Here is a 65,017-nt window from a genome sequence, read left to right as displayed (position 1 = left end):
CGCGGAATGGCTGCCAACTGGCGGCCAAATGGGTAAGTAGCAGTGGTCAGTTGTAGCAATTCGGGGGAGTGGTCTATTAGCACTTCTAACAACACGTCAAAATTGGTGCTTGGATGTAGATGGCTGGGACAAGGAAGATTGCCCACAATCCTCTCCAGGGGCCAACATTGCTGACCCTCCTAGGGGCCTGGGTTGGAGCCCAGTAGAGTGGGTGGGCCCAGGCTTCCCTACCACTACCCCCCGGCTGGGGAGGATGCTAGCCCCTGGGCCACCTAGCCCACGAAGGACCCTACTACAGGGGTTTGGTTATTTGACAAAAAATTGAAAGTTTCTATGGACAGCAGACACTTTTGCTAAATTTCATTTAGTCAAAAATCCAATTTTCCAACATAAAACAGATTTGACAGAAAATATTTGATCATCCCTAGGAGGATTAGCGATTCTTACTCTAAACTGAGCCTGTCCTGTAAGGGGATTGATTAGTTCCTGCTCTCAGTGGAAAGACCCTTATTGACTCTAACGAGCTTTGGATCACACCTTAAGTTCAATAAGTTTTCAATGTTCCTCTTCAACACAATATGTCATCTTGGGGCATTGGTATTCATTGGGGCATTCACCAACAGTTTTCTAGTCCTTATCTATCTTGGGTTTGGTATACGTAAACTTATCATCTGTTGGCTGTTCGGTGGCCTGCGGGAAATGACCTCTGTGAAAATGTTCATTGGCTGTTCTGAGGTTAAGTGAAATGGGGATCTCAATCCAGTTTATAGTGGACCAGGGCCTCCATCACAAAAATCACCCCCACATCTGACATTCCTATTGACCGTCTCAATGGACAGCATAAGGACTGGAAAAGTACAGAGACTCAACTACATCATCCTTAATGGATTTGAATGAAGAAAGAGAGTAGTGTCTTGGAGAACAAGGGCTGGGAAGGAGTTCCATGCTTCGGGGTGGCATGAGAGAAAGCAATAGGAGTCGTAGGAGAACACAGAAGTCTCTCAGAGGAGCACTCATTTAATAGATGATAATGGCCAAGGCTGTTGTTTTCTATCTGCATCTGGCCAGGATGGCCTTTCTCTTGGATGACACCTTTGCAATCATTATCTATGTGTTTGTCACTTAGAGATGAGTCTGTTGGTATGTACTCAACATGAGACAACATCTTATATTAATTCCAAACAAATGCTAGTGCAGAAAGTGGTGATTTGTGTGAGCACAGGACACAGTTCCCAGAATCTGCACTGGCTACGTGTTAGTTTCTTTGGATGGAACTTAAAGTGCTGTTTCTGATCAGAGATAGAGAGAGCATGAGTGTGTGAGACCCTATCATGATTGGGATATGCAGAGGTGTTTGAGGTGGAGTTCCCTTGGCTTAGATATAAGTTTTGTAGATTTTAAGGCAAGTAGGGACCATTATGATCATATAATTTGACTTCCGGAATAATACTTGCCGTAGGACTTCTAGGAATTAATTCCTACTTCAGGTCCAATAGCTGTGGCTGAATTAGAGCATATCTTTTACAAAAACATCCAATTGTGATTTAAAGATTTCCAGTGAGACCCTTGGCAAATTGATCCAATGGTCAATTATCCTCACTGTTAAACATTTGCACTTTATTTGAATTTGCCTAGCTTCAACTCCCAGCTATTGGATCTTGTTACACCCTTGTCTGCTAGTTTGAAGAGCCCTCTGTTATCAGATTTTTGTTCCCCATGTAGACAGACTCATAGACTTTAAGGTCAGAAGGGACCATTGTGATCATCTAATCTGACCTCCTGCACGTCACAGAACCTCACCCACTCCTGAAATAGACCCCTAACTTCTGGCTGAGTTACGGAACTTCCCAAATCATAGTTTAAAGACTTCAAATTACTGAGAATTCACCATTTATTACACTAGTTGAAATCTGCAAGTGACCCGTGCCCCATGCTGCAGAGGAAGGCAACGTGTCCCGTCCCTCCCCTCAGCAATTTTTACTTATAGCTGGTGATCACATCCCTTAACCTTTGATAAGCTAAATAGATTGAGTGTCTTGAATCTTTCACTATAAGTCATGTGTGCCACTCCTTTAAGAGAATACGAGAGGGGGCTGTTGCAAGACTTTCCCCATGATGGTCTCTTTGCAATTCACTTCCTAACTCAGTCTAAATGACCAAATTTGTTGACCTGTTGCAAAGCCAATCTGTTTGGGGAGGGATGAAATTTGGATGTGGGGGGGGGAGAGAGTTTTGCGGCGGCTGAGGTGAGGAAATTCCACTTTTGTGGACCAATTCCTCTTGTGTGGAGAAAAACTGTTGTTCTAGATTGGATTTTGAATGATCTGCCAAAGGTGCTGTCACAGTGGTCACTGGCCCCTTGAAGAGATAATGGATCCAGCTCCACCTGTGTCTCACTCAGATCTTCTCCACAGGTGGGGAAAGTTATTGCAGTCACATGACAGATCACGTAGCTAAATCAGTCCAAGCCTAGGGATAAACAAGAACCATCCAGAGAGCCAAAGGAAGAAAACAGGCAGACAACTCAGAGAAGAGAATGCCTACCTGGCCTTAGAAGGAGAGCTATGGACCCCTGAACCAAGATGGGGAAGAGGTGCTCTGTGAAGCAGGACTGGAAACTGGCTACTGGGGAAGATGGCTTGAATCACAACACAGGCCCTGAGCAGGAGAGCTGTGGGAGCACTGGGAGTCCTGAAGAAACAGGATGAAGGATTTGAGATTGAGAGGCCAAAGAGTCTGGATTTTGAAAACATTTAATAAAAAAGACCCCATAAGTATTCTGGTCTGGAGAAAATTATTGAAAGAACCCTGAGGGAACTGAGCGCTGGGTGATGGCAGGGCCACACTGTACCACACGGGATTTGCTCTAGCACAGGCCCCTCTTACAGTTGCCTAGTGCCTGTGTTCCTCTTATATGTTGAAATTAAAATAACTAAGGTGGAGCTAAATTGCGCATTTTGCCTTTGAAAATCTCCCCCTCAGTAAAGAGTGTTAGCACAATGGGCTTTTACTGGAGTGTTGTTTATTAAATATATAGCCATTTCCTAGCTGCCCCTCTAACTTTTTAATTAGTTAGCAACTTCCTGTGAGTATTATGGCCCAAAGAGGTCTCAAGGATGGAGTTGCATGAGGAGAGCTTGGCCACCTCAGGACTGGTATTCCAGGCACAGGGGCAGCACAAAAGAAATGAAGTAGAAAGGCTGGTATCGTTAATAGGGTTTGTAAGGCATCCTAGTAGAAAAGGGACCCTGGCGGCTCCAGTCAGCACTGCTGACCAGGCCATTAAAAGTCCGGTTGGCAGTGCAGCAGGGCTAAAGCAGGCTCCCTGTCTGCCCTACCTCTGTGTGGCTCCTGGAAGCGGCCAGTATGTCCCTGTGGCCCCTAGGCGCAGGTGCGGCCTGGGGGCTCCGCGCGCTGCCCCCTGCCCCGAGCACCGTCTCTGCAGCTTCCATTGGCTGGGAACTGCAGCCAATGGGAGCTATGGGGGGTGGCGCCTTTGGGCGAGGGCAGCGCTTGGAGCCTCCTGGCCACCCCTGCACCTAGGGGCTACAGGGACACAGCAGCTTCTTCCAGGAACCGCCTGAGGTAAGCACTGCCCAGCCGGAGCCCACACCCCAACCCCCTGCCTCAGCCCTGAGCCCCCTCCCCCTCCTGGGCCCCAACCCCCTGCCCCAGGTCGAAACCCCCTCTTGTACTCCAAACCCCTCATCCCTGACCCCTCATCCCTGACCGCACCCCCAGGCAGAGCCCTCACCCCCCCCGCACCCGAACACTCTGCCCCAGCCCAAAGCCCCATCCTGCACCCTGAACTCCTCATTTCTGGCCCCACCCCAGAACTCGCACCCCCTGCTCAAGCCTGGAGCTCTCTCCCACACTCCGAACCCCTCAGCACTCCCCCAGCCCAGAGCTGCTTCCTGCATCCCAAACCCCTCATTCCCAGAGCCCACACCCCCAGCTGGAGCCATCACCCCCCACCCCAACCCCCACCCCAGACCAGTCAAAATGAGCAAGAGACCAAGGGAGGGGGAAAGCGAGCAACAGTAGGAGGGGGGATGGAGTGAGGAGGGGTGGGGCCTCGGGGAAGGGGCAGAGCATGGGTGTTCGATTTTCTGCAATCAGGAAGTTGGAAACCCTAGTCATTAACACAGTGGATTATGGGTGCATAATTCTTTAGTAAAGGAGCGAGGGGTATGGTCTAGTTATCCGAGTTGCAGCAGCCTGGATGCTAGGATCTCCTGACGTCTAGTCCTAGTTCTGCTGCAATGTACTTTGGAGGGGCACAATTGCTCTGTTTCCCCAGCCTCAAGATGGGGCTAAATAAACTATGTACCCTAGCTAACCCTTACTTAGTGCTTCGCACCAGGTTTGTGAGGGTTAGTAGTTGCAACGGGCTTCCCCTCATTTTTCATGCCCTTGCTGAAACAAAACAGAGAACAGAGTTCTGTAACATTGATGCACTGAGGCCTCAGATGTCCTACAGATTCTGGATTTCAGCTAATGAGAATGGGACTGTGAATACCCCAAGTGAGAAGACTGATCTCCCCATGAAGATAAGCTCTTTGATATATTTGCATATTCTCCCCTCTAACACATGTTGTAGCTGTTCCATTTTGTATGAATATTTAACTAATCATTAGGTCAGAGAGAGAGAATGCGAGAATGACTCTGGGTATGTCTACACAGCAACTAGACACCCGTGGCTGGCCCATGGCAGCTGACTTGGGCTCAAGCTGTGGGGCTGTTTCATTGCTGTGTCACTCCTAGGGGAATTCTGTGCCAAAAAATTAAATATTCTCTGCACAATATTTTAAAATTCTGCATATTTTATTTCTCAAAATAACATTATATAATCATGCCAGTTTCAATTATTTTGGTAATTTATTTCAAAATACTTGCCAGCAATTATGTCTATAACAACAGACTCACAAAATAATTCCACCAGAAGTAGAGTTAAAGAAACTGCAATGACAACCCAGTTTCTGTTTCTCTGCCCCCCCCCCACCCAGCCCAGACATCTGCACCCCTCCTCCACGGAGTCCAGCCACGGGGCACCCCCCAGCCCAGACATCTGACTCTCTACCCCCCAGAGCCCAGCTGTGGACCCCTCCCCAGCCCAAACACCCCTCCCCGCCAGAGCCCAGCTGCAGGGTGTCCCGTCCCCCCGCCCAGACACCTGCATCCCCTACCCCTGAGAGCCCAGGGATCCAGAGGGAGAAACAGCCTGGTGCTGGGTCCAGTGCTTGCATGGAGATTCCTGCACACTGCCTCCTTCCTTCAAGGCATGCTGAGAACTGCAGCTGCCGGGGTACCTCCAGCTTCCTCCCCCCACCCCCCCGCAGCATATTCTGTTTGTGAGCCGGTCTCTGCTGGGTCCAACGGCCCCTAGTGGCGGCCAGCAGCTCTGCAGCCCATTTCCAGGCGGCGGGAGAAGGAAATTCTGCGCACACAACATTAATTTCTGCGCAAATTCTGCACGCACAGCAGGGCAGAATTCCCTCTGGCTGGGGTACGGTGTAGACTTGACCCGTGGGATCCTGGGCTCCAGTACGAGCCAGGAAGTCCGCGCAGCAATGAAACATCCCTGGAGCCCGAGTTGGCTGGCACAGGCCAGCGGTGGGCATCCAGGTGCTGTGTAGACACAGGCGCTGTAGCCTGGTGGCAGGGGTGCTGGAACAATGTGTGTAGTGGGGGTGCTGAGAGCCATTGAACCAAACTGTGTCTGTAATCCCGGTATATGATGGAAACCACTTCAAGCCAGCGAGTGCAGCAGCACCCCCAGCACCCCTAGTTCCAGCTCCTATGCCTGGTGGTTAAGAAACCCACCTGACAGATGAGAGACCCAGGGTCCCCTTCCTCTGTGCCAACGATTGGATCAATAATTAAAGGGGGACCGCTTCAAGAGGAGTCCGGTGGCACCTTAAAGACTAACAGATTTATTTGGGCATAAGCTTTGGTGGGTAAAAATCCCACTTCCTCAGATGCATGGTGTGAAAATGACAAACGCAGGCATCGTACAAGGACACATGAAGGAGCGTCAAGAGGGGACCCAGCGCCTGACCCGCAGCAGGAGATTGGGGGATGGGAAGGCGGTAAAAGGGGGCTCGCATGGGAGAAACCATTTCAAGGCAGGTTTCAGAGTAACAGCCGTGTTAGTCTGTATTCGCAAAAAGAAAAGGAGGACTTGTGGCACCTTAGAGACTAACCAATTTATTTGAGCATAAGCTTTCGTGAGCTACAGCTCACTTCATCGGATGCATACTGTGGAAAGCACAGAAGATCTTTTTATACACATAAACCATGAAAAAATGGGTGTTTACCACTACAACAGGTTTTCTCTCCCCCCACCCCACTCTCCTGTTGGTAATAGCTTATCTAAAGTGATCACTCTCCTTACAATGTGTATGATAATCAAGGTGGGCCATTTCCAGCACAAATCCAGGGTTTAACAAGAACGTCTGGGGGGGGGCGGGGTAGGAAAAAACAAGGGGAAATAGGTTACCTTGCATAATGACTTAGCCACTCCCAGTCTCTATTAAAGCCTAAGTTAAATGTATCCAATTTGCAAATGAATTCCAATTCAACAGTCTCTCGCTGGAGTCTGGATTTGAAGCTTTTCTGTTGTAATATCACAACTTTCATGTCTGTAATCGCGTGACCAGAGAGATTGAAGTGTTCTCCGACTGGTTTATGAATGTTATAATTCTTGACATCTGATTTGTGTCCATTTATTTTTTTACATAGAGACTGTCCAGTTTGACCAATGTACATGGCAGAGGGGCATTGCTGGCACATGATGGCATATATCAAATTGGTGGATGTGCAGGTGAATGAGCCTCTGATAGTGCGGCTGATGTGATTAGGCCCTATGATGGTGTCCCCTGAATAGATATGTGGACACAGTTGGCAACAGGCTTTGTTGCAAGGATAGGTTCCTGGGCTAGTGGTTCTGTTGTGTGGTATGTGGTTGCTGGTGAGTATTTGCTTCAGGTTGGGGGGCTGTCTGTAGGCAAGGACTGGCCTGTCTCCCAAGATTTGTGAGAGTGTTGGGTCATCCTTCAGGATAGGTTGTAGATCCTTAATAATGCGTTGGAGGGGTTTTAGTTGGGGGCTGAAGGTGACAGCTAGTGGCGTTCTGTTATTTTCTTTGTTAGGCCTGTCCTGTAGTAGGTGACTTCTGGGAACTCTTCTGGCTCTATCAATCTGTTTCTTCACTTCCGCAGGTGGGTACTGTAGTTGTAAGAATGCTTGATAGAGATCTTATAGGTGTTTGTCTCTGTCTGAGGGGTTGGAGTAAATGCGGTTGTATCGCAGAGCTTGGCTGTAGACGATGGATCATGTGGTGTGGTCAGGGTGAAAGCTGGAGGCATGTAGGTAGGAATAGCGGTCAGTAGGTTTCTGGTATAGGGTGGTGTTTATGTGACCATCATTTATTAGCACTGTCGTGTCAAGGAAGTGGATCTCTTGTGTGGACTGGACCAGCCTGAGGTTGATGGTGGGATGGAAACTGTTGAAATCATGTTGGAATTCCTCAAGTGCTTTTCTCCCATGGGTCCAGATGATGTAGATGTCATCAATATAGCACAAGTAGAGTAGGGGCATTAGGGGACGAGAGCTGAGGAAGCGTTGTTCTAAGTCAGCCATAAAAATGTTGGCATACTGTGGGGCCATTGGGAGACAGCCCCCCAACCTGAAGCAAATACTCACCAGCAACCACATACCACACAACAAAGTCATTATGCAAGGTAACCTATTTCCCCTTGTTTTTTCCTACCTCCCCCCCCCCCCCCCAGACGTTCTTGTTAAACCCTGGATTTGTGCTGGAAATGGCCCACCTTGATTATCATACACATTGTAAGGAGAGTGGTCACTTTAGATAAGCTATTACCAACAGGAGAGTTGGGTGGGGGGAGTATTTTTTCATGCTTTGTGTGTATAAAAAGATCTGTGCTTTCCACAGTATGCATCCGATGAAGTGAGCTGTAGCTCACCAAAGCTTATGCTCATTTCAAGGCGAATCCCAGACTGAAGCCTGCCCTTCAGCGGCCCCGGGGCAGGCCGCGGGGCAGCGATTTCTCTCTCCCCGGCCCCGGGGGAGGGCAGCGGGGTTGTGAGGGGCAGAGGAGGAGCGGGCTGGGGGAAGCTCACGCCGCTCTTTGGCAGCCCACAGCCGCCCTCCCCCGGGGCGTGAGCTCCAGGCGGGGCGCCTCAGGCTCCGCGCCAAGGCAGGCCCCGCTCCCCGCGGGCGGGGCCCGGGAAAGTCCCGCGGCGGCGGCGGCGGCCGGCGTCACGGGAGTCAGCTGAGCTGGGCAGGGCGGGGAGCGAGGCCCCATAACAAACCCGCCCCCGGCCGTGGGAGCCTGCGGCGGAGCGAGGAGGCGGCGGCGGCGGCGGCCGGGGCCGAGGGACTGAGCCGTTGGGCGCAGCCAGACGCGCGGGGTCTGGAGCTCAGGTGAGCTTCGCCCTCCAGCGCGCCGCGCCGGGGGCCAGGGAAAGTGAAACTCAGCGCGGCGGCGGGGAACGGGCTGCCGCAGGTGCCGCTTCCAAAGAGCGACCGCGCCCCGTCCCGCGGCACTGCGCCAGTGCGGGGAGCCGGCCCTGATCCCCAGGGGGACCCCCCCCCGCTCCCTGGGGGAGCCCGGCGCTGCTCTCCTGCCGCCTGGGCATCCCCGCGGAGGGGGAAGTGCTGGGAGCCCGGGGACGTTTGGAGACCCTGCGAGCTGGGAGCATGCTCAGCCTCCTCCTTGCTCATAGGATCCCCGGCCGTTGTGGCCATCTCGTCTGACCCCTGGTAGACCACAGGCCAGATAACTCACCCCCCCCCCCCGATAATTCCTATTTGAACTGGAGTATAGTGGGGTGTCTGTCTGTTTTTTACACCACAGCCACTGCGCAGTTGCCACCTTTCACACCCCGACTTTCACAATGAGCCAAAAATCAAGCTAATCCCATTTCAAAACAAGGCAATCCCTAGGAACCCCCACGCTGTATGTGACTAGAGCCCCTGGCATGCAATCTGGGACTGCGGTTGGCCCCCTGTTTCTCCCCTCCCCCACTCTCTCCCCTGCTTGCTCCCCCCCTTACCCCTGTTTGCTGGAAGCTGATTTAAAAAAAGAAGAAGAAGAAGCTACAAGCCAAAAACCACCCAACAAGCAATCACAAGCCAATTAAGCCAAAAACAAGCCCAATTTCTGTGGTGGTGTTTTTTTGGTGGGTTTGGCATGTCTGATTCACTGTTGTATGTCACCGGTCCCCATCGTGCTTCAAAATAGCCATTACTTTAAAAAATGACCATACTGCACAGTCACAGCTCAGAGCCCTGCAGGCTTAGAGATAAAAAAAGGCACTGAGTGTTGTGGCCTTTGGGTGGAGGCACCAGGAGAATCAGCGGCGTGTTTTGTGGGTTGCTCTGTACCTCTGTAAAGAGAACCTGGTAGCAGGTGGCTGGAGCTGGGAGAGGAGACACAAAAATTACATAGTTCAAAAGTGAGGCTGAAAGACTAAATCAAGAAACAAGATCTCTCCCTGCTGTCATAAAGCTGTGACACACAGGAATGCTGCTAAGAGACTGCGCTCTCCTAGCCTTGACCCATGTCAGGTAACTGGGGCTGTGGAATAAAAGTTAAAAGTCCCATGATAAGAGTCAGTGTCCAGAGATGATTTACATCCACCTCCATGTATTTAAAGAATAAATGATTTTTACCAAACCGAAGGGGCGTGAACTACTGCATTGCTAATGACTAAGGCCTACATTTTAGTCACAGGTATTTTTAGTAAAAGTCATGGACAGGTCACGGGCAGTAAACAAAAATTCACAGCCCGTGGTCTGTCCATGACTTGTATTATATACCCCTAACTAAAACTTGGGCCGGGGGCTGTGGGTGCTGGGGGGAGGGAGGGGGCAGCGGCATGCCGTCTGGTACTCCCACTGGTGTTGGGGCGTGGGCGTGAGCAGCAGTGCGTGGCCCAGGACCCCTACTGGGGGGGAGGGTTGGTGGGGCTGGCAGGCTCCCTACCCAGCTTCGCGCATCTCCTTGGAAGAAGCCGGCACATCCCTGCAGCTCCTAGGGGGATTGAAAGCCAGGGGGGCCCCCCGCATGCTGCCTCTGCCATGAGCTCTAGTGCCGCAGCTCCCCTTGGCCGGGAACTGCAGCCAGTGAGAGCTGTGGGGGCAGCACGCAGAGCCCCCTGGACCCTCTGCCTGGGAGCTGAAGAGATGTGCCAGATGCTTCCGGGGGGGTCCTCCCACCCCGAGGTAAGCGACACCCCTGCCCCAGCCCCCACCCAAACTGCTACTGGGGGGAGGGGCACGGTGGCCTGAGACTGCCCCAGCAGCGGCCGGTGTGGCTGGCCCAGGGGTTGCCTGATCTGTTCGGGCAGCCCTGGAGCCAGCTGCACTAGCCGCTGCAGAAGTAATAGAGGTCACAGAAAGTCACAAAATCTGTGACCTCTGTGACAGACACAAAGCCTTACTAATGACACATCTCTTTAGGATTGATCAAGCCCTCCCCTTTACATGACCTCAGGGTTTTGTTTCGTGGCCGCCCTTCCCTTGGATGAGAAGGAAGAATTGAGATTCTCACTGGAACCTATTGATAGAACTGTTCATGTTACCTGTTGAACCCAGCACTTACAGCTCCCTACAGACCAGGGACAAGAAACTGGAGGCCTGAATTTTCTTCCCCTTTTTGCTTTTGACACTTGTGTTGCTCCACTGGAGTGACACCAGTGTGGTGAAGCGGAGATTCAGGCCATGTGACTCAAACCTGCACCATGACTGTGGAGAGCAGAAACACATAGGTATCTTTTGCTGAGCAGCTTGCAGCTATTTCTGTTCTGGATGTTTCCATATGAACAATTTCTTATAAATGGGTTGCTATTTGCTTATCTCTATTTATTTATTTATTTATTTATTATTAATACATATTAAATATGTATAGTGCAAAAACTTTGTATGGGGCTTTACAGAGTTGAAGGCCAGGTCCCTGCACTGAGAACTTAAAATTTGTATTGGACAAAGCAAATAAAGGTAATCAAAAAAGAAAAGAATTTTAGGAAAGGGAAGGATAAAAGAGAAGGTACTATTTACTGTAAACAAATCCTAAACTCTCATTTTTTAAAATTGAGAATTTTTTGGGGCATCATCATAAGTTTCATTAATTTTGTTGTGATTATGGAGTTAGCTCTAAAATCCCTCCCTCCTTTACAATTAACTTATGTAGGTGAGAGTGAGTCATGCACCGAGCTAGGACTTAGACCCAGTTTGGCAGCCCTAGATTCAATTCCTTACTCTGATGCTGGTTTGCTGAGTGACCCTGAGCAAGTCCCTTTCCTTCCCTTCCCTGTGTCTCCCCACATCTAAAATGGGGATAACACTGGCCTCCTTTGTAAAGAGCTTTGAGATCTACAGGTGAAAAGTGCTATATAAGAAAAGGGCGGTATCTGTCCCTGACAATAGAATTACAGCCACAGGGCCACATTCCTGAGTATTTGGTTTTCTGGATTCAATAATTACATATTGCAAGCCAGCACCACTCTGACAGGGCTGTCTGTCTGTCTCTTGAGCTTGACCTCTGTGGCAACCATCAAATGCTTGGCGGTGCTCCTAATGGAATAGAAATAAATACACTATGAATTATACCATACCAGCCCTTTAACATCCAAATGCTCAGAAACTTATGAGAGGGCCTGATTGAAAAAGGGGTGGAAAGGGACAGGTAGATTAGATAATATAAGGCCAGCTGTGGTGGTTCTATAAATACCTTTTTGGTGTAGGGAGGGAAAGAAAACTTTAAAGTGCTTTTTTTTTTTTTTTTTTAATTTAAAATAAGGTGAAAGAGGACGATATGGAGTTCAGGTGAGTGGAGATATAGATGTGTTCCATGCTATAAGGCCAACCATAGCTGTGAATGAATGAACTTTTAATGTGACATGCCTACACTATTCTATTCTAAATAGTTTTTTGTACCACACTTATCACCATAGTGTCTGAGCACCTTCCAGCAGTGGATTGAGCAATGTAACTAACAGCCGTCATGTTTGGTTCTCTCATGCTGTCCTCAGGGGAAGAAGTGTGGACAGTGGAGTGTGGTGTTTTGGTTTTTTTAAATATATATGTGTGTGTGTGTGTTTGTTGGAGAAGTCAAGTCAAGGAAATTCTCCTTGTTTTTGGAGTGGAAGTTGGTGAGGTTTATGATGGTCGTTAGTTCCTGAGGTAGTTCATTCCAAAGTCTTGGTCTGGCCTCCAAGAAAGCTGTTTCCTGCACAGAGGAGCTTTATCCTTATTGTAGAAAGTTCCATTGCACCGGAGGAGAGAAGCTGTCGACCATGGTTTTCATCCTAGAGCTTTAGCCGCTCTTTTAGATACCCTGGGCCTAGGCCATGGAGCGCCTTCTGGGGAAGGACCAAGACCATGAACTTGATTCAGTATTATATGGGGATTTGGTGTAGGGAGCCAAGAACAGGTTTGATGTGTTCCAGGGTGGATTTGATTTAAATCACTAGTCAGGAAGTCTCGATTTAATCATGGATTTCTACATAAAAGTGTATTCTTATTGGTTGTTATAACCTTAATACGTATTCTTCACAACTCAGAGATAGATATAGGTTTCATTTTTAGAAGGTACACACTATACATTTTTAAAGTGATTTATTTTGAAAACTTTTCAGATTAGTTTTACAGCTATATCAGAAAATGAATGATTGTTTGGTTATTTCATTTACCAAAGGTAATTGAAGCAGATATTTATGAAGTCATTGGGAGGTGAACTATCTACAAATCAACAGTTTAAGCATTAATATTTGGAGAATTTTCCTGCCATGCTGTATTAGGAGGAGAACATCACGAGACAGACATTTAAATTGTTTTGTTTAACTAAAACAACAACATTATGTATTCTAGATTTTTTTTCTTCAACAGCAAACCTATAATAGTTTAACAAAACAAGCATATGAATTTTTGAATTTAGTTAAACATTCAAGTTTTTTAATATCAAGTTAGTTTTTGTTAAAATTGTTTTTAACTAAAATAGTTAAATATATATTTTTTAAAACAAAAATTAAATCGACTATGTCAGCCAGATCAACATGAGAAGCTTAAAATATTGGCTTCTGCAGTTAACTCAGTCGTCTTCACCTTCATTTTCCTCTTTGTTCATAATCTGGAAAAGAAAAACAAGCGTTCCTGGTTTTTCAGGTCCCAAACGATTTCTCAATTTGGAATGAATTAGTCCAAAGGAAGAAAATATTCTTTCTACACCAGAAGAAGAAGCTACTGTTGTTAAAAGTGAGATCATCACTTCAACAGTCTCTGAATCCAAGTGCTTAAGTGACTTCCACCAGTTCACTGGTGTGCCTTTCTTTAAAACATCATCAGCAAACATATATTTCTTGAATGGTTCTTATTCCCAAACTGGGTCTCTTTTATGGCCTGCTGCCATTATAGGCTTTCCCTTCTAGTGAGAGAATGGCATGAAGGCTACACTCAGAAAGACCTCAAAACTTCTTGAATATGCTGCTCAAACAGTTTCACTTTTGTTTCTACTGCCTGTCCCTCCCTGCTCACATTTATCTCCAGACATCTTCTCCTTGTCTAGATCTATCCCGCTTGCAACAATCTTCTATTCACTGAACTTTTTGAAACTTTGCACTTTTAGAGAGAGGTAAGGTATTGACTCTGTATACACAAATTTGCAAAGGGACAATAGGGTTGAGGTCTGTGATTTCTCACCTCTATATATTATTTGTTTGTTTAAAAACATTTTTGCTGTTAACAAGCATGTTATCTCTGGAGACACAAATCCACAGTTTGAGAACTGCAAAATTAAGCATCTCTGATCGTAACTTCTAGATTGAGCACTGAGTCCCATTGGGTAGATAGAAAGATTAACCTAAATAATCTATACAGAAGCCCTTAGAACCCCATAAAATTGGGTCCCTAATCCATGAACTATTGGAACTCATTTACAAAACTTTTCTTAAACATTACATGAATATATTGTCTCATACTACAGAATTAGAATTTATAATCCTATTCCATGATGAGATATCTTTGAGCTATAATGTATCTTAATTAAAACCATCTTTAGATTGCTTTTTTTCCTCAAAAAGCATTTTATCAAAAAAATCCTATTTAAATTTAAAAAATCAGATTTTTAAAAAACATTTTAAAAAAAAAATCATTGATTTTTATCCACCCTGATGTGTTCACAGTAGTTTGTATATTGCTGAGGAGATGTGCTGCAGAGTTCTGTATCAAGGCCCAGAATTGTAGATGAATCTCTTGAACAAAATGTGGATGAAACACCCAAGTGCTGCCTGGTTTCAAGTCAAAGCCATGTGCAACTTGTAGGGGTTTGCCCCAAAATGATGATACAAGCCCACGTTTCCTGAAGGTTAATGAGTCTGGGCTGAGTGTTATGTGAGTAAACTAAATAGCTCAAGGCTCACACAGATCTTTTGCAAAAAGAAAAGGAGTACTTGTGGCACTTTAGAGACTAACAAATTTATTTGAGCATAAGCTTTCGTGAGCTACAACTCACTTCATTGGATGCAACAGCTGTAGCTCACGAAAGCTTATGCTCAAATAAATTAGTCTCTAAGGTGCCACAAGTACTCCTTTTCTTTTTGCAAATACAGTCTAACATGGCTGCTACTCTGAAACAGATCTTTTGGGGATTTATGGGGAATACTCTGTTGTGGTAAGCTCAGTAGCAACACTCCTTTGTCATGGCAGTGCAGAACGATCTAGTGGTGTATCCATGGTATGTCTCGGTTGTTGGCTAGCTGCTGGATTTTTTGGTATGCAACTCTTCATCAAGAAATTAAATTTCTCTTTGTTAATCTTATTATAGTCACTGCAGTGATGTCCAGCAAGCCGCTAAGGCGTCCTGCTGAAAATGGTGAATGTCACAAGAGTGAAACGGGAAATGGACCCCACAATCTGGCTTCTCCTACACTTGGCACGTACACCCCAGAAGAGATGGTGCAGCAGATGAAAGAGCTGATTACAGAGAACAATGAATTAAAAGGTGAATGAGAACCTGCCTTGAAATGTAGAGGCTAGATTCTCCATGGTCTTGTACCTTGTGTTGTCCTTTATACCTGTGCCAAGTGGGTTTAAAAACAGTATCAAATACGAATTCCCCACCCAACCACAGTGGTGTGGTAACATTGCACTGTGCGTAGGTGTAAATGACTACACAAGGTGTAAGGCAATACAGAATCTGCCCCATGCTATATGGTAATATTTAGGGTGATCTTATGAAATTGAATCTGTATGGAAGAATAAGGGGAAACAACCAGACTGAAGTATAACTTGGTTTCTTGAGAATTATAGAAATAGTTAGTACAGGTTTGCAAAATTAGTATGAAAATTTACCAGACCAGGCACAAAATCTGTTTGGCTATGATGATTGATAGAAAAAAAATGACATTTCCTCGTCAAGGAAACAAATGTATTTGCCCTGGTCAAGTAAAGTGTTTTTTCCCTCCTGAAGGCTGGGTTAGTGTGACCCATGGCCAGAGAGTTCCATGAGCCATTAGGCTTTTAAAGTTTATATTTCAAAACAACATTCTGTATTTAAAACTTAGATTATTAATAATTCTTATTGCACTAATCTTGCATTACTAATTACATGGGGTACATGAAGGGATACATTTCAGAGCCTTAAATCAATACTATACATAGGAATTATGTTGAGATAAAATAAGAGAGCTCTCTTGGACAGATCTTAGGGCAAATGGAAAGCTAGAGCAACATATATAATTCATCAGAGGTTAAAAAATGAAGACCAAATATCTGTACACACCTACCATTTGTCTTGCATCTTGTAAGATGTCATCTCTGTAGATGCAACATCACTAATGCTGCTCATTAATTGAGTACCACCTTTTTAGCTGTAAGAGCTCTCGTTTTTACAGCTGTCAGATTTCCAGAGTCATTAGGTCCTCTAGGATGTAAAACCAAGGGTATCTTTCGTGGTCTGGGAAGCAATGTATAGAATAACTTTATTAGTATCTTTTCAATACCAGCTGGGCAGTCCAATACCATATGAAGTAAAGTTTCAGGACCAAACTTTCGGCTCATGTAAACTGGCATAGCTCCATTGTCTTCAGTGGATTTATATCAGAAGAAGAAATAGTCCTCCGTGTATATTACAGCTCCAGCACACTTTACTATTGGAAGCTAAAGAAAAGTACATTGTGTTTGAAATCCAGTAACCCTGAAAGAAGTGAGCCTTTAAAGTGGCTCTGACCTGAAATATTTTAATTGATTTGTCAGAGCCCTTCATAATTGTATATTCTCACAAATTCATGATGTTTATAAAAGTCTTCTCACCAAGGGAAAAAATCACTATGTACAGGACAGCAATGAGGCTGTTTACTTTGTGTGTTTAACAGCACTTCGTATCTAATCAAACAGGGAAATAATATAGCAAACCACTTTCAGCCATAGTAAGCATCGGTATAACTTGTAACACTTTCAGACAGAGATGTGGCTTTCAGATTGACAGCGTGTCTTTTAAATTCAGTGACTTTTTTTTTTTTGTGGATGTTAGAATGTATGATCCCTGACTGAGTCTGACATTTTGTGTAGTGGCCCCAAAGCTCTTTAATTTCCTTTAGCTAGATCGCTCTTTATTTAAATAAGGATCAGCACTGGCCTCTACATGTTATTGTCACTCAAGTCAATGGAAATTGTATGGGTATCTGGGCGCTTAATTGGATCCTAAAATATCTTAGGTTTTGAATATTCAGACTGTATTTATGTAAACGTGTAGCCAGGATTTTCCAGTGAGGCTCAAGAGTATGGTCTGATTCTCCCCTGTCTTGTATCTTGTAAAGTCATTTACACCTGCACAGTATAAAAGGCAGTGGAGAAGCAAGTCATGCCTCACTGGTAAGTGGTGATCTAGTGGTAACCCAAGAGATTCAGAGACCATGGACAGGTAATTTAGTGTTATGGCAATACTATTTTTTTAGAGGGCCCCAAACAAGATCAGCACCCCATTGTGCTAGATACAACAAACCTATAGTGAGAAAGTCCTTATCCCAGATAGCTGACCATCTAAATAGAAATACCCTGCTCTTCTGTGCAGAACATTGTCACTGGCCTGGCTCACTTTCCTATTTCTCTGGCAAGGGATTAGTATCTGTTCATATGTTGTTTCTGAACACTCTCTAGAAGCCATGAAGATACATAACCAAGCTATGAAGGATCGGTATGAGGAGCTTTCTGTATGGCGAGAGAAACAGAAGGAGGAGCGGGAGTTTTACGAGTCCAAGTTCAAAGAAGCTAAACATTACTTGCAAGTCAAGTGCCTTGAAAATGAAGAGCTGCAGAAACAACTTCAAAGCTTAAAAGAGAAAGAGGTGGGGTCTGAAATGGTAAATAAAAAGTGGCCCACCAGCTTTTTATTCGTATCTCTTTATTACACTGTATTTTTTAATGTTTTTTTTTCCATTTTTTTGTTTTGTTTTTACTTTAGAGGGATTGTATCATAATGGAAATCATTGGACTGATTTTTTTCCAAAGGTAACTGACTTCCAGGAGATTTGAGAAATCAGGCCACAGCTGAGAGAATTAAAACTGAACTTCAGACATCTCATTCACTTTTCATTCTCTGTTCTGTTAGTCGTGTTAGTTCTTTTTCCTAGTTAGTTTTTTCCTTCTTTTTTCCTAGTTTAGTTTAGTGCTCTTGCGTTTGGGCTTCCATTGTTACAGGGGGAAGTTTAAATGCAAAAAACAAAACCCCACCAGAAACCCTTCCCGCTATTTCCATCTAACTTTTTTTTTAAGTCATAAAAATACTCTTGTTCATATTGGGCCAAATGCATCTCTGGTCTGCAGTACCTATATTTTGAGTCCATCTAAACTGCCTGTCTGCATCCCTCTAAGTAATGGGAAAAGTTGCTTTGTAACTGAGTGGTTTGAACCAGGGTAGGAGGTGGTGCTAGCTCATTGGGGTGCCTTAAGCAGGAATATTGTTGCCCCCTCCCCACATACAGGCGGCCCTCTTGAGCTGCTCAGGGTCCTAAGCAATTGCTAGGTCTGCTTATGCCAAGTGCCAGCTCTGCCCCCTGAGGTAGCTATCTAGTAGCTTGGCAACATTGACTTGCATGTATTGTCATGCAGAAGGCCTATATTGAAAAAACCTATTTAAGGTTTGTACTGGGATATGCATGTGGAGATATATTTGCACCTTCAGGTGTAGAACGTTTATTTAAAATTGATACTTCAGGGTTTAAACCAACTGTTAGGGATTAAGATGAGAGCTTCATGGGGGCAGTTTATCGCCCATCTGCCTACTAAGGGGCTTCTTGCACCTTCCTTTGAAGCATCTAGTGCTAGCCAATGTTGCAGGATACTAGTTGTTTATTATTATTAGTTTGTATTAGATGAGCTACAGATCTGATCCAATCTGGCAGTTCTTATGTTCATTCAAATTCAAAGCTGACATCTCACTGGCATTCAAAGATTGATGTCCACAAATTCACTCTGTGACCTGTTTGCCCTCTGAAATATGCTTTTCTGCATTTGACTGGTGGGCAGGACTCTTTCTTTGTCTTCCAACCCCAAAGGAGTGGGGTGTATGGGGAAATGGAGGGAAGAGAGAAATCACTATAGGGTAGAATAGAGGAGGATGATCAAATCAGAAAAGAACAAACCTCTTGTAAAAAGAATGAGAGCATCTTTTAGACAGAAAACACGAAGCGGGAGTTAGGACTCTGGTCTAACATGGGGTCTAAGATTCTGATCCTGCAATGAATTCTACATAGGCAGAAGTTATTGGGGCCCTTGGCAGGCCCAGGTGTTTGTCTGTCTAGACCTTGATGAGCTCTAAGGGAGGAAAAACTGTTCATTTTTTAATTCACAGTATGTTAAACTAGTTTCTCAAAACTCCTCTTTAAAGTGATGCTGTCAGGTCAAACTTTGCGCCAAATTAATTTTTTTTGCAAAGCCTGCCACAGAGAGAGATGTTTTTCTTTTAATATCTTATTTTGTTTCCTGTAAAAACTCTGTTCAAAAAAGCAAACCAACAACCAACTGCAGGATTTGCAAAATAAATCTTGCAGCTTTTGCCAGGGCATGAAAACATCAAAGTGACAAAGAAATTCAAGAAGTAAGACTAGATATTTTTTTTTTTTTCTTCCAGGGTTAAGAATCTCTTGTGGTGGTGACCTAGGCAAGGACACTTATTACTGTTTGTGATTTCTAGCCTGACAATATCACTTAAACCAAGACTATTTTCCCTTTTCAGGAATTGTCCTGATTGTAACCTAAATTCTCTTCAGAGAGAGAATATGAAACAGTCCCTTATTTAAGATGAACTTTATTTAACTTTAACTTTGAATCCTATCTTTTTACTTTAGCATTTTCTAAAATAAAATACATCATAGCCACTTGCTGCTCATTAGGTGACCTCATGTGCCCACACAGTTTCAACTACTGATGAATCACAGATCCATCCTCTGGCCTTCACAGGCTATAAATACTAGCACTCAGAATGGCTTTGAGAGGAAAAACCCCTACACTTCTGCCTTCTTGCCAGCAAGGGCTGTGATAAGGCTACTTCCCCTCCTGGTCTGAACACAAAATCCGAGGCAACAAGAGGTGGAGGAGATGCTATATGAGGAGTGGCAGCACCAGAGCAGATGCCAGCATGGCAAAACTTTAGGAGCTGGGGAAGGTGGGGGGGGGGAGGAACTGGGGCAAAGGATGCAGCATAGAAGGGAATGGAGGAGACTGGGGTGGGGGGTTGCCCGGAACTCATAGTGGCAGTGCGGAGGGCAGGAGGGAAAAAGCTGGGGCAGAGGGAGACAAACTCAAGGGGAAGGATTGGGAGTTGAGCAAGTCGCCATAGGGAGGGGTGGAAACTGGAGCTTAATGGTTAAGTAGAAGCCAAAAAAAGGGGTTCTCAAATCCCCCCTCCCCACCCTCAAGGAGGGAGAAGAGACTCTGGGCAAGATGTGGGGATTTGGAGAGGCTTTCCGAGGAAGAGATAGGAGGGAGAGATTTGGAAGAAGGGATGGGGGAAATTGCAGATGTGAAGAGAGAGCCTTCAGCAAAGAGAAGGGGAACAGGGGGAGAGATTGTAGGGAAAGGGGCAGACAGAGGGGCATTTGGAGAGATTCCAGGAAGAGAGGAGGTAGGATCCCAGATGAGTTGGAGAAAGAGAAGTGAGGAAGAAGGGGGTACACAGGAGAGGGAATAGTTTTAAGTCCAAGGAGAGACTGGTGGGGATTGGGGAATGGGGCTTAGAGTGTTGGAGTCAATGGTGGGGAATGAGGAATAAAGAGAGATTGGATTTAGAGTCTACCTATTTACATGGCCCCCACACTGTATTGTCCACTTATTTAAAATAGTCCTGTCGGCACTCTGGAATTTACCGTATTGAAGGACCTGGTGAAAACACATTTGTCTCCCTGGCATGGTTAACTTAAAATGCAGTTTGTTCTTGCAGTGCAGATAGGGGAGAACTGGGCTTAATGAGCTTGAGTCTCCTCTTGCTTACACCAGTGTAGCTCTGCTGACTTGAGTGGAGTTGCTCCTGGTTTACGGCAGTGTTGAGGAGAATCAGGTGCATGTTTCAAAACTGGGCTCCAGCCTTGCAGGAGATGGTTGCGTTATTTGATAACTTAGTTTAATGCAGTTTGATCAGAGCAAATTTTAATAGTTTATTCACTGACTTTTTCTGTGTATACCTAATGGTGTTGAGGCTGTTTGGGATGCTGTTGTGTTGTTTTTGCCTCAGCACTTCTGCTTGGGTAGCTTTGGATATCTGTTTGGTTGGCTAATATGGTGTGTATTTTACATCTTTCCCAGGGGAACTGCACAGTCGTTAGGGAGGAAATGACCCAGGAAACTAAGCAGCTGAAGACCCAGGTGGTGCGGCTCCAGGCTGAGAAGGCAGATCTGCTTGCCATTGTTTCAGAACTACAGCTCAAACTCAATGTCCCATCGACAGAGGACTCTTTTGTTGAGATCAGAATGAGTGTAAGTTATTGGGAACAAACCATTAACAGCACCATATTTTTGCTTCAAGAAGTATCAGTTGGCCTATTGCAGGAAGAGTATGGAGAGCACAATCTGAAAAGTTTTTGTGGTTCAGACAGGATATTTTTGAGGGCAAATTTCTGTGAGATCCATGAGGGATTTAGCAGTGCAGTTTCCTGTAATGGTAAATGCACAGCTCAGTCCCTGTGCAATGTGTTGAAAAGACTGTATGCCACTTTGAGAGGGGGGCTAACAACCCCAGCCCTAATAGCTGCAACACAGGTTGCACAGAAGTGCATGAGTGAATAACATACTGGTTTGTGGTTTGTTTGGTTTTTTTTTTGAATAACTGACTTTCCTCTGGGGATGATTCTTTAAAGGGATTTTTGTCTACTTTCTCCTATAGTAATGAGGGCCCTTATGCATGTGTGCGTGAGGGCTGGAGAACTAGATGGCGTTTCTGTTCTCCATTCTCTCCTGTTCAGTCTGTGTCTTCCACACTGTGCTGACACCACTCCAGGCAGATGCCTGGAGCAGGCATTGCATACCACAGGTTCACTTTTGTGCTGTGTTTAGTTCAGGGGAAACTTGTATGTGTGGGTTTTGGGTTTTCTCCCCCCTTCCCCCTTCCTGGTGGCAGGGAAAGGGTTCCATTTTCTGTTGACAGAAATTAGAGATGCTGTCAAACTCAATTTAGCTCAAATTTTAGATATTCAAAAGTTCTGTGCTGTAACTGTGCTAGAGATAGAGAAAGCTACTTCTGCTATCACCATTGAATCTACGGAGGCTTCTTCCTGGACAAAATCAATAGTTTCTTGATCATTTTTATGGTAGTGGATCCATGTCTGGAAGGGCAATCGCTGCGTTAGGCTGAAAGGGTTTAATTCACCCTCACTCACTGGGGAATTCTAGAGTTGCTGGGGAAGCTTCAAGCCGTGAGCTCAAATTATGCCCCATTATGGCTACAAAATTCAATCAGGAAGGCATTGGGCTATATATTGGCAGGGAGAAATTATTCCCTATGGGAGGGCAGGTTGTTGGCTTCCCACAAATGAGTGGTTGTTAGACCTATACTGGAAGTCATCTCTGATATTGATGAGCATGTCAACTGCCTGATCTCTGATTTTTTTGCTAGGGAAAAAATTAGTGGCAAAAGGTTGTAGGGGGAAGGGATGGCTCCTCTGTTGTCCTTCTCATTTGATCTGTACTAATGGGATGGCCAGAGTACACATTAAATATTAACTTTTAAAATTTCCAAATGTGAGATTTATTCCCTGGAATCTTGTGTAGTTGTGTTGTCATGGTGTGATTCTTCCTCAGCTTTCTCTTATTCAAAAAGTAAATGAAATAAAAGCAGATACGCTAGCTAGTGACAACTTGGAAATATCAAAGCTAATATTCTTTTTATCCCCAACAGGAAGGAGAACCAAATGCAGCTTTAAAAGAAAATCAGGATGTTGTTAATGACCAAAGAACCAACAACGCAACTGCCTACATGTATGTGGATTCTGGTGCTGTTTCAAGCTTGAGATATATAATTTTTTTTAAACCAAAATCACAGAATGTATTGCTTAAGACTCCTCCCACAATTCTATCTTCACATGAACTTTATGCCTGAGGCTTGTTTCCTTGCTGAACTTATACTACTTTATAGGTTTAGGCAGCTGATACTATTAAAGTTTCCATTTTGGATGCTGCCCAATTTAGTAGCAAGAACTGTCTTAGATAATCCCATGTGACATGCTAGCTACGTTTCAGTAGCACATAATGTGATTCCTATACATCCTATCACAAAATTTGGGGAGTATGAATGTAATGAATACCCAGACACACACTCCCAAGCCACAAGAAGAGGAAGGTTGTGTCCTATCCCAGGAAAGTCAATTTCCCTATTACTTATAGTGAGGTCTCACATTTGATGTCATGAACTAATATGTTTTCCACTAGCATAATCTGACTTAAAGCACTTTATGGGGGTGAAATACTACAGGATTTATTGGCTCAAAAATAAGGCAATTTTAATGAAAATGTAATTTTATTGGGATTTTGGGGTAGGGGAGGAATTGTTTTGTAGAGAGATGTGAAATTTTGCATGTTTAATTGGAAAAACAGCCATTTTGTGAAGACATCCATCATGAAAAGCAACACTTTTGGTTCCACAAAATGACCCATAATATACTTGTGAATATTTTAAATGTCAGATTTCTGTTTTTACATGGACCTACTCAGTTAAGTGGTTGAATACATCCTCCCTCTTGTTGTGAGCTGTTTTTGAAGTGGTGCTTGAAGCAAGAACTGCACTCATGGTCATGGAGCCAGATCTTGAGGATCATGGGCTGCCACTATTTTAGCCTTTTGGCAAGACTCATTTTTTGGGTGTCCAACTTGAGACACTCTAATGGGGCCTGACTTTCAGAGAGCTGGTTCTCAACAATTTCTGAAAATGTGGTCCCTATAAAGTGTCAAGCTGAGCATCCAGAATCACTAGTCACTTCTGAAAATCTTGGCATTCAGCTGGGCGAATGGTGGACTGTAAAAATTAATTTGTAATCACCTGTACTAATAGCATGTTTGATCAAAGCAGGAGCAGATCTGTGGATGAACCAAAGAATTTGGAATCTGAAGAGCTTACTGTTAGCCAACTTCTTTGTTGCCTTAGAAATGAGACTCAGATGAGAGAGAGCCTTGAAAAGGAACTTCAAGAACACAAGGAGAGGTATAAAATAGATGGTAACAAGTATTTTGAATTGCAACCATTATCCATCAGAGCCATTTCAGCCAAAGCTACCAAACCCGTGGGTAGACAGGGACAAGCTCAAACGTCAATATGATGTTGACAGTAGTATACAGGCTGTAGTACATGCTGCTGTGCATTGACCGATATTTATCTCATAATGACTCCTTTATTGTAGCCATGGGAGTGGTAAATCACAGGTTCTCTTCTTCTATTTTCTACTCCTGTTCTCTTAATTCTCAACACAAAGCAGTTCAGGATCCTTTTCCCGTTGCCCCCTCTGGGCTTGCAGTTTCCCAAAATTGAAGTGAAATGGTGTAATGGATATTTGAGGACATTTTAGCTCATGAATTGCTCATGCACTGTCTCTGCAGTTTTCCAATGAAATATTCTCATGGTGTGATGTCCTTTCTATGGGACCTTGGGCAAGTCAAATTTTATATAGTGTGAATAATAATAGTTACTTCACAGGGCTTTAATTCTTTAAAGTTTGAGACTCTCAGATACATTATTTTTGAAAGCTCCTTAGAAATGCCTAAAATAAATTTAATTCCAGATACCTAAAGCGAATGTCCCAGATGAGACCTGCATAAGCTCAGTCACATTGGTGTAAATTGGAAGTAACTGTTCAAGTTACTGGAATTTCACTGGTGTGAGCCGAAGCTGCTCCACAATTGCCATTTTGCAAGGACAGCGTGAGATCTGTTTGGAGTAGACACTATACCAGTGCAAATCAGTCACATAATGATTCTAAACGGCCTTCCTAGAAGTGATAACAAGCTTTGCCAATAGCCAAATTACTTTCTAGATATGTCTACACTACAGTTAAACACCATGCAATTAATCACCTCCAGCTTGAGCCCAAATATCCACACCGCAATTAAACAGCTCCATGGCCAGAGCCCCTCAGGCTGACATGGCGAGCCGAGGGTGTTTAATAGCAGTGTCGACATATCCTCAGAATATGTCTACTCAGTAGTTTAAGTTGTTTTTTTTTAGTGTTGGCAGGTGTACCCATGCTGGCTTTAACCTGGCCAGCACAGGTAACAATAGCAGTGAAGACACAGTTGTCACAGGTTGCCGCATAGGCTAACTGCCCCAGTAAAAGCCTGCCTGGGGCACTATGTACTCAGGTTGTTAGCCCACACTGGAGTCCATGCTGCTATATTAAAGCTAGTATGGGTGTACCTACCCACAGTATAATTTGCACCTTAATTTGCAGTGTAGATGTATCCTCAGAAAAGTGTGAAATTTTCCTTACCATTTGAAAACCTCAAAGGAAAAAATAGATTCAGAATTAATATTTCTGATCGTGTTCCCAACTTCCAAGAGACACAAGGGACAGATGCATCCATACCCATAGAAAAAGATTTTTGGAAAGTAGCTTTCATTTGTACTGTGACATGATCACTATGAACAATGATCACTACAGCTGAATCCCACTTTATTCCTGTACCATGAAAATAAACTTGTATGTCTTTATATATAAAATGAAGTAAGGGCAAGGTATGTAGGAGAATCCAAAAAAATAAATCAGCTTCTGGACATATCTTCATATTTCACTGTGTGCTTATATATTTTTAATTCTGACTTATGCGGGAAATGTTAGAGTAATATATACAGCAATAGCATATGGTCTCTGAATGCTCCCACTTTTTAAAATGCTCATTATCTCATACTGAATGTGTGTTGAAACTATCATCATTGACTCCTTATGTTTCTCAGGCTATCGAAGTTGGAGAAGGAAGTGGCTGATTATCTGGAGACTGGAACTCAAACGGAATGGGCAAAAGAAGAGGATGAAAGTGCAAAGAGAGTACGTAGCAGTCATCTGGGGATACGATTTTGAGCAACTACAAAGAACTTGTTGGGGGCAGGCAAGATTAGTGTTAATGATACAAGGGTCCAGCCCTTTGGCTGCACCTGAGAAGAACTGGGCAAAGTTCAAGAGGAAGATACAAAGGTGAACTCCATGCTCCTCTGATCCTGGACTGGTTCTCCTGAAGGGTGTTCTAAATTACACAAACTACCAGTAGCCCCAAGAAGCAGTTAGCTGCAGCCAGGAATCAGTAGGACATAGTGGAGTCACACTCATGCCCAACTACCTTGACCATGCCCTCTAAACAGGACACAAAGGAGTGACATAGGATCTTTTATGCCCACAGAGGATCTCTCTAATTTGGAGTAATCCTCCCATGTCTTGGGCCACAATCCACTGGCAATGTGGTGTAAAACACCGACCCTAGCTGCAGAGTTCAGGCCTGAATCCATGTTTGGATGGGGGTTATTTCTCTCCTAGCATTAATGTATTTTTCCCCCTGATTTTGGTGAGTTCATTGCCATGGAGGAGCACAACTGTCTTGGACATAGATGAAGTTGCAGATATAGCTGGGTCTTAATCCTTTGAATTAAGGCCTTGAACTGACGGTGGGAGCCAATGGAGAACAAAGTAGTAAGCTCACAGTGACTGGCAGTTGTATCTGCATAAGTTGGTTTTTCTGTTGCTCAAATGTTTAGCCACAAGTACAGTGAATTATAGTAATCAAGTCTGAAGGTGACAAACATGGATTATTGGGGCTAGATCTTCAAGGAAGAAGGGGTGGAGAATTGTAGGTGCTGAAGGTGGAAGAAGGTGGTGGTGTGTGTGGTTGGTTTTTCATTTTTTTTGGGGGGCGGGGGGGAGGAGTTTGCTGCCACAAACCACTTGAAGGGGAGTCCCAGCCACTGATACTGCCTGGTCATTTAGGGGATGGTGGGTGTCCCAGGCAAACTACCTCTCCATACCAGTCTGATGAACAGAGTGGGAGATGTCCCAGCAAATTTCTTCAAGTATTTTCCTCTTCTGACTACTTCAGTCTTGTCTGGGTTCAGGTTGAGTCAGATACCCTTGATCCAGATGTAGGCATTGTGACATACTTATGACTGTGCTGGCTGCATCTGTGAAAACATGAAGTGTACAGCTGGGTTTTCTTAATATATTGTTGGCAGCAGAGTTTCTGTTGTTTCACCAACTCTCCAAGCAGCTTCTCGCCAATGCAGATGTTGTAGGGGGCCAGGAGAGCAGGGTGGATCTTTTGGAGACTATGCAGGTGAGAGCCCTTGGGGACCAGGAGCAGTTGCCCATCACCACTGAGTCTGGTGTGAGAGGGAAGACTGCAGCTGTTGCAGTGCTGTACCACCTTCTCCAGCTGTGTCATGTAGATGGGTCAGCAGCAGCTTGGAGATGGCCTTCGTCAACTGTTAGGAGGAGAGTTGTCTTAAAGTGCCACTAAGGTTGTGGCTATGCTGTTCCCTGGTCTTGAAGTTTTCACGAAGTTGAGAGGTCACATGATGCTGGAGTTTGCCTGTCGTTACTTTCCTGTTCGGAGGCAGGTGTTGGAGAGGTAGTCTGCGCTAAGTGTTGGGGTTTTGTTGAGGATTGGGCTATTGCATTTTGCAATGAGGATGGCAGAGTTGCTTCTCAGAAGACTGTGTTGACTGTGCCCAGTGCTAATGGGAGTACTTGATCTTCAATGGTGTTCACCAGTGACAAAGCACCGCATTCAAATGTTTCCAAGGGCTTCCAGCACTTTATTGTGCATGAGCTGTTTTCTGTAACTGTTTTCTGTAAGGAGTGGTTAATACTGTCTGGGCTGCTTCTCAGTTTGCTGCCATGGGAAGTGCCTCTAGTATTTGATTTTCTGCAAATTAAAAAGAGAGCTCCTTTGGTGGCTGGTGCTTTGGTCTTGGAGTCAGCTGCTGGTAGCTGTTTTGTAGCGGTGATGGCAGAGGAGTAAAATGTTCTTCGCTTTTGTTTTGGAAGTGGGATTGTGCTGCTCATGGATGGATTTGGAGTGGGTCTTACACCGCCTGTGGTCCGGCCTTGTGCTTCATCTGATGTAGCTTGTGAACCATCGTGGTTTCAGTAGGTCCTAGGAGTCAGTGGCAGTCATCAGTAAATGATTAGGGTTCTACTAGCTTGTCAGCACCTTGGATGAAATGAGAGAGCCTTTTAAGACGGCTAAAAACTTAAAGGTGTCTACTCCAAGAATGAAGATCCAATCCAGTATGTGCCAGGCTGATTGCATGGGGCTGGAGTGAGTTAATTTGAATCTCATGGTTCCATGCACCTGAGGATCTGTGATATTATGATGTGTTGGTGTTTGTGGAAGTCACAGTAACTAGAGACAATTAAATTGGGCATTTTTAACTGCTATACTAGGTAGCAGGTCCAGCTCCTCCAGGAAATCTGCAGGGTCTGTGTTTAGAAGTCTGCAGACCAGCAAGAGTCCTAGATTTCTCTTGTCCTTAGCTTCAGAGACCATGTGGAACAATTCTAAGGATTTGGGTCTGGAGTATCTTCTGCTTCTAAAGTTGGAGGGGAACACAACTGCTGCAGCTCTTTCCTTTGTCTTCTAGGATTTTGCTCAGTTTGTGTTATGTTGAGTAGTGTGTGAGGATGAGCTGTATTATGGGGGGGCTGAATCTGGATTTAAATCAGGTATTGGTGCAGCATACACATCTTGTCCAAATGCAGATCCTGAATGGTGCTGGTTTTGTTGGTGACTGACCCATGGATTCATCACCATGAGTTTTTGAAGAAGTTATCTTCTGATACCAGGCACTGAACGTGGCTTGCAATAATGTGGACAGCTGACTAATTCAAATCAGTGTTTTGTTTTAATTATGTGGGATTGCTTCATTTTTGCATATGCGTTTTCATTACAACAAATTTTGGGGGTGGAGGGGAAACAAATTATTTCTCATTAACTTCAGAAATATTTTGTCTAAATAATTTACAAGTGGTTTGAAGCCATAATGAGAGAGTCTGGAGGCAGAGATTCTCATGGTGGGGATAATCTGTTGCAGATGTATGCAGTTTTGCTAGAAATCCTTTTCCTTCTCTTCTGGGTAAAGAACATAACATACGAACGTAAAAGTGGCCATATTGGTTCAGCCCAATAGTCCATCTAGCCGAGTATTCTCTGTTCCAGAAGTGGCCAATGCTAGGTGCTAGAGCTCTGCATAGGACAATTTTTTTAATCCTGCTCCCGTCCTGCCCTGCAATACCTACTCCCACCCACTCCTGCATTGTTTGTTCCATTTTTATCCCACTCCCACCCACAAAAACCTTGGATCCTGCAAGACAGACAGATTTCCCCCATGCTTCTAAAAATAGTCTGTTAATATATTTTATTATACAGAATTCAGATAAAATTTTTACCACTAAAAGAATAAAACAAATCTTGCTTAAACCATGTTAAAAAAAAATACTTTAACTCCTGTTATAATAGAAATAAAATCTTTCTATCCCTTGCTTAAATTTAAGTATTAAAACCTTTATTTAAAAAAACAAAACTTGCTTTACATTGCTGAAACTCTTTGACAAACTGACGAGAGATTTAGTGTTTGCCCGCAAATTACTACAATCTGCTTTTTTAGCCCACCCAATCCCACTCACAACAAAATACATTTTACCTGCTCTTGCTATTATGGCAGCAGGTCCTGTGGGATCCCAATCCCACTGTAGGGCTCTACCACATGCTTCAGAGAGAATGAACAGAACAGGCAATCAAGTGATCCATCCCCTGTCCCCTCCCAGCTTCTGGAAATCAGAGGCTATGGACATCCAGATCATGGGGTTGCATCTCTGACCGTCTTGGCTAATAGCCATTGATGGACCTATCCTTCAGGAACTTGTCTAATTCTTTTTTGAACCCTGTTATACTTTTGGCCTTTAGGATAACCCTGGCAAGGAGTTCCACAGGTTGACTGTGCGTCATCTGAAGACGCAATTCCTTTTGTTTGTTTTAAACCTGCTGCTTATTAATTTCACTGGGTGACCCCTTGGTTCCTGTGTTATGTGAAGGAGTAAATAACCCATTTCTTCAGATGAATAAAGAAGGGTTATTTACCCATGAAAGCTTATGCCCAAATAAATCTGTTAGTCTTTAAGGTGCCACCGGACTCCTCATTGTTTTTGAGGATACAGACTAACACGGCTACCCCCGGTACCTTTTTTATTCACTTTCTCTACTTGTGCTGCTGCTCCCACGAGAATCCAGAAATAAATATTCATTCCATTCATCCTTTTAAAATGTCAGAACTGAAGGCTTCCTATCGTGGTACAAAGATGTGCCGTATAAGACTGGCTTAGATTGGGGGTTGTTTAGGGTTTTTTAATATAGGTATCTAATAAAATATAAACACTCCCTATATCCTCAGTTTCTGCCCCTACTATGGAAGGAGACATGCTATTTAGTGATTCAGAACTGGTAATTGGGAGGATTGTTGGCACCTAACCTCTCTACATTGAAGTCCCTCCTGATGTTCTGTTTCTGCTGTGATGCCTACATGAAGACATCTGACTGAGGATAGCAAGTTTGAGGTGTACTTGGGAATAACTTTGTTTCAAAGAGATATCTAAACTAACTATCTAATCGCCTTCTATGATGAGATTACTGGTTCTGTGGATGAAGGGAAAGCAGTGGATGTATTGTTTCTTGACTTTAGCAAAGCTTTTGACACGGTCTCCCACAGTATTCTTGTCAGCAAGTTAAAGAAGTATGGGCTGGATGAATGCACTATAAGGTGGGTAGAAAGTTGGCTAGATTGTCGGGCTCAATGGGTAGTGATCAATGGCTCCATGTCTAGTTGGCAGCCGGTGTCAAGTGGAGTGCCCCAGGGGTTGGTCCTGGGGCTGGTTTTGTTCAATATCTTCATAAATGATCTGGAGGATGGTGTGGATTGCACTCAGCAAATTTGCAGATGATACTGAACTGGGAGGAGTGGTAGATACGCTGGAGGGCAGGGATAGGATACAGAGGGACCTAGACAAATTGGAGGATTGGGCCAAAAGAAATCTGATGAGGTTCAATAAGGATAAGTGCAGGGTCCTGCACTTAGGACGGAAGAACCCAATGCACAGCTACAGACTAGGGACCGAATGGCTAGGCAGCAGTTCTGCAGAAAAGGACCTAGGGGTGACAGTGGACGAGAAGTTGGATATGAGTCAGCAGTGTGCCCTTGTTGCCAAGAAGGCCAATGGCATTTTGGGATGTATAAGTAGGGGCATAGCCAGCAGATCGAGGGACGTGATCGTCCCCCTCTATTCGACATTGGTAAGGCCTCATCTGGAGTACTGTGTCCAGTTTTGGGCCCCACACTACAAGAAGGATGTGGATAAATTGGAGAGAGTCCAGCGAAGGGCAACAAAAATGGTTAGGGGTCTGGAACACATGACTTATGAGGAGAGGCTGAGGGAACTGGGATTGTTTAGTCTGCAGAAGAGAAGAATGAGGGGGGATTTGATAGCTGCTTTCAACTACCTGAGAGGTGGTTCCAGAGAGGATGGTTCTAGACTATTCTCAGTGGTAGAAGAGGACAGGACAAGGAGTAATGGTCTCAAGTTGCAATGGGGGAGGTTTAGGTTGGATATTAGGAAAAACTTTTTCACTAGGAGGGTGGTGAAACACTGGAATGCGTTACCTAGGGAGGTGGTAGAATCTCCTTCCTTAGAAGTTTTTAAGGTCAGGCTTGACAAAGCCCTGGCTGGGATGATTTAATTGGCGATTGGTCCTGCTTTGCGCAGGGGGTTGGACTAGATGACCTCCTGAGGTCCCTTCCAACCCTAATATTCTACGATTCTATGAACATTGCATTGTATTTATAAGAGGTGGTCAGTCACTAACTCAAGTCACTTTGCTCTACAAATTGGGGAGAGCCCAGAGGAGAGGCATAAAATGATAAAAAGTTTAGAAAACCTGACTTACGAGGACATGCTTAAAAAAAAAGGGGTGTGTGCGCTTAGTCTTGAGAAAAGAGGACATGGGTAGGGAGCTGATAAGTCTTCAGATATGTTCAGAGATGTTAAAACGAGGACCGTGATCAGTTGCTCTCTATGTCCCCTGAAGGTTGGCCAGAAGTAGTCTGCAGCAAAAGGTGACTTAGGTTAGATGTTAGGAAAAACCTTATAAGGATAGTTAAGCAGTGGAATAGGCTTTCGAATAAGATTGTGGAATCCCGGTCATTGAAGGATTTTAAGAACAGGTTGGACATCAGGGATGGTGTAGGTTTACTTGGCCTATTTTACATCACAGGGGGCTGGACTAGATGACCCCTTAAGGTCCCTTCCATCCCTACATTTCTATGAGTCTCAATCTTTATTTTTTGATAGTCTTTAAATTGTGAACTCTTCGATATGGTGCCTTTTCTGTCTGAACAGGGCCTAGCATGTTATGGGCACTACTGGAAATTAATAATACTCTTATCTGAGTTATTGCCCATTTCCCCACAATTTTAAAGAAGTTTGGGGTGCCCAAAATTGCAGCTCTGCTTTCTTTAGGAATGCTCAGTAACTGCAAGATCTTTATATTAATCTCACAGTGGAGCAGAGTTTACTGGTGCTGAATGATTTGTGCTATTCTCTTTAGAAAGAGAATGGTTCTTGCCTGATATAGCTGTCTAGTGTTTGCAATTTTCAAATCTTGAATTGTCTGAGTATACTTTCTTTCTCTGTAACAGGTTGGTAGTGAAATAGAAACCCTGAACCTGCAGGTGTCATCCCTCTTCAAAGAGCTTCAGGAGGCACATGCTAAATTGAAAGAAGCGGAGCTGATCCAGAAGAGGCTTCAAGAAAAGTAAGGCTCAGAAAAGGAAATGTTCTGCTGAGATGCTTGATTGTGCTGATGATAATCTTAATGTTCATAACCCCTTCTATCGGGGGAGTTTAACAAGCTTTACAAACATTAACTAGTGCTTTGAGACCTACTTATGAAAAGCACTATATTAAAGCTAGGTATTATTATTGATTAAACCTTAGGATACTTCTGAGAAGTGGATATGTATTAATTTCATTTTACAGGTGGGGAAAGAGGCCCAGCATCCAAAGATATTTAGGCACCTGACTACTACTAATTTCAGTGGGAGTTAAGTGCCTAAAATACCTTTGAGGATCTAGTCCTCAGTGGCTTTCACAAGATCTGAGATGCCACCACAAGTCAAGCAGAGTTAGAAATAGACCACAGGAATCCTGATTTACTGACTGAGGATTTAATCCTTCCTGGTGTGAAAGGGCATTTTAAAATAAATGAAATCCCTTGAAGGAAGGGTTTTGCAATCTTAAAAAAAGCAATTAAGGGCCCAATTTGAACCATTATTCACAGGAGTTCTCAGCACACTTGAAAATCAGGCCACTTAATTAGGTGCATAAAAAAAGAAGGTAAGAGCCGCACTTTCGGCACCCATTTTAAAAAACTTTTAGCCACTATTCCCATCTTTTTGAGAGCGTATAACCGAAGGAAAACCTATGGTTCAATTATTTATTTATTTATTTATTTTATTTATTTAATTTATTTTACAGTTGTGCATGGGTTTTTCCTTCAGTCTCATGAAATAAGCTTTGGGGGTAAATTAATCACAAATGTAGGTTCTTTGTCTGATACCCATCATGATGATTTTCATCAGGAAAGGGAGATAGGAAAGATAACAACTCTTTCCTTTTGGTCAGGTGTCAGATACTTGAAAGAAAAAACTCTGCTACTTCTGCAGATTTGGATGAGAGGCAGCAGCTCCTATATACCATTAAAAAGCTGGAGCTTCAGGTGGAGAGCATGCAGTCAGAGCTCAAACTGGAACAAGCCAAAACAGAGGAAGAAAAGTGAGTGCGACAAGATTTTGAACCTTACAAAGAGATGGGTCAAGTGGGTGAGAATCTATGGTAATGTGTCCAAGGAGTAACTGAATCTCAGATGTGACTGTGTACACACACACACACTCCCCCCCCTCCACATTAAATTGAGCTTGTAGAGATTAATCTGAACTGGAACCCTGGATCCAGATAGCCTCAGTTTATCAAAGTTTTGACAGTTCAAACCTCTGTACAATAGGCCCAAAGTGGATCTTCATATTCAAAGAGCCCCAACCTTTGGGGAAATCCCAGCTCTAACCTCTGACTTGTGCCCTTCTCTAGCTGTATACAAGTTGTACTTTGCTGTCTCAGGGACATGTTGCAGATCTAAACTGATCCCTGCCTTCAAATATTGGGTACATTAACTTACTGTGTCTAGCCTGAGGACAAATGTAAACTGGCTTCCCATCTTGGCTTTTTCCCTACAAAAGGGGAAGAAATGGATAGGCTAGGCAAAGTGTTACTGTATTTTACTAAATTCTTCCTATGGAGCTGCACAAACATTCAAAACTATTGTGGGTAAGACTGTACTTGGCTAGTTACCCATATGCTGTCCCCAGCGTGTAGCATGGAGCCCATCTCCCAATCAGCAGGAATTTCTGCAGGTTGGTAGTTTTGTCCAGCAGCCAGTTAGTAATTTCACTTGCCTGGACTAAGTTTAATTTCCCCAGGTTGTTACACAGTAGGCATTTTCTTCATTTGGTTTACAAAAGAAAGTGGAGAAACAGCTGAATTCTTTTTTAAGGATAAATCTGAGGAACGTTCCCTCTGATGGTTACATCCAAATGATGGCTACATGTGACCAGCCATAAAACTGAACTACTCCAGTCTGACATACATAGATGCAAATTTTAGAATAGGCTGTGAAGGGCCTTGAAAGTCAAGACAAGCAGTTTATGCTTGCAGATACTGACCAAGGTCTACCAGGCATTTCAGTACCAAGGCAGATCAGTTGGATTATAACTGGCTCTCCTGAGCATTTCCTAATTTGTCACTTCCTTGGACCCAAAAGCTGCAATCAGTTATATGTAGGGCTTGAACATAATTACATTAAGGAAAGGCTTGGGAACTGAGCATTACTCTGGTGGGAACAAGACAGTACCCTGGATACTCTCAAATGTTTGTAGACATGTTCACATTGTTACTGGATGCTCTCTGGTCATGAGCACAGTGCTCTAGAGCAGTGGTTCTCAAACTGTGGGTCAGAACCCCCAAGTGGGTCACAGCCCCATTTTAATGGGGTCACCAGGGCTGGCATTAGACTTGCTGGAGCTTGGGGCCAAAGCCCAAGCCCCACTATCCAGGGCCAAAGCTGACAACTGAGGGCTTCAGTCCTGGATGGCAGGGCCCAGGTTACAGGCCTCCTACCTGGGCTGAAGACCCAGGCTTTGCCCCCCTCCCTCAGCCCAGGGCAGCAGGGCTCAGGCTTCCTCCTCCCAGGGTAGCAGGGGCTTGGGCAGGCTTAGGCCCCTTCCTGGGGGTCACAAAGCAATTTTTGTTGTTTGAAGGGGGTCACAGTCCAATAAAGTTTAAGAATCCCTGCTTTAGAGGAAGCAACCCAAATGGCCCAGAGGGCACCAGGAGAATGGATGAAGTCTCCTATACTCTAAGGTCAGAAGGGACCATCACGATCATCTAGTCTGACCTCCTGCACATTGCAGGCCACAGAACCTCACCCACCCATTCCTGTAGTAGACCCCTAAACTCTGGCTGAGTTACTGAAGTCCTCAAATCATGGCTTAAAGACTTCAAGTTATAGAGAATCCACCATTTACACTAGCTTAAACCTACAAATGACCCATGCTGCAGAGGAAGGCGAAAAACCAAGCTGCTCAGAAAGAGAGAGAAAAGGGCATGGGAAACACCAGTGCCTCCAAACTCTACTGGGATCAGTGTTTTGGTGAGACACTCCACAAATAAGAGTCATAAAAGAATTAAAAGCTGTTGAGACACTGATTCAAAAGCTTAGCTCATTCTGTTTTATTTAATGAAGAAATGTTAAAGAAGTGACTGTTCCATGGTCTGTAAGCACCTACCTGGATAGTATATGGCAATTTAATCTAGCAGAAAAAAGCATAATGAGATCCAATGGCCAGAAGCTGAAGCTAGACAAAGTCTGACTGGAAATAAGGGGCACATTTTTAACCATGAGGGTAAGTAGCCACTCTTTACCTAGGGACATGGCAAATTCTCCTTCACTTGAAGCCTTCCAGTCCAGACTAGCTCTCTTTTTTTGAAAAGATATGCTCTCTCTCTCTCTCTCTCTCTGTCTGAAGCTGTGGGCTTGATGCTGAAATTATTGGGTGAGAGTCTTTGGCCTGTAATGCAGGAGGCCTGATTTAAGTGATTGGAATGGTCCCTTCTGGACTTGAAATCTGTGAGAAGACTAGCTCCAGAGACCTTGAGAGAGAGAGGGTATGGTGAGGGGTAGAAGGCTACTTTTTATCAGACTGAAATATCATTTGTAAGTTGTTGACTGTTTTTTGCCCCTCCTTTTTTTTCCCCCTCCTGTAAAAGTAAAAAGTCAGACTGAAGAAAATTCTGATAGTTGATATAGTTAGTCCTTCAGCTTTCTGGATTCTGGATCAGTGTGTCTTAAACTCTGGAGATTTGAAAGTTTGATGGGAAGGAGTGATGAAAGAAATCCTAAAGCGGGAGCCAGTGGAACAATTTAACAAAATGGAAGATGATAGAAGGATCATTTCCATGTAATTTTTTTTGTCTTAAACAGGGCAAAGTTTTCTGACTTGCAGCATACCTACAGTAAGCTTCTCCCTGAACTCACTAATGCAATGAAAACCATTGAAGAACTAAAAAACAACGAGGTAAACTGGTTATGAAGAGAAATTGCAATGAATTTTAGGGGAGAGAAATGAATGTGGATTGTAACAATATTTTGGCCGAGGACTTCATGATTTTTCAGCTTTACCATACTAATGACCATTAAATCTATGCAGCTATGGTGTAAGGACAGACCTAGACATCTCCTGCTCCAAGAACACTAATGCCACCTCCCACCTCTTCAACTAAAGAACCACCACATCTCTGCTGTGTTACTACTGATATCCTCTGTAGGCTGCAAGCTACTGCAATGCGACACAGTTGCATACATTTGAGCAATTCTAAGTCTGTCCCAACTCAAGAGCCAGAAGTTAAGCATCTAAATATTAGTGTACTCTTAAGAAAGTAAGGTCTTTGGAGCAAGGATCATCTTTTTAGTTATGTTTTTTACAGTGCCTCACACGATCAGGTCCCAATCTATCACTGGGGTTCCTGGAATACATATAATAAAATACTATACAATATATGTTGCAAAAGGGTTAATTAAACCTTAACTTTGAACTTGGTTGCTTTTCTCAGTACTTTTAACAGAGACCTTCCCCCCCCACCCCCCCCTTTTTTTTTAATACTGAATAGTAAGATCTCCTTCATAGACTGCATAAAGAGATTCCTTTTGGGCTTGACACAGTGAGGACTGGTGGGAACTGTATATCAGAGCTGGAAGTAGCCCTGAGCTGATAGATTTGGGGGTGGGGGGGGGAGAGAAGAAGTCAGGCCATTTAAATGAATTCTTCCTTGCAGTTGGAGAGAGTGGATAAGGCGGTGGTAGAGGACCTGAATAAAAAGCTAGAGCTGGCAGAGAGAGCGTTGGCTACAAAACAGCTACAGATGGATGAAATGAAGCAGACTATTGCTAAGCAGGAGGAAGACCTTGAAACCATGGCTGTCCTCAGAGCTCAGGTATGGGGTGCCCTTCAGAAAAGTCAGGGAGGCTTGGATAGTTCTCCTTCCTACTGTTCAGAAATTGGAAGGAAAACCCTAATGGCTTGAGCAATTGCTCTGATTAGTTTAAAACAGACTTACAAGAATCCAGATATATAATTCCCTTTTTGAGTTTCCCCTACAGATCTTTATAGAATCTGTACTTCTGTGAATTCCCAGCTTCCATTGGCCTTAGTGGATGGGATTTCTGGGAACTAAATGAGTCTGGAATGTGACAGTTTCACACTACCAATAAAAAGTTTGGTAGTTGATTTAGAACAAAAAATCTATTTTCAGTGGGCTCCCTTAATGTTAGAGGGGTAGTTTTAGTCAAATTAAGTGAGGTCATGGATGTAAAGTGTGACTAGGAAGAAGGCTGGTCTTGAACTGGAACTCTGGAGTTCTGGGACCAGTTTCTAGCTCTGCTAGAGATTTTCTGTGTGACCTTGAACAAGTCACCTGCTCACTGTCTTTGCATCAGTCCTGCCTGTAAAATGGAGATGATGCCTGATTTCTTCCAGCCTCTTTGCTATTAGCTCTTTGGGTCTTGGACTAGGTCTTTCCCTGTGTATGTGCAGCTTCTAGCACAACTCAGGCACTGATTTTGGTTGGGGCTTAGAGGGGCTGTTTCAATACAAACACCACACTGGTTGGCTGTGTTGGCAAATGAGATTAATTTATACACGGATAGCGTTAGATCTGGTCTAAATAGTAATGCTGAACATGATTTTATTTTTTCTGACCAGATGGAGGTTTATTGTTCTGACTTCCACGCGGAGAGAGAAGCAAGAGAGAAGATACATGAGGAAAAAGAACAGCTGGCTGTACAGCTGACTTACCTGCTACAAGAGAAACATACGCTGGACAATCTTGGCAGGTGAGAAACTGATTAAGGGAAATTCCAAACAGGTTTCTGACTGAGCTGTCTGGATTGTCTTGTTGTCACTTGTGTTGGGGAGCTGGCTAGGGACTCGTTAAAATCAACATTGGCTTTAACGAGTGTTTAAAGCCACAACATATCTGTGCTCATCAATAAAGTTAAAAAACCACTCTGCTCTATAGTGAGCTAGCTGATTTAAACAAGAAGTTAGCCAGATGACAGAATAGTGAGCGTGTGTGCGAGATTGATCATCCAAAGAACTCAAAGCACCAAAATTAATTAAGCCATATGACACCCCCCCCCAACCCTGTGAATTATGAAAGTATACTTATTTGAGAGATACATTTAAACTCAGTGGGTGAAAACCTGGCCCCACTGATTTCAGTGGGGCCAGGTTTTCACCTAAGGACTCTATAAATTTTTATTATTATTATTATTTATTTTATTATTTATTATTATTATTCAATTTTTCAAGTCTCTTCTAAAAATTAAGTCAATAGATACAGTTTATCTTAAAAGAAAACAAACCAACCATTCTGTTCACCACCAAGATGTCTAATATTTAGCTAGAATTAAGAGCAGAAAGGGCTTCACCAAGTTATTTCTGTACATAAAAAAGGCCATACTGGGTCAGACCAAAGATCCATCTAGCCTAGTATCCTGTCTTCTGATGTTGGCCAATGCCCCAGAGGGAGTGACCAGGTAATCATCAAGTGATCCATTCCCTGTAGACTTCTGTTCTTCCTCTTAGGTTAACGTCTCTTAAAAGGAAAAAGCCAAATTGATATCTAAGCTTTTATTTTATGATGATAATAATAATTTGTACTTAAATCATAAGATTGAAATTTGGCCCAGACACAAGAATAAACAATTTGGATAAGTAGACCCAATATTAATTATTTCCCCCTGTGCTTTCATTTGAATAGTTTTTCCTTCCATTTTTGTCCTAAACTATAATGCTGGTTATTCTGTGATTACTGTTATTGTGCTGCTCCTAAGAGACAAGTGCAGATCAGTCAGGGGTGGAGTAATATCTGGGTATATATAATCAATGAAGTATATTTTTTAATAACACCATAATAGAGGCTCAACCTAAATGTATACCCCAAATTAAAAAGAGGACCAAAAAATGCCACTATGGCTAAAAATCATAGTGAAAGAGGCGGTTAGAGGCAAAAAGGCATCCTTTAAAAATCAGAAGTCAGATCCTGCTGAAGAAAATAGGGAGGAGCATAAACTTTGGCAAGTAAAGTGTAAAAGTATAATTAGGCATGCCAAAAAGAAGTTTGAAGAGCAACTGGCAAAAGACAAAAAGAGTTTGCTGTTAGTTTTTAATAAGTACATCAGAAGTAGAAAGCCTGCCAAACAATCAGTGGTGCCACTGGACAGTAGAGGTGCTAAAGGAAGATAGGGCCATTGCAGAAAAGCTAAATACGTTCTTTGCATCTTTCTTCACTGCAGGGAATGTGAGGGAGATTCCCACACCTGAACTATTCTTTTTAGGCTACAAATCTGAGGAACTGTCCCAGATTGAGGTGTTAGAGGAAGCTTTGGAACAAATTGATAAATTAAAATAATAAGTCACCAGGAACAGATGGTATTCAGCCAGGAGTTCTGAAGGAACTCAAATGTGAAATTCCAGAACTATTAACTGCAGTATGTAATTTATCACTTAAATCAGCTTCCGTACTAGATGACTGAAGGATAGCTAATGTAATGCCGATTAGTAAAAGGGCTCCAAAGGGGATCCTGGCAATTACAGGCCAGTAAGCCAAACTTCAATGCCAGGCAAACTGAAACTACAGTAAAGAACAATCAGAATGAGGACACATAAATGAACACTATTTGTTTGGGGGGGGGGAATAATCAACATGGCTTTTGTAAAGGGAAGTCATGCTTCATCAATCTACTAGAACTCTTTGAGGGGGTCAACAAACATGTGGACAAGGGTGATCCAGTGGCTATAGGGTACTGGGACTTTCAGAAAGCCATTGACAAGGTGCCTTATCAAAGGCTCATAAGCAAAAAAGCAGTCAGGGGATAAACGAGAAACAAAGGCTAGGAGTAAATGGCCAGTTCTCAGAATGGAGAGAGGTAAACGGTGGTGTCCCCCAAGGATCTGTACTAGGGCCATGTAACGGGCTTGCACTCACTTCTTACGAGCACCCCCTGGTTGAGTGCGTGTGCCTGGACACACTCTCTACCTGTCTCAGCCCTCCGGCCAAGTTATACACAGTGTCTGTGAGATAAAAGCAAACCCCTTTCAGGGTACAAGTCCAGCTCTGTAATGTCTGTTTTGAAATCAAGCAGAGCCTCAGGACTTCTTCTCTGGAGGCAATGTCTTCACCCTCTTAGGGCCTTTCCAGCCACAACTCTCCAGCTGGGCCACTGCAGTTCAGTCCCCCATGCCCCTCCGCCCCAGGGATGCCTTAATGTCCAGGCCACTCCCCCCTGTGGCTTATGGGGCTTGGAGGGGACCCAGGCCCACCCACTACTCCAGGTCCCAGCCCAGGGACCCTGTAGTTAGCAGCTGTCTGCTGCATCCCTTTATCTAAGTTATGCAACTGCTCTAATTCCCTGGGCCACTTCCCCACTGCCCTGTGCCATCTACACCCTTACCTCAGGGCTTTGTCCTGATAGAGTCCCCGCAACCAGCTCAGGGCTCCTTCTTGCTGTCCCAGTACTACCTTGTCCAAGGTCCTGCAGCTTCCTCAGCCAGCCACACGCCATCCACACTTCTCCAGCTTGGACAAGGAACTGAACTCACTCTTGCTCTGCAGCTCTTCTTGTACTGACCTACTGGGTCCTGATTGGCTGCCTCCCACACAGTCACTCTAGGCAGCTTGGAGGACCTCTCTACTGCCCTTTGCTGGGGCGAGGTGTAGCAGGGGGCCTCAGGGCCTACACCACCCCCTCACACAAGATTGAAGTGGTGCTCTTGCAGGTAATGTCTTTGCTTACCCAGCCTTTTGCCCTAGTTTCACAGGGTATTTACTTTCTCCAACCTTTCTGTCTGAAGAATTCCTTTGCCTGTACCCCCGTTTGTCATGGTTCTCCCTCCCTGGCCTCTCTTATCCAGGGAGCATTAATAGTCCTTGCCCTGGTCTCTCTGGGTTTCCCTGCCAGGCCTCTCTGCCTGGAGAGATTTGGCAGTCTCTCACCCCAGTGAATCAGGGTCTTCTCCCTCAGGCCTTTCTCCCTGTAGAGCTATTTACTTTCTGCCTTGGTTGCTCAAGGTCTTCCCTCCCAGGCCTATCTCTGCCCCTTTTTTGGTCAGGGTTCCCTCCCAGGCCTCTCTGCCTGAAGAGATTTTTCAGATCAGGGTCCTTCCTTAACTAGCTCTGTGGCACACCCGTCAGTTATGCCCTGCTTCTTCAGGGTACTTCACTCCCAGACCTTTCTACCTGGAGAGCTAGTCATGATAATCTCTGCCCTGGTGCCTCAGGGTTTCTCTCCTAGGCCTCTCTACTGGGAGAGCTTTTAACAATTCCTTGCCCCAGTTAGCCTGGGTTCCTCTCAAACCTCTGTCTGGAGAGCTATTCACTGCAGTCTCTGCCATTGTCTATCAGAGTTTCTCTTCCAGGCCTCTTTACCTGGAGAGCTTTTAATGGTTGCATTGCCCCAGTTAGTCAGGGTTCCTCTGACCCCTTTGTCTGGAGAGGTTTTCGTTGCTCAGTCTCCCTGGGAGCTCCTTTTATTTGGAGCCAACCTATCTCAAAGGTGGGCTCGACCAAAGTTACTCGTTAACCATGTTCTTTAGCCAAGGGGGAACTTCTTGTTTGGCTGACACTAGAAAGTTAACCAGGTCCTTGGCAATACCCCTGTCTTCCTCAGATAAATATGAAGTGACCACAGCCTGGGGTCCCTGTTTTTGTAGGTTACCCATACAGTGAACACAACCCGTCATTCAGTGGCATGTCATAATCTACCACATGCAGGGCATTCAAATCGTCAAAGCCTTTTATCGCCTTTAGGGTGATTAACAGAGCTGGGTTTTCCCCTGAAATAAACTCTTACTGTGGCCTCCTGATCTGGAGAGGAGTCCTTCTGGATGCAACTGCTTGCACACACTTCAGAGTTAAGGATCTCTCTGTTCAGGTTCAGATCCCTTCTAGGGTTTCCAAAGACCAGGGACTGTACTGTTTTGCCCACTGCTTTCAATACTTGGCTTAGCAACACCCACTTTGTTGTTTCCATACCCACACTATTGTATGAATGACATCCAGCATGTTAGGACCACTTTTACCTTCCTTTTTCCTCTGAGAAGTGCTTCTCTTTTTAGCAGAGATCTGCTTGTGGCCTTGCTCTGCCACCACTTCAAGATTCTGCGGTTTTATAGCCACAGTCTGGCAGCTCTCCGCTTCAGTGGGAAGCTGTATATCCCTGTCCAAGCTATCTTCCTTCTGTAGTGACCTCAGACCACATAATTCCAGCTCTTTCTCCTTAGCCAAATTGCACTTTGATCCTGGCTGGACCTTGAGCAGGTTCTGGAGCCTAGTCAGCTCCTTTTGCAGCAGAAAGCACTGCTGTTCCCCCTTCTCCACTCTGAGGTGGGTCTGCTCTTGCTCCCATTTTACTGATTGAAACCACCTCCATTCTATTCTCTGAATCTGGGTCTCATAAGCCTTCAACCTGTTACTTAGTTCATGCCAGAGAGCATTCATCCGGTTTGGCAGGTTGTAGGGGTGCCTGGTGCCCAACCAAGAGTCCTGGCTATCAGTCATTCTTTGAGCTCCCAGGCCCTGTGAAACAGGTTTCCCTCTGTCTGACACCTCCCGTCAGGGAACCCCGCTGTCCTCTCATTGGGCTCTTCTCCACCGGAGTAATTTCAGAGCCCTGGTCCTGTCTCAGTTCCTGCAACACATTAGATACATTCCCCATGCTCTCTTCCCTCATAACAGAGACTAGGTCTTTCCTTCAGCGAAAGCGTTCTTCAAACCCCACAACTGCTTTCTCATTTCTGTCCTGTGGGCCTCAATCCTGCTTCTTTTTCTAGCCCAGGTTTGCCAATTATGGGGAGGCCTGGGTCTATGATAGGACTAGTACTGCCTTCCTGAGTTAGAATTTTTCCTCAGGGCAATACCTACTTGTGTGACTCATTTCCCCCTAATAGAAACCAATTGTCCCTGGGGTAGCCTTCCAAGCCCTAAACTGAGTCCTGATAGTCCTCTGCTCCACCTTCACTACAGCCTGAGCCTCAGTCATTTGTGGCCAGGTGTCTTGGTCAGCCTGGCCTTCACTGGTCTCAGTGGCTTTCACAGCAACTGGCCTGGCCTTACAAGCCATGGTTGTATCAGGGTAAACCCATCTCACCTGCCCCACTTGCCCATAGTACCTGCAGCTCCACGGTGGGGTCTTCCGACTCTTTCCCTCACAGCATCTGCAGTGGCTGGGCCTGGCTGTCAAGCTCCCTGCCACGCCTGAGACTGGTGATCCTGGAGTTGCTGCTGTTAAAGCCCCTCCAGGGTTTTGCCATGTGGCTGCTGGGCAGCTTGCTGGGACTTTACAGCTGCTGGCCAAGAGCTCTTATTTGCTCTTCCATGATCCCGTTGTTTGCAGGGGCTGGTCTGAATAAATCCAACTTCTGGTTCCAGTGTAACAGGGTTGTACTCACCTCTCACGTGCACCCCCTGACTGAGTGTGGGCCTGCACACTCTCTCTCCCTGTTTTTGGTGGGCCTTTGCTGACTCAGCCCTCCATCCAAGTCATATACAGTCTGTCTGTGAGATAAAAGCAAAGCAAATCCCTTTTGGGGTACAAATCCAACAGGGGTCTCTCTGAGTGCCCTCTATAATATCTCAGTTTGTCCCTGCTCCAGAATAGAACAGTGCCCCAGGGCTCCTTCTCTGGAGGCAATGTCTTCACCCTCTTAGGGCCTTTCCAGCCACAACTCTCCAGCTGGGCCACTGCAGTTCAGTTCCCCCCTTTGGGGGTGCCTCAGTGTCCAGTCTATTCCCACCTTGGGGCTTATGGGGAGTTGGGGGGGGGGACCCAGGCCTGCCCACTACTCCGTGTCCCAGCCCAGGGACCCTGTAGATAGCAGCTGTCTGCTGTGTCCCTTTATCTAAGTCGCGCTGCTGCTCTGATTCCCTGGGCCACTTTCCCATGGCCCTGCACCATCTTCACCCTGACCTCAGAGCCTTGTCCTGATGGAGTCCCTACAACCAGCTCAGGGCTCCTTCTCACTCTCCCTTGCTTCTGACAGCTTTACCTCATCTGAGATTCTGCAGCTCCCTCAGCCAGCTACACACCATCGATGCTTCTCCAGTTCTAGCAAGGAACTGAACTCCCTCGTCCCCTACAGCTCTTCTTATTCTGACCTGCTGGGCCCTGATTGGCTGCTCCCCACACAGCCACTCTAGGCAGCTTGGAGGACCTCTCTATTGCCCTTTGCTGGGGTGGAGTGTGGCTGGGCCACAAGGACTCCAGCAGAGGGCCTCAGGGCCTAGTCCACCCCGTCACAGACCAGCACTGTCAACATTCATAAATGATCTGGGAAAAGGTATGAGCAGTGAGGTGGCAAAGTTTGCAGACTATACAAAATTACTCAGGATAGTTAAGTCCAAAGCAGACTACAAAGAGTTACAAAGGTATCTCACAAAACTTGGGTGACTAGGCAACAAAATGGCAAATGAAATTCAATGTTGATCAATGCAAAGTAATGTAGACTGGCAAACATAATCCCAACTATACATAAAAAACGATGGGATCTAAATTAGCTGTTACCACTCAAGAAAGAGATCTTGGAGTCATTGTGGCTAGCTCTCTGAAAATATCCACTCAATGTGCAGCATCAGTCAAAAAAGCTAACAACGTTAGTAACCATTAGGAAAGGTATAGATGATAAGACAGTAAATATGATTATGCCACTAAATAAATCCATGCTACGCCCACATCTTGAAGACTCTGTGCAGTTCTGGTTGCTCCATCTCAAAAAAGATATATTAGAATTGGAAAAAGTATAGAGAAGGGTCATAAAAATGATTAGGGGTATGGAACAGCTTCCTTATAATGACAGATTTAAAAGACTGGGACTGTTCAGCTTGGAAAAGAGACAGGTAAGAGGGGGTTATGATAGAAATCTATAAAACCATGAATGGTGGAGAAAATTAATAGAGAAGTGTTATTTGCCCTTTCACAAAACACAAGAATCAGGGGTCACGTGATGAAATTAATAGGCAGGTTTAAAACAAACAAAAGGAAGTACTTCTTCATACAACACACAATCAACCTGTGGAATTCGTTGCCAGGGGATGTTGTGAAGGCCACAACTATAACTGGATTCAAAAAAGAATTAGATAAATTCATGGAGGATGGGTCATCAATGGTTATTAGCCAAGATGGCCACAGACACAACCCCATGCTCTGGATGTCCCTAAGCCTCTGACTGCCAGAATCTGGGAGTGGACAATGGGATGGATCACTCGATAAATTCCCCCATTCTGTTCATTTCCTTCTGAGGTATCTGGCATCGGCCACTGTCAGAAGACAGAATATGGGGCTAGATGAACCATTCATCTGACCCACTGTGGCCATTCGTATGTTCTTATGCAGTGAGATCTTTGGGATTCCAGTTTTTATTCAAATTAACAATAAAAAATGTAAAACGTTGTTGATAAGTAGGACTGTCGCTTAATCGCAGCGATTAACTCAAAAAAATTATTCGCGATTTTTAAAAATCACAATTAATTGCCGTTTTAATCGCACTGTTAAGCAAAAGAATACCAATTGAAATGTATTAAATATTTTTGGATGTTATTTTACATTTTTATACATATTGTATTCTGTGTTGTAATTGAAATCAAAGTGTATATTTTTTATTACAAATATTTGTACTGTAAAAATTATAAGAAATAGTATTGTTCAGTTCACCTCATACAAGTACTGTAGTGCAAGCTCTTTGTCATGAAATTGCAACTAAAAATTTAGATTATTTTTATTTTTTTACTGTATAACTGCACTCAAAAACAAAACAATGTGAAACTTCAGAGCCTACAAGTCCACTCAGTCCTACTTTTTCTTCAGCCAATCACTAAGCCAAACAAGTTTACATTTACAGGAGATAATGCTGTTCTCTTCTTAATTGACAATGTCACCAGAAAGTGAGAACAGGCTTTTGCATGGCACTTTTGTAGCCGGCATTGCAAGGTATTTATGTGCCAGATATGCTAAGCATTCGTATGCTTCTTCATGCTTCGGACACCATTCCAGAGGACATGCTTCCATGTTGATGACGCTCATTTAAAAAAAAAAAAAAGCCTTAATTACGTTTATGACGGAATTGTATGTCCCCGGCTCTGTTTTACCCACCTTCTGCCATATATCTCATGTTATAACATTCTCAGATGATGACCGAGCACATGTTGTTCATTTTAAGAACACTTCCAGTGCAGATTTCACAAAATGCAAAGAAGGTACCAATGTGAGATTTCTAAAGATAGCTACAGCACTTGACCCAAGGTTTAAGAATCTGAAGTGCATTCCAAAATCTGAGCGGGACGAGTTGTGGAACATGCTTTCAGAAGTCTTAAAAGAGCAACACTCTGCTGCAGAAACTACAGAACCTGAACCACCAAAAAAGAAAATCAACCTTCTCCTGGTGGCATCTGACTCAGATAATGAAAATTGAACATGTGTCAGTCCACTCTGCTTTGGATGGTTATTGAGCAGAACCCATCACCAGCATGGAAGCATGTCCCCTGGAATGGTGGTTGAAGCATGAAGGGACATATGAATCTTTAATGCATCTGGCACGTAAATATCTTGCGATGCCGGCTGCAACAGTGCTATGAGAACACCTGTTCTCACTTTCAGGTGATGTTGTAAACAAGAAACAGGCAGCATTATCTCCTGCAAATGTAAACAAACTTGTTTGTCTTGGTAATTGGCTGAACAAGAAGTAGGACTGAATGGACTTGCAGGCTCTAAAATTTTACGTTTTATTTTTGAATGCAGGTTTTTTTGTACATAATTCTACATTTGTAAGTTCAACTTTCATGGTAGAGATTGCACTACGGTACTTGTATGAGGTGAATTGAAAAATACTATTTCTTTTGTTTTTTATAGTGCAAATACTTGTAATCAAAAAAATATAAAGTGAGCACTGTACACTTTGTATTCTGTGTTGTAATTGGAATCAATATATTTGAAAATGTAGAAAATATCTAAAAATATTTAAATAAATGGTATTATTATTGTTTAACAGTGCAATTAATCACGATTAATTTTTTAGTCGCTTGACAGCCTTACTGATAAATTATACATGCATTTGACAGTATCCATGTGTTGGCAGTACAATCGAAGGGAGTTGAGAATTTGAAACCAAATTGGAACCTTGGAATGCTGTTCCAGAACTTCACTCCTCTGAGAGATAGAAAGTTTTATGTAATTTCAAGCCTAAACTTATTGCTGGCCAATTTATATCCATTTGTTCTTGTGCCAACATTGGACCTTAATTTAAACAACTCCTCTCCCTCTCTGGTGTTTATGCCTCATATGTATTTAGAGAGCAATCGTATCTCCTCTCATCCTTTGGTTAGGCTAAACAAGCCAACGTCCATAAGTCTTCTCTCGTAAGATTCCTCTGATCATACTAGTAGCCCTTCTTCTGCACCTGTTCCAGTTTGAATTCATCTTTCTTCAACATGGGAGACCAGAACTTTACATAGTATTTCAGATGAGGTATCACCAGTGCCAGGTCCAATGTTACTAATGCTTCCCTATCACTCCTGGAAATACCTCACCTTAGGCATCCTAGGATTTCATGAGCCTTTTTCATGGCCACGTTGGTGGTTCATAGTCAGCCTGTGGTAGGCCTTGGTGCATTGGTTGTTCTCCTCCTCTGTTGTTTACAACTTATAAGTCCCCAACTTATAGCAGAAATTCTTGTTAGTCCCTAAGTGAATGATCTTGCACTTTTCACTATTACATTTCGTCCTATTTCTATTACTCCAGTTTTCAAGGTCATCCAAATCTCCTTATATGATATTCTGGTCCTCTCCATATTTACACTATCTCCTAGCGTTGTTCCCCTGCAGACTTTACTGGTACACTTCCACTTTTTGTGCCAGGGTGTAGCAAAGCGATGGCTCACTGCTGCGGCGCCTCCTGCTGGTCATCTCGGGAATTAGCTCTTTCTAGCACACGGAGCACCCTCTGCAGGTTGGTGGCTCGCCTGCTGCTGGCCCCGTGTCCCTCCCAGACCCCGGTGACCTTTACCTCAAAGTTCTGACCCAGCAGTACCCCTTCGCTCTAGGTCTCCTCTAACCCCCAACCCTCTAAACCCACCTTGCCTCAGTGGCTACTGCCAGTCATCATCTAGCCCCCGCTCATTGGGGCAGACTGCAGTGTCATGGCCACTCATCATTGGCAAGGGGTTGGACCAGCTGCCTCTACCTAACCCCAGGCTACACCTCTGTAGCCTCAGTACCTGCTTTGGGCCTTATCCAAGGCCTCATCCTGGGGAGTTGCCAGGCTGGAGCTCCCCAGCTCCTCTTGTCTTTCCCCAGTGCTGCTCTACCTCAGTTACTCTGCACAGCTCCCAGGCAGCCAGCTCCAGGGCTAGAGTCAGACTCTTCTTCAGGTTCTGGCCCACAGCCCTCTTATTAGGGCCAGCTGGGACCTAATTATGCTGGCCACAGCTGTGGCTGCTTCCCCAATCAGCCTAACTTGGCTGCTTTTAACCCCTGTTCTCCAGGAGTGGGGCAGCCACCCCAGTACACAGAGTCATTAATTAAAATATAAAATAAGATTTGTCCCAAGACAGATCCTTCACTAGTAACCTCCCTCCAGCCTGACAGTTCACCTTTCAGCATGACCCATTGTAGTCTTCACATTTTCTTACCCACCTTTCAATTCTCATATTAATCCCCATCATCTCCAAGACATGTAGCCCAAAATATTTTCCTGTATAACTTTGTCTTTTAACACTTACAATTGTGCATTAAATTATTTGCGTCCTGAGAATGTTCCAAAGGACAGAGTTCTAAGCACTTGTCCTAGGGCAGAAGCCTCTGTGTTGATGCCATACTACCTTCATAGAATCATATTTAAGGTCAGAAGGGACCATTACGATCATCTAGTCTGACCTCCTGCACAAAGCAGGCCACAGAATCTCCCACTTTAAAATTCTTCCCTTCAGCAGTTCGTATCAGACAATCCTTCTGCTTTCCCTATTGTTCGAGGTTCGTTTCTCTTCCTAATAGGCTTTGTGTGTGTGCTTGACAACGAACAGCCTCTTAAATTCTTTAATCTCTGCAGAAGCTCTTTGGTGGAAATGCAGAGTCGTCATGGAGCCAGAGCATCAGTGGATCAAGATCATTCACCTCATCTTGTACAACGAGGTAAATTAACAGAAGATAATTGTTATGGCATCAAATCCTGGGCCTGGCCCTGCTGTGCCCAGTATAAGCCAGCTTCGCATTGCTGCCTGGGCCAGTCAAGTGGCACAATACTGAGCACTCTCAGGACTGCCTTGTCTTAGCCCAGCAGCCCGCAGGGCCTTTTTGTAACTGAAGATAGGCCAGCAAATGCAGCTCCCTAGCTACAGTCCACGGGGCTATCAATATGGCATCTTTTGCCAGCACTTAATTCACATTTTCACAAAAGAGTGAAAATCCAGTTTAACATAGTTTTAATTCTCTTTCTCTGCAGGCACTGATCCTCAGGACTGGCGGCAGCACCAGAGGAACATTCCAGTACATTCCTGTCCCAAGTGTGGAGAAATTCTACCTGACATGGACACGCTTCAGATCCACGTTATGGACTGTATCATCTGAATGCTGATCTCCAACTCTTCATAAATGGAAATTTTCACATGCCAAGCAAATGCATTCTTTCCCTCTAGAATAGGGCCTGATCCTACTCCCCATGAAGTTTTACAGGGTTTTTCCACTGATTTCATTGACAACAGGGCAACACCACTTTTTTTTTTTTTTTTTTTAAAGCATTTCCATTTGCTTTAGGGAAGAGAGAATTTTCATATTGTAAAATGAGTTGCTAATTTACGGAATTCCACATATATCTGCTGTGGTGGAATCTTTAACCATCCTCTAACAGCAAGCTCGACTTCTCATAGTTTATGATCACTCAGAGCAGAGAATGATTCACAGTATCTGGCTGAATTAATGCAGTCAAAGGAGAAACAAGATAGATATAGCTGTTCAATTTATATATGAGAGATGAAGTGGTTACAGGCTTAATCAGGAAGCTAACTCATGTTTGAGAAGCTTTTAATAAAATGGAATAGTTTTGTATTCATTACACATTTGAAATGAATCCTGCTCTTGCGCTGAATAGCAATTTTATTGAATTCCCTGTAACCAGGCTAATCTGATGTTAGATTCTTGATACTGTAGTTTGTGTACTCTTTGCTTTTACCAGATATGGGCAAAGTGTAAGATTAAACCGGTTGGGTCTGATATATGTAGCTGCTGCTATATTAAAGTCATTTGGTTTTAGAGAACAGTTCACAATTTAAAGAAGTTGTCTTTACTCCTCTCAATTGTAATAAATTCACCTGAACTTGTATAGTAGATCTCAAAATATTTTGCTGGAAACAGGTATGGTGGATGTAACTTAATCATTGAGGAGAGTTAATTGAGTTTCATGTTCACGAGACAAAAATAAATCTGTTGTAAAACACAAGAACCAACTTTGCAATTTGTGCATATTTTAGATCTTTATTATATTCTGGATTGGCTTTTTGTCCATATGTATTTCCAATAGGAAACTGTGTTGGGCTAGGTCTTTTGATGCTCTCAGAGGTGTGTGCATGTATTCTTTGCTTATATAATATCAAGTCTAAAAACTATCACCCTCTTCCTCGGGATTGTGGTGGGATTCCAGCTCAGCCCCTCAATCTGCTGCTTCTGTTGAATTACCATTGAAATCTAGAATGCAAAATCTACTGTGACAGCAACAACAACAAAAAAAAGAAGTGGGCACTGTGCTATTTTTCCAAAGTTGAGGGGAAGGGTAATTGTACACATCAGATGTAGATGGTCAGTGTTTTTCATATGTCACTTTATTAATTATTTCTTGGTTTGCCCTTATATTTTTGAGGTTGACCATTATGTAATAACCATAAATGTTTCAGTCCATTAGTATTGTGCAGCAGTATTAAAGCTTATGTCCTTGTTAGCTGCTGTCATTAGAAAGACTGATTTCACAAGTGCTGAACTTCTATTGCCGTCAGTGGAAGCTGTGAGTACTTGGACCTATGAAAAATCAAGCACACAGGAACATGTACTGCAGTAGGATGACATGCCATCCAGTAGAGAAGGCAGTACTCCTACACAAATGTGAAGAACAATGTGCAAGCAAAGCGTTTTTTTTTTATAGCTGATACTTTGCACTTGGTGTACGTTTTCATCAAAGGATCCTCGGGATACTTTACCAACACTAAGGCCAAGTCTAAACTACAAAGTTTTTCTGACACAAGTTACATCAGCATACAGGTGCCACAGTTAGAATATTGCTTGTCATATGTATATTTGGCTCCTTCTGTCGGCGCAGCACTTACTCACCAGAAGTGCCTGTGTCAATTCACAGTGCGGTGCACCATGGGTTAGTATCCCATTGTGCAACCCACCATCGTTCAGCGTGCTGTCTTTTGGGTGGTTTTGGCAATGCATGGTGGGGCAGAAATGACTTGTGCAGTGGTGACAGGGAGCAAGGGGTCTCATAATGTTCTCCATCTCATAATATTATCTCTATCCCATAATTTTCATGCCTATTTTCAATTTCCCACAAAACCCACGTGGGACTTGTCGCTGTCTACCGTCTCGGATAGGAGTATGGAGACTGCATAGCTCAGCATTATTGTCATAAGTGTTGCAAGCATAGGACGCATTGTCCTCTGGCATTCGCAGAGCCTCAACAAGAATCATGGGGAACATGATGATTTCCTAGTGGTCAGTTTGCTGTGGGACCTAGAACCAATTCAAGGCTGTAGGTGACCTGCACAGAGCAGCTGCAAATGGTGAAGTGCCACTTCTGGGTCCAAGAAATGAGCGCTGACTGATGGGATCACATTGTAATGTAATGCAGATTTGGGATGATGAATGGTGGCCGCAGAACTGTCGTATGCACGAGGCCATATTCCCAGATCTGTGTGCTGAGCTTGCCTCAGCCATTCAATGCAGGGACGCCAAATTGAGAGCTGCGCTGACAGTGGAAAAGCGAGTGATGATCATACTGTGGAAATTTGAAAGCCAGATTGCTACTGGTTAGTGGGAAGTCATTTTGGAGTGGAAAAATCTACTGTGTGGACAGTTGTCATGCAAGTGTGCAACCAGCTCCAGCTACTCAGGACTGAGAATCTTAGCAATGTGCAGGACATAGTGGATGGTTTTGCAGCTGTGGGGTTCCTGAACTGCAGTGGAGTGATAGACAGCATGTACATCTCCATTTGGCCCCAGACCAATGGAAAGGGCTCCTTTTCCATGGTTATGCAAGCGCTGATGGATCACTGGGGTGTTGACTGGTTGGGGAAGGTGATGACACTCACCTCTTTAACAACACAGTGCTCTTTAGAAAGCTGCAAGCAGGGACCTTCTTTTGCAACGGTCAGATTATCATTGGCAATTCTGAAATGCCAATAATGATCTTGGGGGATCCAGCCTACCCCTTACTCGCCTGGTTCGTGAAGCCATACACCAGCCACCTCAACAGCACCAGTGAGAGATGCGACTACAGACTCAGCAGGTGCAGAATGGCAGTTGAATGTGCTTGTGGTAGATTGAAAAGGCGCTGGCGCTGTTTACGCACCTGAATCTCAGTGAGAAAAATATCCCAATGAATATAGCTGCCTGTTGTGTCCTGTATAATGTTTGTGAAGCGAAGAGGGGAAATTTCCTGCAGGGATGCAGGTGGAGCGACTGGGGTTTGAACAGCCAGGCACAAGAACTAGCGGATGTGCTCAATGAGGGGCTACATGGGTTAGGGAGGCTTTGAAAGTACACTTTTAACAGTGAACCACAGTAATGTGGTGTACTGTGCTCAAACTGGGGCAGCAGTTTGGGGGCTTGTTAGGAATTGTGTGGTGCTTTTTACACACTCTGTCACTGATATATGCACAAGTACCTATTAATGTTGGGGGGGTTGTTATACATTTATGACAACTGCCATGTTTAGCACTAATCCGATGGGCTCTGGGGGTACAAGACTGATTTTCACTGCCAGCAGGCATTATATACAATGTGTATACTAATAAACTAATAAAAGATGAATAACTAGCAAAACAAGAGTTTTACTCTGTAACAAAAACAGCATCTAACAAAAAAATCGGAAGGACATAATAGCAAAATTTGGGAACCTTAATAAATAAGGGAAAGAAACACGGATGTCTGTTATAGCTACACATACATCAGCTGTAGCTCTCAAAGGTCAGTGTAGGTGACACAGTGGTTGTCCATGCTTTCCCCCGGTGTGGAGTGGTAGAGGTACGTGTGCTAGTCCTGAGGCCATGGGGAATGCTGAGGGGGTGAGTTAGGGAGGCAATGGGAGTTGGGACCAGGATGGTTGACCCTGGAGGTCCACAAAAGTCTGCAGTATCTGAGTGCTGATGGAGAAGCCCCATTACGTCCTGGTGCATCTCCGTCTCCTTTTGCTGTGCCTTTTCACTGCCTGCTCTTTCCTTCTCCATAGTCTTCAATATTCACCCTCCAGGCCCTCTGTTCAAGGTCTGATGCTGCACTGGCTTGAAGGATGTCCCCGAACATGGCCTCCTGCATCCTCTTTTTTCCCCTCCTGCTTATTTAGTCAGTCATTCTGCTGGTGTGGAGAGTGCCCCTTCAGCCACAATGGCTGCAGCTACAGATAAAACACACAAAGGTACCAATGTCAGGATAGTAGGAACAGAAACGAAAACTGATGCTTCAGAACTCTTCCCCGCCACCTTCCCTTGCTCCCCTAAAGTGTTAAACAAGGCAAGCTTATTGACGCTTCTGCTTTGGAGTTCCTGATCCTCATTGCCATTCTCAGCTCAGGCCACGGTGAATATGACCCATCAGGGAAACAGGGAATTGCTCAGTTGCACGTACAGGGCAATGGCACTGAATACTGGCACCGTTGTCCACAGGTGGTAGAGTTAGCTGATATCTCGCTCCTGAGAATAACAAAGGCAGAGAGAGCACAGCAGCTGCTGCTGTCCCAAAGTTGCCCGGGCCGACATGCCACTAGCCTGTTTACTGCAATTGTGTCTACCAAGTTATTGCAGACACAGGCATGCAGGGGTGTAATGAGGAAAGCCAAAGCACAATTGGAGTTGCAGCTAGCAAGAGATGTGAAGGGTAACAAGAAGGGTTTCTACAGGTATGTTAGCAACAAGAAGGTCAGGGAAAGTGTGGGCCCCTTACTGAATGGGGGAGGCAACCTCGTGACAGATGATGTGGAAAAGCTGAAGTACTCAATGCTTTTTTTTTTTTTTTTTTTTTTTTGCCTCGGTCTTCACAGACAAGGTCAGCTCCCAGACTGCTGCACTGGGCAGCACAGTATGGGGAGAAGGTGAGCAGCCCTCAGTGGTGAAAGAACAGGTTAAGAACTATTTAGAAAAGCTGGACATGCACAAGTCCCTGGGGCTGGATCTAATGCAGCTGAGGGTGCTGAGGGAGTTGGCTGATGTGATTGTGGAACCATTAGCCATTATCTTTGAAAACTCGTGGCGATCAGGGGAGGACCCGGATAATTGGAAAAAGGCAAATATAGTGCCCATTTTTTAAAAAGGGAAGAAGGTGAATCTGAGGAACTACACACTGGTCAGCCTCACCTCAGTCCCTGGAAAAATCATGGAGCAGGTCCTCAAGGAATCCATTTTGAAGTACTTGGAGGAGAGGAAATGTGATCAGGAACAGTCAACATGGATTTACCACGGGCAAGTCATTCCTGACCAACCTGATTGCCTTCTATGATGAGATAACTGGTTTTGCGGATATGGGTAAAGCGGTGGATGTGACATATCTTGACTTTAGCAAAGCTTTTGATATGGTCTCCCACAGTATTCTTGCCAGCAAGTTAAAAAAGTCTGGATTGGATGAATGGACTAGAAGGTGGATAGAAAGCTGGCTAGATCGTCGGGCTCAATGGGTAGTGATCAACGGCTCGATATCTAGTTGGTAGTCAGTATCAAGCGGAGTGCCCCAGGGATCAGTCTTGGGGCTGGTTTTGTTCAACATCTTCATTAATGATCTGGATGGTGGGATGGATTGCACCCTCAGCAAGTTCGCGGATGACACTAAGCTGTGGGGAGAGGTAGTTACACTGGAGATTACGGATAGGGTCCAGAGTAACCTAGACAAATTGGAGGATTGGGCTAAAAGAAATCTGATGAGGTTCAACAAGGACAAGTGCAGAGTCCTGCACTTAGGACGGAAGAATCCCATGCACTGCTACAGACTAGGGCCCGACTGGATAAGCTGCAGTTCTGCAGAAAAGGACCTAGGGATTGCAGTGGAGGAGAAGCTGGATATGAGTCAACAGTGTGCCCTTGTTGCCAAGAAGGCTAATGGCATATTGGGCTACATTAGTAGAAGCATTGCCAGGGGATCGAGGGAAGTGATTATTTCCCCTCTATTCGGCACTGGTGAGACCACATCTGGAGTATTGCGTCCAGTTTTGGGGCCCCTAGTACAGAAAGGATGTGGACAAATTGGAGAGAGTCCAGCGGAAGGCAATGAAAATTATTAGGGGGCTGAGGCACATGACCTACGAGGAGAGGCGGAGGGAACTGGGCTTATTTAGTCTGCAGAAGAGTGAGGGGGGATTTGATAGCAGCCTTCAACTATCTGAAGGGGAGTTCCAAAGAGGATGGAGCTATGCTGTTCTTAGTGGTGGCAGATGACAGAATAAGGAGCAATGGTCTCAAGTTGCAGTGGGGGAGGTCTAGGTTGGATATTAGGAAAAACTATTTCACTAGGAGGGTGGTGAAGAAATCTCCATCTTTAGAGGTTTTCAAGGCCCTGCTTGACAAAGCCCTGGCTGGGATAATTTAGTTGGGGTAGGTCCTGCTTTGAGCAGAGGGTTGGACTAGATGACCTCCTGAGGTCTCTTCCAACCCTAATCTTCTATGATTCTATGATCACTGCCTGTCGCGGGGGAATGTCTTACCAGAGGAGGAGAAATAAGGCTGCCATCACTAGAAACTTTTGGGAGAGGATTGCAGTGTACCTCTATGGAAGTTCCATTGAGATCTCTCAGGAGGATTCAAGGGATGTCCCTGTGTACATGGATAAACTGCTTTGTGTGCCCTCCCTCCGCCTAACTCTAGATAGAGGGAAATGAAAAGAAGATAACAACTCTACCTCTCTTTGGTGTACCACTCCCTCCACTACAAGTGAAATAATGAAAAGTCAAAAAATACATCCTGCTAATTTGTGGTGCCATCCCTGTAATGGAAAATTGATTTACACATTTACATGAAGTTCCTTCCAATGCATCGGGCTCACCCGTGTTGACTAGCAGGACTGGCTGCATTGCAGTGGAGTTAAAAACAGATCCTGGCTTATGGAACAGCTGGATCTCCAGGCCCCTGTCTTTCATACCCCTCGTCCTCGCTGTTCATGACTCAGGCACCTCAGAAATATCCATGGTGGTGTATGTGGTGGGGGGAGTGGGATCTGCGCCAGGCATGGTATGCAGTTCATTGTAAAAGTGACACATCTGTAGCTTGGCACCAGATTGACTGTTGATGTCCCTGGCCTTCTAGTATGCCTGCCACAGTTCCTTGGCTTTCACGCAGCACTGCTGCTGGTCCTTGTATCCTTTCACATGCATCCCTTGAGCAAACTGCTCGTAGATGTTGATGTTTCTACAGCTGGTTTGGAACTCTGCCTGCGTAGCCTCTTCTCCATGCATGCCCAAGAGATGTAATAACCTCTGTCTACACTAGGCAGAAGTGCAGCTGGAGCGTGTAGCTGGCATGATCAGTTGGGCAGCTACGCATAACAATGGAGAGCCGATAGAGGTGTGATCACCAATCTGGACAACCAGAAAAAGGAATTTCAAAAATGTGCAGAAGTTTTAAAGGGAGGGTGGTATCTGGTTTACGTGATCCCTGGGCAATGAAGCTCTCAGTTGTGACCAGAGCAGTCAGTGTCAAGCATTGTGGGACAGCTGCTGTTAGGGTCGACATGAGTAATGCCGTCTGTGTTTGCGCAGTATCGACCTCTGTACAATGACTGTTGCTCAATGCTGCTTGAGGAGGTAATGTTACTATGTTAGCGTAATGGGGCACTTAAATTTGTCTCCCATCATTGTAAGTGTAGACACATGCACAACTAGGTCGATGCAAAGCAGCTTATGTTGACCTAGCTTTGTAGACCAGGTCTAATTGTCACAAATTTTTTAACTATGAATTACTTTGTGTCTGTTTTGCAAATGAAGAAACCCAGTTGTTAGAGATTCTGCATGTGATAGTAATTTGATAGAAGTACTGTAATTCAGCATTCTTCTGATAGAAGGTTAATGGAGCTGATTTAATAAAAGGAGCATTAGTCCTACTTGGAACATGGAAAATCCGTGCAAAAGGCCATAGTGAGAATTACCTATTCAACAATCAAGCCAATAATAATCATTTGTAAGTGGTTTGAGTTAAGTGGGGAGCTGGGTGTGAATTGCGTCTGCAACGGCCAATCTACACATGGGGGAGGGATAGCTCAGTGGTTTGAGCATTGGCCTGCTAAACCCAGGGTTGTGAGTTCAATCCTTGAGGGGGCCATTTAGGGATCTGGGGCAAAAATTGGGGATGGTCCTGCTTTGAGCAGAGGGTTGGACCAGATGACCTCTGAGGTCCCTTCCAACCCTGATAGTCTATGATACACTGCAGCAGCATAACTACAGGGCTCTAGCAGTGCTGCTGTAGCACTATAGCATAGCTCAGGGGCCTCAAACCCCATTTACCTCAGGGCCAGCGCCAGTCCTCAAATACTCCCAGCGGGCCAATCATGTCACTGGAGATGGTGTTCGGAAAATAAAATGGTTATACTGTATTTTTTATTTCAAATTTCTTAGAAATAATAAAACTGTCAGACAACTTTATATAATTCTTTGCCTGCCAGAGAGTTTTTAGTGTTTGCCAGACACCTGGCAACGCTTCAGTTCTGTCAGTTTGTTGATGTTTGGCCTCAGTGACTGAACAGTTGAAACCTCAGGATTGCAGCAAGGTGGGCGTCAGATAGTTGTGTTCGGTATTTTGACTTGTTTATGTTCATTGTGGGGAAAAACGTGGTGCTGCCTCCATGGCTGACTCTGCCCGGCAACTAACGATGGTATCTCTGTCCCTCTCCCCCAGCCAATGGTGGGGGGGCGGCGCCTGCAGCAGACATTGCCGGCAGCATGTCTGCCTGCGTGTCTCCTCCGCAGGCCGCAGCGGGGAGGTTCTAGGGCCACAGATGTTGGATCACCCCTGCATTTATATATAAGAAGTAGTGGTAGGCCGTTTGATATATATATATGTTATAAGGATTCTTTCTTTCTTTCTTTCTCATTCTGTCCCTGCACAAACTGTATTCCCGTTTTGAGCTTACCTCTGTAAGAATTGCAAGGCCAAAGTGCTAATTATCTCAGGCTGCTACGGGGGACTGAGTTAAAGTTTGTGTTAGAAAGTGATAGGAATGGCCGTTACAAGACAGAGAGTCTGTACCAAGGAGTGATAAGAACTTCGAGAAAACAATGCTGCTCTTTGAAGCAACACACTCTCACCCCTGAGGTGCTTTATCATGTCTATGTAGATTTTTGTATAACAAGAGATGGAAAGGGAATTGGATTGAATTTGTTACACCCTAAAAGTCATGAAATTACATTTGAAATAGAAGAATGATGAGTGTATCGGAGTGAGTGTTTGAAACAGGTAATTGATTGGTTAGTTGATGGTGCCAACCTAAACCTAAGAATTATAACTCCAATATCGATGGGCTGAAGAGAATGCAGAGTGGAGATAACGGGATGACCCCCTGAGGGCAAACCGGAATCCACCCGAGCGCATCAAGGAAGGACAGAAGAACTGAAGATAACACCCAGCCATCATGGAGCCGTCATGAATGTACCATCTGATGATTGAACTGATTAATGGTCATCTCGAGTGTAACATCAGCATGATGAAGCAACCTCCATAGACTTGTACTGGGCCAAAGACCTATAAAGACAGAACCAAGGGATTGGGTTCTTTGAGTCTGGTTCTGCGACCACCCTCCAGGAGCATCAGATGCGTATCTGACCACGACTTGGCTCCACCCTCGTGTCCGGGCCACCTGGCCAGTGACATGGCATGAGCAACCCTTAGGCTGGAAACTATAACAACTCTGCAGAACCTGTGTGAATGTTTGTATGAGTGAATAGTTATAGTGATTGCATTTGCTGATTTTCTGTTGTATTTACAATAAACGCGGCATTTTGCCTTATCCCTCTTATAGGATCCTATTGGTATTATTTTATTAGTGTAACACAGATGGCCTGCGGGCTGGGACTTTGAGACCCTGATGTAGATGCTTCCTACATTGATGGAAAGGGTTTTTCCATCAAGATAGTTGATCTATCTTTCAAAGAGGTAGTGGCTAGGCTGGTAGGTACCTAGCTATGTGTTCATTGGGATTAGCTCAGCTTAACTATGTTGCAAACAAATAGTTCAACAACCAACTCAGAGATGGACAAATTGCACCAGTCACCAAGTCCCATTATCTTCAAGCAGAGTCTGCAGCTACACTCTCTGTTAGCTGTGTTTTGCTCTTCTCTGAAACAATGACAGGTTTCAGAGTAACAGCCGTGTTAGTCTGTATTCGCAAAAAGAAAAGGAGTACTTGTGGCACCTTAGAGACTAACCAATTTATTTGAGCATAAGCTTTCGTGAGCTACAGCTCACTTCATCAGATGCATACTGTGGAAAGTGTAGAAGATCTTTTTATACACACAAAGCATGAAAAAATACCTCCCCCCACCCCACTCTCCTGCTGGTAATAGCTTATCTAAAGTGATCACTCTCCTTACAATGTGTATGATAACCAAGTTGGGCCATTTCCAGCACAAATCCAGGTTTTCTCTTCTTCCCCCCCCCCCCCAAACACACACAAACCCACTCTCCTGTTGGTAAAAACCCTGGATTTGTGCTGGAAATGGCCCAACTTGATTATCATACACATTGTAAGGAGAGTGGTCACTTTAGATAAGCTATTACCAATAGGAGAGTGGATTTGTGTGTGTTTTGGGGGGGGGGGAGACGAGAGAACCTGGATTTGTGCTGGAAATGGCCCAACTTGATTATCATACATGTTGTAAGGAGAAAAGAAAAGGAGGACTTGTGGCACCTTAGAGACTAACCAATTTATTAGAGCATAAGCTTTCGTGAGCTACAGCTCACTTCATCAGATGCATATCGTGGAAACTGCAGCAGACTTTATATATACACAGAGAATATGAACCAATACCTCCTCCCACCCCACTGTCCTGCTGGTAATAGCTTATCTAAAGTGATCATCAGGTGGGCCATTTCCAGCACAAATCCAGGTTTATAGATTTCCACTCCATACGGCTAAATGCAGTGCCTTGCATAATGACAGGTTTCAGAGTAACAGCCGTGTTAATGGCCCACCTGATGATCACTTTAGATAAGCTATTACCTCCTCCCACCCCACTGTCCTGCTGGTAATAGCTTATCTAAAGTGATCACTCTCCTTACAATGACAGGTTTCAGAGTAACAGCCGTGTTAGTCTGTATTCGCAAAAAGAAAAGGAGTACTTGTGGCACCTTAGAGACTAACCAATTTACTAGAGCATAAGCTTTCGTGAGCTACAGCTCACTTCATCAGATGCATATCGTGGAAACTGCAGCAGACTTTATATATACACAGAGAATATGAACCAATACCTCCTCCCACCCCACTGTCCTGCTGGTATTGGTTCATATTCTCTGTGTATATATAAAGTCTGCTGCAGTTTCCACGATATGCATCTGATGAAGTGAGCTGTAGCTCACGAAAGCTTATGCTCTAATAAATTGGTTAGTCTCTAAGGTGCCACAAGTACTCCTTTTCTTTTTGCGAATACAGACTAACACGGCTGTTACTCTGAAACCTGTCATTGTAAGGAGAGTGATCACTTTAGATAAGCTATTACCAGCAGGAGAGTGGGGTGGGGGGAGGTATTTTTTCATGCTTTGTGTGTATAAAAAGATCTTCTACACTTTCCACAGTATGCATCCGATGAAGTGAGCTGTAGCTTACGAAAGCTTATGCTCAAATAAATTGGTTAGTCGCTAAGGTGCCACAAGTACTCCTTTTCTTTTTTCTCTGAAACAGTTACCCCAAGTTTCTATATTTGAGTTACTCCCTGCTTGAGCTAGTTTAGCTAAAGTGACAGGCTAAACTGCACTGCAACACTTGAATTACACAGAGTGATTGGATTAGCAGCTAACTCAAAGTCATGATAAAGGGAGATGTTGGGGTGCATTCTCGAGACTCCTGTACCTAGAACATAAGAATGGCCATACTGGGTCAGACCAAAGGTCCATCCAGCCCAGTATCTTGTCTTCCGGCAGTGGCCAATGCAGGTGCTCCAGAGGGAATGAACAGAACAGGTAATCATCAAGTGATCCATCCGCTGTTGCCCATTCCCAGCTTCTGGCAAACAGAGGCTAGGAATGTCATCCCTGCCCATCCTGGATAATAGCCATTGATGGACCTATCCTCCATGAGTTTATCTAGTTCTTTTTTGATCCCTGTTATAGTCTTGGCCTTCACAACATCCTCTGGCAAAGAGTTCCACAGGTTGACTGTGCATTGTGTGAAGAAATGCTTCCTTTTGTTTGTTTTAAACTTGCTGGCTATTAATTTCATTTGGTGACCCTTAGTTCTTGTGTTATGAGAAGGAATAAATAATACTTCCTTATTTACTTTCTCCACACCAGTCATGATTTTATAGACCTCTATCATATCCCCCATTAGTCATCTCTTTTTCCAAGATAAAAGTCCCAATCTTATTAATCTCTACTCATACAGAAGCTGTTCCATATTGTAAGTAGAGTCAGAATGGCTCTACCCTGACATCTGGTGGTGAGATGTGGAAAGGACTTCAGGGGCTGATCTCGTTTGCCTGGGCACACCCACCCTGTCTAGCATGATGGACTGCTTGCCCAAATGGTCACTTTGGCTGCTGTGGGATCCCCAGTCTCTCTGTTATTGGGGCAGGAGTAATAAAGTGTTGTTATCCTGGTTATGTGAATCAAGGACAGTAGAACTGTACTTGGCATTTTATGACGGAGGGACTCGCCCTCAACTATGTAGCACTCGCTGGGCAAGGGACATGGGTTCCAAAACCCAGTGAATGGAGAGAGGCTGGGGACAGGTATGTGTACCTGGTAGTGTGGGCCTATTCTTATTCTGAGGGCTTTAAATGCTATTTTGACCCCTCCACTGTGTAATAACAGAGCTAATTTTGGCTCCATTAGGAGTCTTGTTACATGCTGCAGAGCTGAAATCACTGTTACCTTGGTCTAAGCATTAGACCTATTTTGGACTAGCACTGAGGCTCCCCTACTACCAGTTAAGAGTCACTGAGAGCTGAAATCACTAAAGAGCTGAAGTTACTAAGAGTTGAGATCACTGAGAGCTGTGTTAAGTCGGGAGTGGGGGGGCCTGAAGACAAGTTGGTGAGCAGACAGCAGGACCCCATGGAGAGGCGTGGCACTTGGCCATCGACCCAGCAGTGGAGCATGTAAGATGACCCCACATACCTCCCTCCACTTCCACACAGGCTGGGAGGTAAATTCTGCAGATGAACTTCTGGACTCTGGGGGGCTGCACTGACCTAGGACAGAAACTGGGGGGGGGAGGGGTGACTATTGGGTTGCTGGACTTAAGACCCTGAGGGGAAAAGGACACTGCCAAACTTACTTGGGGGTGGGTCTTTTGCTCATGGTTGGTGTTATGAATCCTGTTTGTGGTATTTCTCCAACATAATGCCACATTGTTTCCCTCCTTTATTAAAAGGCTTTTGCTACACTCAGACTCTGTGCTTGCGAGCAGGGAAGTATTGCCTCTTAAAGATGCCCAGGGGGGTGGTATGTAATTGTCCCAGGTCACTGGGTTGGGGCTTGAGCCGGTTTTGCATTGCGTTATTGAAACGGAACCCCTAGATACTGAACCCAGCCCTTGTTGCTGCCAACTCTGACGGGCAGAAGAGTTACAATATGTTTAATCATTTTTGTTGCCCTTTTCTGAACCTTTTTCAGTTCCAATATATCTTTTTTGAGATGGGGTTACCACATCTGCATGCAGTATTCAAGATGTGGGTGTGGATTTATATAGAGGCAATATGATATTTTCTGTCTTCTTATCTATACCTTTCTTAATGATTTCCAACATTCTGTTTGCTTTTTTGACTGCCGCTGTACATTGAGTGGATGTTTTCAGAGAACTATCCACAATGACTCCAAGATCTCTTTCTTGAGTGGCAACAGCTAATTTAGACCCCATCATTTTGTATGTATAGTTGGGATTATGTTTTGGTATGTGCATTACTTTGCATTCATCAACACTGAATTTAATCTGCCATTTTGTTGCCCAGTCATCCAGTTCTGTGAGATCCCTTTGTAGCAATTTGCAATCTGCTTTGGACTTAACTATCCTGAGTAGTTTTGTATCATCTGCAAATTTTGCCACTTCACTGTTTACCCCCTTTTCCAGATCATTTATGAATATATTGAATAGTACTGGTCTCAGTACAGAGCCCTGGGTCTATTTACCTCTCTCCATTCTGAAAACTCATATTTTTTTCCAACCCTTTGTTTTCTATATTTTAACCAATTACTGATCCATGAGAGGACCTTCCCTCTTATCCCATGACAGCTTACTATGCTTAAGAACTTTTGGTGAGGGTCCTTGTCAAAGGCTTTCTAAATATCTAAGTACACTATATCCACTGGGTCCTGCTTGTCCACATGCATGCTGACCCCCTCAAAGAATTCTAGTAGATTGGTGAGGCATGATTTCCCTTTACAAAAACCATGTGGACTCTTCCCCAACAAATTATGTTCATCTATGTGTCTGACAATTCTGTTTTGTGTGCGTGTGTAATCCGTTGGTTCAACGATGACGTTTTCATGCTATCTCTTTTTGTGGATTCTGGAGTGACTCTGAAGTCCAAAGCGTGACACGCATGCTCGTGAGCAGATTGGGCAGACAAAGTTATTGGTGAGCATCTTGGTAGAAATAGCCATAGTATGACACTTTTCCCTTGCAGCTAACGATTGATTATTTCTGTCCTCTTCAAAGGCTTACACACATTCAGTGGCACTATTCATGTGTGTTTGCAGGATCATACCTGACTATACATGGGAAATGTTGAAACAGACTGCACACATTTTTTTTTTTTTTGGCAAATTCACAATGCAAGCAAATTATAAATGAGATTTCTTTTCAATTACAATAATCCCTCGGTGCTACTTTAAATAGGCAGACTGTAATTCTCTCCCTTGGAATTACAATCTGAAGCAGAGCAAACTGCTCCTGGCTGGCTGGCAGCTGAGCTGGTCTGGGTTCCAAAAATTGTACGGAGTTGGGGAATGGTGGCCTGTGTGGATGCAGGGGAGTGGTTTAGGCTAGGTGCCAGCCAGCTCCCCAGGAGCAGGGGGCATCATACTGGGGTGTCCAGCAGTTTTCTCTTGGGGCACAGAGGTTGGTGTGCTAGAGGGCCATGCAGCTGCCCCTTGGGGCATGGTGATGTCTTGGGATGCTGAGGCATTCCACTGGGAATGGGTTTGACATACATGCGGGATGTCCCATTGCAGTGGGGTAAGAGTGTGGCAATATGGCAGCCCTTTCGTGTAGCACCACCGCTGCACTTGGTGACGTGCAGCAGTCTGTAGGGTGACCTATTGGTCTGATGTCATCACCCTGCTTTCTGTGACATCGGCAGGCAGTTTCCCATGACATCATCATTATGGTGCTTGGTCAGCAGCCAGTGCTTTAGTGGTTTTTGCCCAGCGAGGTTGCG

At 44.4% G+C, this 65,017-nt stretch overlaps 1 protein-coding gene across 3 annotated transcripts; it reads left to right on the top strand.

Moving 5' to 3' along the window:
• Window positions 1-8,192: 8,192 nt before the first annotated feature.
• On the top strand, window positions 8,193-50,680 carry OPTN (optineurin). Of its 3 annotated transcripts, none has more exons than XM_084650019.1 (14): window positions 8,193-8,449; window positions 14,850-15,026; window positions 17,183-17,385; window positions 20,825-20,995; window positions 22,413-22,492; window positions 23,577-23,711; window positions 25,455-25,545; window positions 32,232-32,347; window positions 33,217-33,366; window positions 36,128-36,221; window positions 36,979-37,137; window positions 37,905-38,035; window positions 49,298-49,380; window positions 49,691-50,680. In XM_084650019.1, the coding sequence occupies exons 2-14, from the start codon at window positions 14,861-14,863 to the stop codon at window positions 49,813-49,815; spliced, it is 1,704 nt and encodes a 567-aa protein (XP_084506145.1). In that variant the 5' UTR covers window positions 8,193-8,449; window positions 14,850-14,860; the 3' UTR covers window positions 49,816-50,680. The 3 variants fall into 3 exon arrangements, with proteins under 3 accessions (XP_084506145.1, XP_084506147.1, XP_084506146.1); XM_084650021.1 differs by having other exon boundaries at window positions 8,194-8,449; window positions 17,183-17,370; XM_084650020.1 differs by having other exon boundaries at window positions 8,194-8,449; window positions 23,580-23,711.
• The last annotated feature ends 14,337 nt before the right edge of the window (window positions 50,681-65,017 follow it).

Source organism: Lepidochelys olivacea, assembly GCF_965140295.1.
Source record: "Lepidochelys olivacea isolate rLepOli2 genome assembly, chromosome: 1".
NCBI classification, from domain to species: Eukaryota; Metazoa; Chordata; order Testudines; family Cheloniidae; genus Lepidochelys; species Lepidochelys olivacea.
Note: the sequence above shows the minus strand (reverse complement) of the source record. Positions and strands in the feature narration are given on the sequence as shown.

Bases quoted from the DNA above. Each gene is read 5' to 3' on its own strand.
- OPTN (XM_084650019.1), top strand. From the start codon at position 14,861: ATGTCCAGCAAGCCGCTAAGGCGTCCTGCTGAAAATGGTGAATGTCAC. The intron at 25,546-32,231 runs GTACGTAGCAGT...TCTCTGTAACAG, and splicing joins AGGATGAAAGTGCAAAGAGA to GTTGGTAGTGAAATAGAAAC. The intron at 37,138-37,904 runs GTATGGGGTGCC...TTTTCTGACCAG, and splicing joins TGGCTGTCCTCAGAGCTCAG to ATGGAGGTTTATTGTTCTGA.